This window comes from Ziziphus jujuba, chromosome 8, assembly GCF_031755915.1.
Source record: "Ziziphus jujuba cultivar Dongzao chromosome 8, ASM3175591v1".
In the NCBI taxonomy this organism is placed as follows: Eukaryota; Viridiplantae; Streptophyta; class Magnoliopsida; order Rosales; family Rhamnaceae; genus Ziziphus; species Ziziphus jujuba.
In genome coordinates, this window is record NC_083386.1 from 11640640 (window position 1) to 11712728 (window position 72089).

The 72089-nt window shown below is 34.5% G+C and overlaps 4 protein-coding genes and 1 long non-coding RNA gene across 6 annotated transcripts in view; 2 read left to right on the top strand and 3 right to left on the bottom strand.

Annotated features, from left to right (window-relative positions):
* Positions 1-1418, bottom strand: part of LOC107413464 (cucumisin) — a 5268-nt gene extending 3850 nt beyond the window's left edge. The window contains 2 exon segments of the mRNA XM_048469490.2: positions 245-333; positions 1269-1418. Of these exon segments, the coding sequence (XP_048325447.2) occupies positions 245-333; positions 1269-1385 (206 nt within the window). The 5' untranslated portion in view covers positions 1386-1418.
* Positions 1419-15097: 13679 nt separating this feature from the next.
* Positions 15098-26595, top strand: LOC112490994 (subtilisin-like protease SBT3). Its single transcript, XM_025071898.2, has 4 exons — positions 15098-15249; positions 25128-25419; positions 26149-26267; positions 26358-26595. Exons 1-4 carry the CDS (start codon positions 15098-15100, stop codon positions 26593-26595), a joined length of 801 nt encoding a protein of 266 aa, XP_024927666.2.
* A 10734-nt stretch (positions 26596-37329) lies between these two features.
* Positions 37330-38038, bottom strand: LOC132805061 (secreted RxLR effector protein 161-like). Its single transcript, XM_060819819.1, has 2 exons — positions 37499-38038; positions 37330-37404 (listed from the first exon to the last, which is right to left on the bottom strand). The coding sequence occupies exons 1-2, from the start codon at positions 38036-38038 to the stop codon at positions 37330-37332; spliced, it is 615 nt and encodes a 204-aa protein (XP_060675802.1).
* A 10837-nt stretch (positions 38039-48875) lies between these two features.
* LOC125421676 (uncharacterized) lies at positions 48876-52950 on the top strand. Its single transcript, XR_009640505.1, has 4 exons — positions 48876-50087; positions 50674-50948; positions 51081-51807; positions 52524-52950. It is a non-coding gene; the product is annotated as an uncharacterized LOC125421676 (long non-coding RNA).
* A 13172-nt stretch (positions 52951-66122) lies between these two features.
* LOC107413463 (cucumisin) lies at positions 66123-71461 on the bottom strand. 2 transcript variants are annotated; one of them, XM_016021419.4, is made up of 10 exons: positions 71318-71461; positions 70936-71024; positions 70533-70633; positions 70145-70388; positions 68592-69105; positions 68288-68391; positions 67544-67762; positions 67318-67429; positions 66979-67186; positions 66123-66839 (listed from the first exon to the last, which is right to left on the bottom strand). In XM_016021419.4, exons 1-10 carry the CDS (start codon positions 71441-71443, stop codon positions 66310-66312), a joined length of 2247 nt encoding a protein of 748 aa, XP_015876905.3. In that variant the 5' UTR covers positions 71444-71461; the 3' UTR covers positions 66123-66309. The 2 variants fall into 2 exon arrangements, with proteins under 2 accessions (XP_015876905.3, XP_060675294.1); XM_060819311.1 differs by lacking the exons at positions 70936-71024; positions 71318-71461 and having other exon boundaries at positions 70145-70447; positions 70533-70639.
* Between the last annotated feature and the right edge of the window lie 628 nt (positions 71462-72089).

The window sequence follows — 72089 nt, forward strand, 5'->3', positions numbered from 1 at the left end:
TGAAAAAGAAGGTTAAATATTGTCTTGTAGGAGTACTTGGATACTTTAACAATTTCGACAGTCTTAATTTTATTGTGAATTGACAATTATCTCTAATACATTTTAATATCAAAATTTGTATGATTAGTATAGCCGATAAAGAATGCACCAACTACATAAGTACAGTCATCACAAAAACAAAAAATAGAAATTGACACTCGTGCGGATAATATTGTATAAGTTTTAATTGATGTTAAAGTACAACCTGCTTACGACCTTTTCCAGCATATTTAGGTGAAGAGGAGATGTGGAAACTTCTTCTTTTGGCTTGTCACCCATGTACACAATATAAACCTGCATTCACAATTCCATACAAGAAATTTAATAATGAATTAATTAAGCTTGTCTGTATGTTAATCAATTCCAAAGAAACTTACATATATATAGTCTTTTTATGGTCAAAACTGTCTACATACCGTCTACATACGGGCAAGAGAAAAGCCGATGCTTTTTTTTAAAAAGAAAAAAATTCTAAAAAACATCAGCTTTTCTCTCACACATACAGAAAAAAACCGATACTTTTTACATTTTTTTTAATTAATGTCAAATTTTTTCTTGATCCGTATACAGACAGTCCTAATCATGAAATCACCCTCTATATATATATATATATATAAGTTATTAGGTCATTTTCATAATTTATACTGTTTTTATTAAAGAAGAACTGGATGAAAGAATTTTATCTACTTCCGTAAATTTTAAATTATCATAATGTGCTTATTAAAATTTTAAGTCCAATGACTTTTACATGGTTCCAATTTCTTAGTTTCTATCCAGCTGTCCTCCAAGCCGAACAAATATAAGCAACGGAAATATAAAAGCGGGGAGAGAGGGTAAAAGAGAAACCAATGAACCAAAAAAGCATAAAGCCAAACAAACCAATTATAAAGAGAGAAACAGAATTTGGAGAAGACTTGAACCACCAATAAAAGAAGAAACCAATTGGCAAGCTGAAAATAGCAGCAATCGGCGTGCGAGTAATAGTTGTCGATGGTGATAATAGGAGACATATAGAAGAGAGAGGAAGAGAGGGTCAGAGAGTCGTTGGGAATTTGGATTTTAAAAGAACTACTCTTCTTATTAACAATAATATATAATGTTAAATGCTAAATACGGCCCCGGTAGATAATTTATATATAATGCCTGCAAAAGCCTATATGAGAGATAAGATTCAACTGATAAGAAGAAAAATAATTAATTTAATTAAATATTGTGGATAAATATATTGCCTTTCGGTCATGATGTTGATCAGCAGATGAGGAATGAGCCATGGCGAGCAGAGTGGAAATGAGAGTGAAGAGGAAGAGCCAAGAAATAGCCATTGATGAAGATGGGATATAATTCATGTGTTTGTTGTTTGCTAATTGCTGTAATGGACATCTTATTTATAAGCTTGGAAAGTATGGAAGAATATCCAAGTCGAGGAAAAACTTATGTGGAACATTAAAAGTAGACAAATTAAATTTTTGTTGATATTATTAAATGTCAACATGATTTTACTTGGAAAGAGAGAGAGAGGAAGGTTCGATTCCTATTTGATCAGTGATTTTCTAATTAATTTTCGTCCCTACTCCTATCCCGAGAATCACGTGTGTGGTGGAATTAATCAAGATTATTACTTTTTCAATTTTACTTTTATTTTGCACCAGACACTTTTTGACCACTTTATCTGCAAAATTTAAGTGCGCTCAAAGCTTTCAGTTCAGTAGTTTTCAACCAAATAAAAAGCTACTTGAAGCCATTTCATTTCTTGGTCCAAGGTACGTAAGCCTGACATCAAGTCGTGAGGACAGACGAGAGAGGGAAAATATAAGAGTGGAGGGATGAAAAAAATGTATATCTGTCCATGAAAGAAACTGATTGTTTGGTACGACAGATATGAATGACGGAAATTGTTCTTTTCATACTTTCTTTGATATAGAGGGGAGTTAAAAAAAAAAAACACATGTATGCAACGACAAGATTTTAAATATCAAATGAATGACCGTATTAACCTTTATTATTGTAATTACAATATATTTTATAGAAATGTTATATTAAAACAATATTATTAATATGAAAATAATCAAATAAAAAAATATTATTATTATTATTTTCAGCCAGTAGCTTTTACTTTCTGTGGTTATGTAATATTTTGAGAAAGTGTCTTTTCCTTTTTTTCTTTTTTTTTTAAACTGAAGGGTGTCTTTTTTGGACCACGCTTCTTCTTCTTCTTTTTTTTTTTTCCTTAGCTTTTTCTTTTTATTCAAAAACCTTTTTGTTTTTTTTTTTTTTTTTTTTTGGGGATACTCAAGGAAACTTTTTTATTTTTTTAATTCTTTTTCTTTTTCTTTTTACCATCATAATTGGAACTTCCAATGAAATTTGCGATGAATAATGTGGGAATCAAAAAAACTTTTGTTCTAGGCTCCAAAACTAAAGTGGCTAAAAAATTTTATTTTACAGTTTCCTCTTTTCTTTTGAATAATTGGACTACAGTTTGTATGACATGAAAGGTACAATATTATTTGGTAGGCTAATAGTGTTTTTACTATATATATTTGGGATATAAACACATCATTTATCACACATCACGTTATTTGATAAAAAAATCCCTGTTAACAATTTGCTTCTTTTAGCACTACTTTAAACTAATTTTTAAGCATAAATCTTCTTTTAAAATTCATAAATTTATTATATCAGTCATTATCTCTAGTTTTTTGACTCTTTCCTATGGAAATGTAAAAAATAACTGTCCTAACAGATCTATAGACAAAAACAAAGGCGGCTAATTAATATACTGGTTTTATTTTTAAGTGAATTGATATATGTTGATTTTGCTCTAGTAATTCAATAGAAATGGCTAGTACTTTAATATCCTTCCTTAAACGTTTTACGATGTGAGGTATTTAACTTTAAAATGTAAAGATTGAAGCTTCTAATAAACTATTTGGCTGTGATTAATTGGAATTTAGGTCAATCTACAACAAATTAAAAAATTGAATGCTTAAATAGCTATTTTTAAAAACGGAAGACTTAAATTGCATAACCGTATATTTAAATCAAAAGTATTCAAATGTAATTAAATCTAACTAACTGAGAAGCACGTATCTCCTTCCAAACTTTATATTCTTGGACTCTCTTTGTCCCAAAAGAACTTCTTAGGGATATCGTTGCACCTCCTTAACTATAAAAATTATTAATAAGATTTGATGCTCTCTTCATATCTTCAATTAGAAACTTTTAATTGGTTCTCCATTTAAATTTGGGGATTATTTGGAGAGAGAATATATTTAAAAAAAGAAAAAGAAAAAAGTCACTGTTCACATTCACACAAAAGGATCACAATTCACAAACCAATTTAATACCAGCCACTAAATTGTCAAATATATTTCTAAGACAATAATTGATAGGCAACAAAATGTTTGCCAACAGATACAGCAAATAACATGATCATACATATAAATTAGGTGTCCAGCTTCTAAAACAAATGATTGACTTTATTTTCCTAGTCAAAATGAATGAAGCATTTTACGCAAAAGGTTATGTCGAAGGCAGGAAAGTGAACACCTTTATGAATAAATCATTTTTACTTAATGATCCTATTAAGGGGTAGTGTAGTCATTTATATAAATTAATTGTTCTGCGGCATCTTTGGCCCTCCCGTGGTAGTTGTTTGACTCAACCTTGAGTGTACGTTTTTCATGAGAAATTATGCAATACATATTGTATATTGTTGTATATTGATGTGAAATCCATGTGGGTACACTTAGCCAATGTTTCTAGATAATTATTTGCCTTCATTAGCTGTCAGGACCCGTCCAAAATTTCTCACCAGAACCTTAGACAAGCCCTGATCTCAGGGAAATACCACTGAACCTTCCAACGGAAAATCCGGCAGCACCTCCCCTAAGGGTAGAACTAACCAAAAATTTCCTGCACTGAAAACACACTTCTATAATCGTCCCCTTATTCCTCCCACATTACTACAATTTGATTCCACAAATTTACAGCACTCCAAATGAATAACAATAAATCAGTGCATAATTAATAACTAAATGTCCAATATAGTATACAGAGCATTATAAAAATAAATGTGGAATTAATACAACGTCAGATAAAGAAGCAATACAATATGGAGAGGAAAAAGGGAAGAAATGCTTCTTGGACTTTCGGCAATGAACTGAGATGTCGGGCTCGTCTCGGACAATCAACGTCTCCCAACTTGGACCTAGGGGAATGGAATTTAAAAATATGAGATGCTAATCATCTCAGTGAGTGACCCTATCTACTGTACAATTATAATACCACAAAAATTAAGTAGATAAATAATAATTAGTTAGAAATAATATTTTCTCTCAAAACCCTTACGATTCTCTCGGTTGGAAAAGTTTCCCTTTTAAAACCTTTTCACAAAACCCGTTATTCATATTCTTCGAAAACCAAGGAGTCAATTATTCAACTAAATATAAAATAAAATGTAATAATTCAAGCATTCAGAATTTATAATGAAATAAATCAATTTCTTGAAGAATTAAGTAAAGGGAAAAATTAAGTCAATTTAAAACTTCCATTTAAGATAAATGGTAAAAACATAGTGAGATCTTTTAAAAATCACCAAATCAATATAAATAGAAAAATCAAGATGAAATGCACTATTAAAAAACTAATATAAATAAGAAATCAAAAACATAATAAAATTCCATAAAATTTGTATTAAGTTTTCCAATTGAAATAATTAATAAAAACAACGTTAAATACAACATATACAATGTACCATACGACGTACCAATCTGTAAACCGTGGGATACACCCACCTCACGACCCTCAATATATGAACGGTGTCGTAGAAATAATAAATAACCGTCGGGACGTACCCAACCTCACGGTCCGTGGCAATAATAAACCGTTGGATGTAACACCCCGTCCCAAATCGCACCGGAATCCGTGCACGTTGACCGAGGTTGACCGTTGACCGTTGACCGAAGGGGGTCAAAAGTTGACTTTTTGACTCGGTGAGAATTTTGAGTTGACTAGGGTACCGTGGCGAAGTGCACGATGCCATGAGTTCGTAGACTGGTAGCACGTCGAAAACGGAGCTACGGTTTGAAAGTTATGGACGAAACAAGTTGCGGTCCAAACTGTCCAAGGGGTGCCGGAGTTGACTTTTTGTTTATGGGGAATTGAGCTTTGACTCATGCATGGTTGTCAAGTGCTCGTCGATACGAGTTCACAGACTAGCGGCACGCTCAAAACGGACATCCGGTTAAAAAGTTATGGACGTTTGAAGTTTACCGGATACCGTATTATTTTAATGTTTTTGGTCTGTGAACAGTGAAATGCCACGTGTCAGCTTCTTATTGGTCCACGTGGCATGAACAGTATCATGCAGGGTTTTTATTTGTTAAAACACTCGGGGAAGAGAGAGAGGAGAGAGAAAGAGAGAGAGGAGAGAGAGAGAGAGTCATCGGCCGCCGGTTATTTTCACGTTTTCCGGCCTAGTTACTGTACACGCGCCGGCCATCCAGATTGCCCACCTCATTTCCGGCAAAACCTCCAAATTTCACGGCGAACGGCCGCCGGACGCGCCCGGATCGAACGTCCAAAGTTTGGCGGCGATTTTTCCCCCTCTACCGCCGGCCACCGCGAATCGGCACTATTCCGGCCGATCTACAGTACACACGCCATACACCCATCATCCTCTCCTCAAGTCCGGCCTACCCACCAAAAATCAAGGCCATCGGACCGCCGACGCGCCGGGATCGGAGCGTTTTCCGGCGAGGGGTCGGAAATCTTCAAACGGTGATTTCTCCGCCGTCCGACCTCCGTTTTGCTCACCGCCAGTCCCGTTGGATTGCTCTCCTCACGATCTACAAGTCTGCAAAATTTCACAGCCAACGGCCACCGCACGCGTCGCCGCCGGCGACGGTTGCCGGTGACCGTGGCGGCCCGCCGGAAATTACTGTTCCGGCGAGTACCCGAAATTCCGGCCAGCTCCAGTCTGCTGTGTTCGACCTCCTGAACCTGAATCCAGCATCCGTTTCCGCCAATTCGCGACGGTTTGGGAGAATTGCGAAGCCGAAACCCGAAAAGCTTCCCGACGAAATTCAAACCCCGTCGGGTACGATCATCGAAAATTAAGACCGGATCTGTGATTAGCATCACTCGAGCTTCGATTCGGTATATAACTCGTAAATTCTAGATATCGTTTGTGTTTTGACCCCCCGGGTACCGGGTATTATTTACCCGAATAAAATATTAATTTATTTGACTGTCTGTGAAATTTGTTCTAGGAGCACCGGTGAGTCGTAGAATTGATCCCGTAGTGGATCGTGGGTTAATTGCGTGCTCCAGGTGAGTGACCCACCTTCAAATTAATTTTGGGGAATTTAATTTGTGAATATAATATGTGTGTGATTTAAATATTTGGAATTTAAATTCTATGTGCCAAATATTTATTCAATTTATTGGGGAATTATTTATGAATTTATTGGATTTAAGAAAATGTACATTTTATAAAATTATGCCATGTGAAATTATTTTATGGATTTGAGGATTTTGAAATTGGTGTGGTTTTAATAGTAAAATGGGCACGATTTGATTTTCAAATATTTCAAGGAAAATATTTGGTTATATTGGTGATTTCAATTTTTATAAAATATGCCCATGGAATATTATGAGATTTGATTATGATATTTCGAGAAATTATTATGCTTGGAAAAATGTGGATATTTGAATTGATGGATTTTGGGAGTTGGTGGATTTGAAAATCATGGAATTTATGGTATTGATTATAAAGAAATTACGGAGAATTTCCGGGTTCAAGCGGATGGATTATGCCCGCTATGCTTATGAAAAATGTGAAATTTGTTATATAATTTAAAATTGTGAAATTTATGATTTTTAGATGCACCGTGCACGTACTGGTGTTCTGTTTATATGTGATATGGTTAGTGTGCACACGGTTGTGATTAGCGCGCAGGTGGGTGTGATTAGCGCGCAGGTGATGTGATTAGCGCGCAGGTGGGTGTGAGTAGCACGCGGTTGATATTATGAGGGTGTCCTGTGGATGCCATCGGAGAGGGCGGCCACCCCCCTTTGGCCGGGACACCAGGTTAGCAGCGGCGCAGTGGGACGCCACGTGACCGTATGCCGGTTTCTCTCTATAACCTCCTGTCTGGCAGTACCTCGGGACGCTGGGTACTCTGGCGCCACTGGTATATAGTGGGTGCATCAAATGATTTTCAGAACTGTGTTTTAAAAATAAAATGTTTGGAAACTGTATTGGAATTAAAAATATAATTATTACTGTTCGGATATTTATTTGATGTCTTGGTTTTCGGGGAATATGAATAAGGGTTTTGTGAAAATGTTTTAAAAGGGGAACCTTTCCAACTGAGAGAATTGTAAGGGTTTTGAGAGAAATTATTATTTCCAAATAATTATTATTTATACTTATTACTGTGATATTATATGGTATAGTAGTAGGGTCGCTCACTGAGATGATTAGCATCTCACACTCTTAAATTCCGTTCCTCTAGGTACCAGGTTGTCGGTGTTCATCCAGAGCGGACTTGATCTTCATCGCTGTTTTACTTCGTGAAGTACCCTGTTCTTCTTTATTGCAGTTGTACTATTTCTTTCACTCTTGTTGTATTTATCTTGCACTGGATTAGTGTATTTTTGTTTTGAAGTGCTGAAATTTGTGGAACCAATTTGTAGTTTGTGGGAGGAATAAGGGGATATTTTTGAAGTGTGTTTTCAGTGCAGGTAAATTTGTGGTAAGTAAATCCCTTAGGGGAGGTGCTGCCGGATTTTCCGTTGGAAGGTTCGGTGGTATTTCCCTGGGATCAGGGCTGTCTAGGGTTCCGGAGGAGGATTTCTGGACGGGTCCTGACATTGGATGATACCAGCCTCACGGCACCGTAGTAATAATACTAAAACCGTCGGATGAACCCGACCTCACAGTCCGTGGTAATAATAGATAACCGTTGGATGAAACCAACCTCACGGCACCGTGGTAAACCCAGTACACTGTAATATAATACTGAACCAAACTCTGGTACTATATGGTACATCGATTAAAATAACCGATACAGTATCCTTGTAACATCCCACATCGGTTGGAGAGGGGCACGAAGCAGTCTTTATAAGGCTGTGGATACCTCTCCCTTCAGGACGCGTTTTGTGAGCAAAACCTTGAGGCCAGGGGGGAGAGAGGGTGTGAACCCTGGGCCAAAGAGGACAATATCCTGATGCGGGTGGTCTGGGCTGTTACAGTGGTATCAGAGCCAGTACCCGGATGGGTGTGCCAGCGAGGACGCTAGGCCCCAAGGGGGGAGGATTGTAACATCCCACATCGGTTGGAGAGGGGCACGAAGCAGTCTTTATAAGGCTGTGGATACCTCTCCCTTCAGGACGCGTTTTGTGAGCAAAACCTTGAGGCCAGGGGGGAGAGAGGGTGTGAACCCTGGGCCAAAGAGGACAATATCCTGATGCGGGTGGTCTGGGCTGTTACAATCCTACTGTATCATAATCATAATTTAATTGTCAAGTTCAACCGCATGTTCAAATATTTCAAAATCTCAAAATATCATTTCATACGAAAACCAGAAATACCACAGTGAAATATATTCACCATAAACCAATTTTAAGCACCTAAAATTGTAAAATATTTGATCGTGCTTAAAATTATATGATTTTCAATCTGGTTTCTCAAACCAAATAGTTTCCAAAATGATTTAAAATCTCAAAAAATACCAAAATATTTAACTACTCCAAGTTCACCTATGAACCCATTAGAATATAAAACCATTTAATACATTGTCAAACCTTACGTAAAATGACAACATCATATTTAATAAGGCAAATATTTTTATATGCATAATCCGAACATTCAATCAAATGGTATATAAGCCAAATTATTCGAACACATATATATTATGTTATACCCCAAAACAATTTTTAAAACTAATAACCATGGCAATAATTACAATAAATCAAACCACAATTTCTTTAAATTTCCAAATATATTCTTTTGGCACCAAAACGTATATTAAAAACATTATGAATTAGCAATACCATGCTAGATAGAAATTCTCATGATATCGAACACATAAACATATTTTGGAAATATTTGATTATGAAATATTCCAACAAATTAATTTAATAATTAATAATTTCAATTCAATTTCATAAAATTCTTTGAATCAAATTTTTTTTTTATATATAAATATTTTGATTCACTCAATTGGGCATCAAATTTTCACAAATAAAACCACTAAATATTTGGCACATAAAATATCAATTTCAAATATTCAATTCACACAAAATATTCACAAATTTAATTCCAAAAATTAATTTGAAGGTGGGTCACTCACCTGGAGCACGCCATTAAACCAAGATCCTCCATGGGATCAATTCCACGACGCATCCATGCTCCTAAAACAACAATATTACACAACTCAAATAAATTAATATTTTATTCGGGTAATTAATACCCGGTACCCGGTACTCGACTTGTTTTGCCCATAACTTTCAAACCGTAGCTCCGTTTTCGACGTGCTACTAGTCTACGAACTCGTGCCAATGTGTACTTCGTAACGGTACCTCATTCAACCTAAAATTTCATCCGAGTCAAAAAGTCAACTTTTGACCCCTTCGGTCAATAGTCAAAGTCAACGGTCAATGGTCAACCTCGATCAAAGTTGGAAAATTTCCGGTGTACTTCGGGACGGGGTGTTACATTAGCAATGCTTTTGTAACACTCCATCTTCATTGGTGCATCAATCACTCTTTACCAATATTATCCATAATTTAGTCAGTGCACTCGATATTGTGCTTTTTTCTTTAGAGCTTTCCAAGAGATCACTTATTCTTGGACTAGTCTAGCCTAAACACACTTAACTTCGAAGTTTATTTGAATCCTAAAGCCAACAATTCTAAAAAAGTCTTAACATTATAAGAGTGACTATCATTACATTTAAACTATCCCCTATACCACATCTAGACACTAAAGGATAGGATACCAAGTAGCCTGCCAATGCCTCTTTCACCCACCCACACTGGCCATCACAATCCATTTTGAAGCCCAACATCTTTGCTGACACACTTTCAATCGGGCACAAGCTCTTTTGTAAGACCACACCTCCATTGGCATATCTGTCACTCTCTATTGATATTGTGATGACCAAAGTGGGTGGATATAGGCACTAGCTCGTTACCTGATATCCAATCTGACATCTCTTGGGGTATGGAGGATAATTAAAATATAAAGGTAGTCATTCTGATAACGCCAAGACGGTTTTAGAATTAGCTTCAAGATTTTAAAGAACTCCTAAATTTAGCATGCTCAAGTGGAAGTAGTCCAAGGATGGGTGACCTTTTGGAAAGCTTTGAACAAAAAATTTCATATTAAATATGGTGGTTAAATTGGAGGTAATATCGGAAAGGAGTGATAGGATCGCTTGTGGAGGTGGGGTATTAGAAATGTAACACCTGGTCCCAAAGTACAATGGAAATTTTCCAACTTTGAACGAGGTTGACCGTTGACCGTTGATCGAAGGGGTCAAAAGTTGACTTTTTGACTCGGATGGAATTCTAGATTGACTGAGGTACCGTTACGAAGTACACGTTGGCATGAGTTCGTAGACTAGTAGTACGTCGAAAACGGAGCTACGGTTTGAAAGATATGAGCAAAACAAGATTGGGGTCCAAACTGTCCAAGGGGTGCCAGAGTTGACTTTTTATTCATGTAAAGTTGAGCTTTGACTCATGCATGGTTGTGAAGTACTCATCGATACTTCCGAATACCGTAATATGGTTTGAAAGTTATGGACATGAGAAATTTTCCGAATACCGTAATATTTTAATATTTTTGAATCTGTGAACAGTGAAACACCACATGTCGCGATCTCAACCATTCCTGTGAGTGCACAGTGGCACCCATGTGGTTTTTCTTAGGTGAGGTTGGAGAGAAGAGAGAAAGGGGGGAGAGAGGAGAGAGAAAGAGAAGGGGGAAATCGGCCACCACCGGTTGGCCATCGTCCGGCCACCAGAGGGCCACACGCACCACCCCACTGCCTCTACCTCCTCAATTCTGACCAGCCACCCAAATCTCACGGCCAACCGGCTGGTAACGCACCAGGATCGGAGCATTTTCCGGCGATAGCCATTTTTCCCCTCCACCACCGTTTGACCCATTTCCGGCCATTTTCAGGCCACACGCACCAGCCACCCCTCACCACCTTCTCATTTCCGACCAGCCCACCAAATTTCATGGCTACCGGACCTCCGATGTGCCGGGATCGGAGTATTCTCTGGCAAGGGGTCGAAAATCTTCCAACCCAAATCTCTTCGCCGTCCAGCCTCCGTTTGCCTCACCGCCGGCCCCGTTGAAACCCTCTCCCCTTGATCTACAAAACCCCCAAAAATCTCAGCCACCAGCCACCGGACACGCCACCGGCGGCGACGGTTTCCGGTGGGATTCAGCGGCTCGCTGGAAAATCCAGTTCCCGCGAGTACCCAGTTGCACCGTCGGTCCCTCCCCACTAATTCTGACCCCTTGAACTCAGATCCAGGTCATTTTCCTCCAATTCACGATGGTTTGAGAGAATCGAGGCTCTAAAGGCCGAAAGCTTTCCGACGAGATTCCGGCCACTTTGGGTCCGATCTCTGGGAAGTAAGACCGGATTCGTAATTCTCGTCACTCAAGCTTCAATTCGGTATATTATTCGTCAATTTTGGTTAACGTTTGTGTTTAACCCCCCCCGGTACCGGGTATTATTTACCTGAATAAAATATTATTTTATTTGACTGTGTGTGAATTATTGTTCTAGGAGCACGTGTGCGTCGTGGAATTGATCCCATGGAGGATCTTAGATTAATTGTGTGCTCCAGGTGAGTGACCCACCTTTAAAACTATTTTGGGGTGATTCATTATGTTTATTTTGTGTTAATTTGATATCTAGAATTATGCTCATGTGGTGGAATTTAAAAATAATTGTGGAAAAAAGTATTATTTTATATATATATATATACCCATTGATGCTAAATGAAGGTTTGGGTTATTAAGAAATTCTCGATTATTATCATTGTAATTTAATTGTATTTATTACGCATGAGCATTGTGTTTTCATTAATTGTGTTTTCATTAATTAATTGTATTTGGATTTTAATATTATTTTTGGGCATGATTTGATTTTTAAATATTTCAAGGAAAATATTGGTTTAAGTGGTGGTTTCAAATTTTATAATTATGCCCATGGAACATTATGTAATTCAATTTATTATGTTCCAAAAATATTTATGCCATCGGAAAATCTGAATATTTAAATTGATGGAATTGGGAGCTGGTGGATTTGAAATTTGATCAAATTTATGCGATAAACTTATGTTGATGATTTATAAAGGAATTGTAGAAAATTTACGGGTTTAATTGGATGGAATAAACCCGATGATATTTATGGAATTTTGAGATTTTGAGATGTATTGATTTATGATTTTTAGATGCACCATACACGTACTGATGTTCTGTGTATATGGATGTAATTAGTGCACACATGGATGTGATTAGCGCGCAGGTGAGTTATGGGGTTGTCCTGTGTTTGCCATCGGATGAGGGTAAGCCGCCCCTCCATGGCCGGGACACCTGTTTGCGGCGGCGCGGTGGGACGTCACGCGACCGTATGCCGGTTTCTCTCTTTAACCTCCTATCTGGCGGTACCTCGGGACATTGGATACTGTTGGCACCACTGGTATATAGTGGGTGCATCAAGTGATTTTCAGAACTTGGATTTCAAAATAAATATTTTGAAATTGTATTTAAATTAAGAATATATTCAATGTTGTTTTTATTATTTATTTCAAATGGAGGTTTTAAATTGATTTAATCTTCCCTTTGCTTAATTCTTCAATAAATTGATATATTTTAATTAAACAATTATTTCATAAATTGTTTTAATGTGAGTTTCATTAATATTTTTATATTATTTGTTTATGACATTATCGATCGTTTAGTAATTGTTACAAATTATTTTTATTCTATTCCTATTTTATTTCCATTATAAATTTTGGATCCTTGATCTATTATGTTTTAACCGATATTTAGTTGATTAATTGATTCCTTGGTTTTCAGGAAATAGAAATAACGGGTTTTGCGAAAAGGATTTAAAAGGGGAACTTTTCCAACCGAGTGAATGGTGAGAGTTTTGAGAGGAAATATTATTTTCAATTAATTATTATTTATTAATTATTTAATCGTTTGGTATTGATTAATTAAGTTTCTTTTATTGTTATATTATTAATATTAAAAGCGTACAGTAGATAGGGTCACTCACTGAGATGATTAGCATCTCATATTTCTAAATTCCGTTCCCCTAGGTTCAAAGATTGGGAGATGTTGATCGTCCGGGGCGAGCCCGACGTCCCAGTTCATTGCCGAAAGTTCAAGAAGCATTTCCTTCCTTTTTCCTCTCCATCTTGTATTGTTTCATCTATTATTGTATTAATTCCACATTTATTTATATAATGCTCTGTATACTGTATTTGACATTTAGTTATTAATTATGCACTGATTTATTGTTATTCATTTGGAGTGCTGTAAAATTGTGGAATCAAATTGTAGTAATGTGGGAGGAATAAGGGGATGTATATAAAAGTGCATTTTCAGTGCAGAAAATTTATAGCAAGTCCAACCCTTAGGGGAGGTTCTGCCGGATTTTCCATTGGAAGGTCCGGTAGGGTTTCTCTGGGATCAGGGCTTGTCTAGGGTTCCGGTGAGGAATTTTGGACGGGTCTTGACAAGAAATGATATCAAAGACTATATGAGGCCGAAAGTGTGATAGCGAGGACTTTGGACTCAAGAAGGTGGACAGTGGCAACCAGTGTGGGAGGATGTAGGACACTAACAGGCTATCTGGTATCCAGTCTCACATTGTCTATGTTTAAAAAAATTTTGAAGTTAAATGTGTTCAGTGGGTGTAATCCAAGGATGGCTGAGTCATAAGAAGTTCTAAACAAAAAATCCTATACTAAGTGCTCACCTAAGCATATTTAATTTCGGAGTTCTTTCAAATCTTGAAGTCAACCACTTTGAAAAGGCATTGATGTTATAAAAATGACTATCATTATATTTGCACAATCCTTCGTACCACACTCAAATAGTGTAGAATTGGATATCATGTAGTTTGCCAATGCCTCTTACACTCATCCATGCGGGTTGTCATAACTTTCAAGTATAAAGTAAACTCTTTCAACTCTGATATTGTCTCCTCGGCTTTATTTTTAGCAATTTCATCCTCTTCAACTCTTTTTTGGTGCTGTTCTACTCAACCTACTTGAGTTCTTGGCCGCTACTTGTGCCTTTTCTATAATAAGCTTTTCCACCTACTCATTCTTTTGGCATTGAGCTTTGGCAGTTTTAGCCTCTTTTACCCTACTTTTAGCGCTGTCCAACTCAATTTTCAATGCCTTAGCCTTAGCCAATGCCTTTTGAATTACAATATTTACCACTAAAGCATCTGTTTGGCATTGTGATGCATCATTAGAAATCTAGATATTTTGTAGCTAATACCTAATTAATTTTACTTCTTAAATAAAATTGATAGATACTAGACACAAGAAAACCTAATTACAATATTGTCATGTGATTCAAACTACTAAAAACAAAAGTTAAAAAAATCAAATATGAAAAAATCAATACCATATATATATAGGGGAGCACTCCCCTTACAAAGTTTTTTGATAGTTAATCTAAACCTTGTAATTTATAATCTAACCATTTACATTAGCCTACTTAAAAATTTAACCTATTTTGTCAAAATATTATTTTCTATGACGACCAATGTAGGCGAGTGTGGGACACTGGTAGGCTACCTGATATCCAATCCCACATCTTTCAGGTAGAGATCAGGGAATGGTTTAAATATAATGATAGTCACTCTTACAACATCGAAGTCTTTTCAGAGTGGTTGGTTTCAGGGTTCGAAAGAACTCGAAGTTAGATATGCTTAGGTGAGAGCAATCTTATGATGTATGATCTCCTCAAAAGTTCTGAATAAAAAATATCATACCAAATGCAATGACAAAATTTGGGACAATATTGGCAAAGAGCAACAGATCTGCTAGTAGAGGCGAGGCATTACAAATGATATCAAAGCTTATACATGGCCAGAAGAGTGCCAATGAAGATGCTATATGCCCCAAGGGGGTGGATTGTGTCAGTGTGGGCGAGTGCATGGCATTGGTAGGCTACTTGGTATTCAATCCCACATTGTCCGAGTGTAAATTAGGAGATAGTTCAAATATAACAATAATCACTCTCTTAACACCGAAGTTTTTTCAGAGCTGTTGATTTTAGGGTTCGAAAAAACTTCAAAGTTAAGCCTGCTTAGTTGGCTTTAAGGTTCAAAAGAACTCGGAAGTTAAGTGTATTCAGACTAGAGTTGTAACACCCCGTCCCGAAGTACACCGAAAATTTCCAAAATTTGACCAAGGTTGACTGGGTTTGACCGTCGTTGACCGAAAGAGGTCAAATATTGACTTCTTACTCCTGATGGAATTTCACATTGACTGAGGTACCGTTAAAAAGAACACATTGTCACGAGTTCATAGACTAGTAGCACGTAAAAAACGGAGCTACAGTTTGAAAGTTATGAGCAAAACAAGTTGAGGTCCAAACTGTCCAAGGGATGCCGGAGTTGACTTTTTGTTTATGCAAAGTTGAGCTTTGACTCATGCATGGTTGTGAAGTACACGTCGATATGAGTTCATAGACTAGTGGCACGTTTAAATTGGACATCTAGTTAAAAAGTTATGGACATGTAAAATTTTTCGAATACCGTAATATTTTAATATATTTTTACTTGAATGAACAGTGTATGCCACGTGTCGTATTTTCAGCCAAATCCCGTGAGTGATCAGTGTCACCCACGAGTGGCTTTTATTTTGGCAAAACATGGGAGCCAGGAAGAGGAGAGAGAAAGAAGGGAGGAGAGAGAGAGAGAGAAAGAGAGCTAAAGAGAGAAACACAACCGGCCAACTGCCGTTCACCCATTTCTGGCCATCAGAACAGTACACGCACCACCCTAGCTTGAAGCCCACCTGAAAACTAGCCAGCCAGCCAAAAATCACGACCAACTGACCGCCGATGCACCCGGATCGAGACTTTTTCCAGTGGTGGCGCCGATTACTTCAAACTCAAATTTCTCCCTATTGAGTCACCCATTCCCCAATCTACCTTCCCACCAAAAATCACGGCCAGTGGCCATCGGATGCACCGTCGGGGGTGGTGGATTCTGGTGACCACGACGGCTTGTCGAGAAATCGACTTTCCAGCGAGCTTCCAGTTGCACCACCCATCTTTTCCCACTAATTCCGACCCTCTGAACAAATCCGGTGTCCACTTTCCTCAATTCGCGATGGATTGAGAGAATCGAGAACTTGAATTCCGAGAGTTTTTCGGCGAGATCCCAGTCACCACGGGTCCGATCTCCAGGAGGTAAGCCTCAATCCGCGATCCTCATTCCATAAGCTTCGTTTCGGTATATTACTCGTAAATTTTGGTTAACGTTTGTGTTAGTCCCCCCCCCCCCGGGTACTGGGTATTATTTATCCGAATAAAATATTAATTTATTTGAGTTGTTCAATATTGTTGTTCTAGGAGCACGTGTGCATCATGGAATTTATCCCATGGAGAATCTTGGGTTAATTGCGTGCTCGAGGTGAGTGACCCACCTTCGAAATTAATTTTGGGAGTTAGATTAATTATATTGTAATATTTTAATATTTGAATGTTTTTATTTTATGTTAATTGCTAGATAAATTGTGAATTAAATTTTGATGCCCATATTTGAATAAATTGAAATATATGATTGTTTTTGATAAATTATGGAAATCTAGATTTTATGACAATTTGATATTTAAAGGAATTGTAAAAGTAATATTATTTGATTTATTACGGAATTTAGTTGTGAATTTATTTTGATTAATAAAAAAATGCCTTTATATAAATTTATGCATTGTGGAAATTATTTTATGGTATTGAGGATTTGTGGAATTAAATTATATATGAAATTCATACGGTTTTAATATTATTTTTAGTATGATTTGATTTTATAGATTTCAAGAAAAATATTAATTTAAGTTATGGTGCTCTCAAAATATATATTTATGCACTTGAAATATTACCTAGTTGATTTTATGATATGAGAAAAATTATATATTATTGATGGATTTATGCTGGTGTTATTTAAGAAAAATGTGGGAATGTGAATTTAAAAAATGGTATAATTCCCACAGTGAATTTTGGAAAAATTAGGTATTTTAATAATAAATTTGGTTATCTGTTTTAAACGCACTCATACAGTACTGATGTTCTGTATTGTATATGTGAATGAGCGCGCAAGTTATAATGTCTCCCGTAAGTTGCCATCGGACCGAGGGCAGGCAAGTTTGATATTGGCCATAAGCCGCCCCCCTCCATGGCTGGGATGACAGTTTAAGCAGTGGCGTTGTCTGGACGCCGAAGCGACCGTATACAAGTTTCTCTCTTTAACCTCCCGCCAGATGGTGCTCGGGACCTGGGTATCATAGGGCATCACTGGTATATAGTGTGGTGCGTCAAGTATTATTTTTCAGATATAAATTTCAAATCCTAAAGTTTTAAAGCAGTATTTAAATTAAATGTATTTAATTTGTTTTATCATCTATTTCCAATTAGCATTTTCTAAAATGTATTTATTAATATAAAGCAGCATTTAAATTAAATGTATTTAATTTGTTTTATCATCTATTTCCAATTAGCATTTTCTAAAATGTATTTATTCATATTTTATGTCATTTATTTTAAATTAATGTTTTTAAAATGCATCTTGCCATAAAAATATTATATAGGTTGGTTGAATATTTCAAAATGAATATTATAGTATTTTTTTACCACTTATTTTGCATGATTGTTTGTAATTATTTAAATTATATTTTTGGTACTGTTTATTTTGATTTATTAAATCAAATTTTATGAATTTCTCTTTTATGTTATATTCCTTTAATGCAAGTATTCTAAATTTATTTTACTATATTTCATTACATTTTATTCGTATTTGAATTATTTAATTATATATTAAATTAATTATTCTTTGATTTTTGGCGCATAAAATATTGGGTTTTGCGAAAATGTTTTAAAAGGGAAACCTTTCCAACGGAATGAATGGTGAGGGTTTTGGAAGAAAATATTATTTTCAATTAATTATTATTTACTTACTTATTTATTCTCAATTAACCAAATGTACTCTAATGATCGTTGCTTTATAATTGTACAGTAGATAGGGTCACTTATTGAGATGATTAACATTTCATATTTCTAAATTCCATTCCCTTAGGTACAAGGATTGGGAGACGTTGATCGTCCGGAGCGAGCCCAACGTCTCAGTTCATTGCCGAAAGTTCAAAAAGCATTTCCTCCCTTTTTCCTCTTCATCTTGTATTGCTTCTTTATCTGACGTTGTATTAATTTCAAATTTATTTGTGTAACGCTTTGTATACTGATTGGACATATATTTATTGAATCATATATTGATTCCCTGTTATTATTTTGGAGTGCTGTAAATTTGTAGAAACAAATTGTAGTAAAATGAGAGGAATAAGGTGGTGTATATAGAAGTGTATTTTTCAGTACAGGAAAATTATGATAAGTCTAACCCTTAGGGGAGGTTCTGCCGGATTTTCCATTGGAGGGTCTGGTAGGGTTTCCTTGAGATCAGGGCTTGTCTAGGGTTCCAATGAGGAATTTTGGACGGGTGCTGACAAGAGTGATCCTAGAATAGATAACCTTTTGAGAAATATACTGAGTACGGTGGGTCACAATATCAACAGAGATTGACAGGTCCGCCAGTAGAAGCAAAGTGTTATATTTTCTGTTTTTAATTAAACCCCAATTATATTCTCTCTCTTCAACTTTGACTTACATTTTTTAAAAAAACTTATATATACTATTTGACATACTTTTATATTTCTTGCTAAATGGTTGGTGACAATGGCATAAGTACATTGTAAAACACATACATCTCATGGAAGTCATTGCACTTTTTATTTTTGATACAAATTTTTAAAACTATAATTTTTTTAACCGTAACTTAGAATAGGTATGCCACCGGTTCATGAACTCATGCTGGTGAGTTATACGCAATGGTACAAGAATCAAAGTAAAAATCAAACTCTAAATAAAAGTCAAACTTAATCCTATTTAAAAGTTCAACTTAATTAAGCTTGATCAATCAATCCGTTCAAAATTTCAAATTTTGGATTTTTTTAAGGAGGGGTAGTTACATAAATTTTTATTACTAATCAAAAATAATAATAAAAAATTGATTTTCGATAAATTAATTTATGGAAAAAGTTTGAAATCTTTCAAACAAAATTTTAGCTTTTTTAGCTGTACTCATGTATTATTTCAAGAAAGTGTCCTTTTTTTAAAAAAAAAACTCATATATTTTTTTTTTTTTATACTCATGTAATATATATATATATATTTTTTTTTCACTATAATAATATTTAACTTTAAAATAATGAATTTTGCTATGAATAATTATTCATTGTAATGTAGCTAAACGATTTTATCCTACAGTTTCTTTTTTTCTTTTCTGCTTTGGTCAAATTCTTTTTTCTTGGACTGAAGTGTGTATGACATGACGTGTACAATATTATTTGGTTGGCTTCTGTTAAACTTTATTAATTTATTATTATCAATCATTTTCTCCAGCTCTTTGACTCTCAGTAATGAAAAAGTAAAAAACAACAGTGCCAAACATATCTGTAGACAAGAAAAAGGATTGATTTTCTTTTTTGATGTGAATTAATATATATTGACTTACTCTTTTCTTTTTTTATTACAACATAGGAGAGGGGTTTGACTCTCTTATGGAAAAGTAAAATACAACCGTGCCAAACAGATCTATAGACAAGAATATGGCGGGCTAATTAATATATTGATTTTCTTTCTTTTTTATGTGAATTAATATACATGGATTTACTCTTTTTCTGTTTTTTATTACAACATGGGAGAGGGGTTTTGTCAGGACCCATCCAAAATTCCTCACCGGAACCCTAAACAAGCCCTGATCCCAAGGAAACCCTACCGGACTCTCCAATGGAAAATCTGGCAGAACCTCCCCTAAGGGTTGGATTTACCACAAATTACCTGCACTTAAAACACACTTCTATATTCATCCCCTTATTCCTCCCACAATACTACAAATTAATTTCAAAATTTTACAGCATTTCACAGGAATAATAGTAATCGAGTGCATAAATAATACATAAGTGTCCAGAATAGTATACAGAACTTCATGAAGTGCTATTTAATAGAAAAATACAACAAAGATGAAAGAAATATTACAACTGAATTGAACGAGTACAAAGGTACTTCTCGAACTACGATAGCGGCGGAGATTTGGTTGGTTCCGGAAGAACATCTACCACCCCTTGCACCTAAAGGAACGAAATTTAAAAACGTGATATGCTAATCATCTCAGTGAGCGATCCTAGCTACTGAACACTTTTAATAATAATAATATAACAAATAAGGGAATTTAATTAATACCGACAATTAAATAGGTAAATAAATAATAACAGTTGAAAATAATAATTTCTCTCAAAACTCTCACTAATCACTCCGTTGGAAATGTTCCCTTTTTAAAACATTTTCACAAAACCCGATATTCGTATTTCCCAAAAACCAAGGGATCAAACAATTTAATAAACAATAAATATATAAATACCCCAAATATAATTAAAATGTAAATAAATATAATAAATAAATTTTTTTTTTAACACTTTGGGGTTTGAAATTTTATCTGAAAATTTACACTCGACGCACCACACCATATACCAGTGATGCCCTCCAATACCCAACGTCCCGAGCACCGACTGGCGGGGGGGTTAAAGAGAGAAACTTGCAAACGGCACTTCGGCGTCCCGACAGTACCGTTACTGAAATCTTCATCCCGGCCAAGGAAGGGGGCGGCTGTGGCCAATATCAAACTTGCCTGCCCACGGTCCAATGGCAACTCACGGGAGACATAATACTTGCACGCTAACCACATATACACCGGAACACCAATACTGTATGAGTGCGTCTAAAATAATTACTAAATTAATTATAACCGTACCGTTTTTCCAAAATTACCATGGGAAATATATCAATTTTCACGTTTACCATCCCACATATTTTCCTTTAACAAACCCGGTACGAAAACATCGATAACGAATAAAAATAATTTTTCTCGCAACACGCGGTCCAACAAATAATATACCACGGGCATAATTATAAAAAATTAAACCACCAATTTAAACAAATATTTCTCAAAATATTTAAACCAATTATGCCCAAAAATTAATATTCAAACCACATACAATTTATTACTGAAAATACCTTGCTCATGCATAATAATTAAAATTAAATCACAATAAAATCATAATTAAATTGCACCACATGAGCATAATTCAAATATTAATTAAACACCAATTAAATATAATTAATTGCCCCAAAATATTTTTAAAGGTGGGTCACTCACCTTAAGCGCGTATATCAGCTAAGATCCTCCGTAGGATCAACTCCACTACCCGCACGCGCACCTAAAACAGCCACAGTACACCAACCAAATATATTAATATTTTAATCGGGTAACTCCCAAATGGGTACCCGGGGAGCGAACACAAACGACAACTAAAAATTACGAGTAATATACCGAATCGAAGCTTAAGTGATGAGGATCACGGATTCAGTCTTACTTCCCGGAGATCGGACCCGAGGTGGCCGGAATCTCGCTGGAAAGCTTTCAGGATTTGACTCCTCAATTCTCCCAAACTGTCATGAATTGGAGGAAAAGGATGCCGAATTTGGATTCCGGAGGTCGAAATCAGTGGACAGGGACCGGCAGTGCAACTGGGTACTCACCGGAACAGTGACTTCCGGCGAGTCGCTGCGGTCACCGGCAATCGTCGCCAGCGGCGGCGCGTGCGGTGGCCGATGGCTGAGATTTTTGGGGGTTTTGTAGATCGAGGGGAGAGAATTCCAACGGGACAGACGGTGAGGCAAACGGAGGCCGGACGGCGAAGGGATCGGGGTTTGAAGGTTTTCGGCGCCTCGTAGGAAAATGCTCCGATCCCGATGCGTCGGAGGTCCGGTGGCCATGAAATTTGGTGGGTAGGTCGAAATTCCCATGGGTGAGAGACCGGTCAGGCGCGTGTGGCTTGAAAGTGGCTGGAAACGGGTCAACGGCGGTGGCCTGCGGTGGAGGGGAAAAATCACCGCCGAGCTTCGCCGGCTCGGTCTGGGCGCGTACGGTGACCGGCGGTCGTGAAATTTTGCGGTTCGGCTGGAAATGGGGAGGCGCTCCCGTCTGACCAGCGCGTGTAGCAAGGATCGGCCGAAAAATTTGTCGAGTCCGGCGGCCGATCGTTTCTCTCTCTCCCTCTCTCTTTCCTCTCTTTCTTTTCTCTCTCCTCCTCAACGTTTTTGCCAAATAAAAGCCACCGTGGGTGAAACTGTTCACCCACGTGGACCAATCAAGTGACGACACATGGCGTTATTGTGCACTTAAGCAAGATATAATAAAATATTACGGTATCCGGCGAACTTCACACATCCATAACGTTTTAACCAGACGTCCAATTTAAGCGTGCCACTAGTCTATGAACTCGTATCGATGAGTACTTTACAACCATACAAAAGTCAAAACAAAATTACACAACAATAAAAAGTCAACTCCAGGTACCTTTTGGACAATTTGCACATCGACTTGTTTTGCCCATAACTTCCAAACCGTAGCTCCGTTTTCGACGTGCTACTAGTCTACAAACTTGGAGCATCATGCACTTCGCCACGGTACCATGGTCAACTAGAAATTTCAACTGGAATAAAAAGTCAACTTTTGACCCACTCGGTCAACGGTCAACGTGCACGAATTCCGATGTGGTTTGGGTCGGGGTGTTACAGGTTTTTTCACTCAGACCAAGAATTGAACTTTAAATCTACAGGTATACTTTTAAAGGTATAAGTACTTTGCCAAGTCTATGAGTATATATTGCTCTCAACTTTTAGCATTTTGCAATTTAAATCTTCAATTTTTAAAAGTAGTGATTTAGGCCCTCAACAAATTATTTGTTCATTACTAATTTCTTTAACCAACTTGGAACTTGGACCAATCTACAATTAAAAAAATTAAGGATTTCAATCACTATTTTTAAAAATTGAGAGCTTAAATCTCACATTTCTATAGGTTAAAAGTAACAAAGTATAACTAATCCTAAACTAACTGGAAGCATGTATCCTCTTCCAAACTTTATATTCTTTGTCTCTATCATTGCATCTCCTTAATTAGAAAAATTATTAATAAGATTGGATGGTCTCTCTAGATTTTTGGTTCTCCATTTAAATCTGGATTATTTAGAGGGAAAATATAGTTACAAGAAAAAAACTTCACTGTCACATATTCACATAAAAGGATCAATTCACAAACCAATTTAATACCTGCATGCAGGTACTGAAATGTCAAATATATCTGCAAAACAACAATTGCATGGGCACTAAAATGTTTACCCACCGATGTAGCAAATAACATGATCATATTACGTATCCAGAGACTAAAAAAGATTGTTTTAATTTTCCTAGTCAAAATGAATGAAGCTGGAAAGTGAACACCTTTAATGGCAAATAATAATAATAATTTTTATTTGGTATTTTCATATTAATAATGTTCTTTTTATTGATATAACATTTTTGCAAATTATATTACAATTACATAATAAAGGTTAATATAGTTATTTGATATCTAAAACTCTTGTCATTCCATTCAATTTTTTCCTTTATATCAAACAAATTATGGAAAAATACTTTCCAATAGATTCCCAATTTTTCGTCCTTCCACTTTTCTATTTTCCCTTTCTCTTTCGTCCTCATTACTTTTCCTTCCGATGCCTATTTTCTAATAATGACGCCAGGCTTACGTTGGATCCAGCAGTGAATTGGCTTGAAGTAGATTTTCATTTGGTTGAAAAATATTAGATTGAAAGCTATTGAGCGCACTTAAATTTCGCATACAAAGTGGCACAGAGATGTGTGTGGTGTGAATGAATGCTTTAGAGCCTACATCCTTGTAGTTCATGTGGTCAGGTGGGTGAGTTATGACCACAAGATCACAGGTTCAAGAGGAAGTGTGTAAAAACAAACAAACAAAAAGGAAACAAAATAGAAGTGTAGAATTGAAACAATATTAATTTTGAGTCCCCCACACCACACAACATCATGTGATTCTCGTGACAAGAATACGGGGCGAAAATTAGTGTTCCAGAACTTTCAAATCCAGCAATTAGAAAATATGACTCGACAAATGGGAATGGAACCTTCTCTCATTTCTCTTTTTCTCTAGTAAGGACATGTCTACTTTTAGGAGAAGTCTACAAGCATTGTAGTCTGTCCTTTACTTTTAGTAATTGCTATTCACAACTTTTGGTCTGCCATTTGCTTAATTTTGAAGGAATGGTATATTGGTAGGCCACTCTCAGCGTGGCCGTGGCACATAAGGCATTTTTTTTATTATTATTAATTTGCCATACTTTCCAAGGTTATATATAAGTAAAAAACAAACACATAAATTATACCCGATCGATCATCACTACTTCTTCAATGGCTATTTCCTGGCTCTTCCTCTTCACTCTCATTTCCACTCTGCTTGCCACCGCCCATCACTCATCTGCTGATCAACATGACCGAAAAGCAATATATATGACAGTCAATAAGAATTTTAATACCACCTATACGTTCAATATAAATTGTCAAATAATGGCTGTCCAAATATATATATATATATATATGTATATATATAAATTTTCAAATGGAGCTTAGCAAATAACTTTTGTCAGCATAAAAGTTGGCCATGTGGTCTAGCCCTACATATGCTAGTCGCGTGATCTAATTAACTCGCAAAAACTATGAAATAATAATTTTATTAATTGCATGCTTCCGACTGATACTAATATATATGTATAGTAGACTTGTTGGATAGGAGAAATTCGGAAATGAAACTTAATTATACACCGTAATGAATTTGCAGATATTGCCTCAAAGACTCGTTGGACAAGAAATTGGTGAAGAGTAAAATTGTTTGCGATAAGTACTCAAATGGAGAAGGACCGCTTTTGGGCGGTTCCGCTGATTTTATAAGTAAAGGCCCAATTTTTGGAGAAACAAGTGACAATCTGGCTTTGCCTGGATCTTACCTTACTAATACCGACGCTGTTACAACGATATCGAGAAGTGAGGAGGTTACTGATTCGATGGCCCCTTGTACACCTTCCTTTTCATCAAGAGGTCCAAATATTCCAATCACTCGCAATATTCTCAAAGTATGTTCTTAGCTTGATTTTGTTACTGACACTTTTTTCTTAATTACCAAGTTATTACCAATAATGTATATTAATTTGCTTGATTTTAAGCAAATAATTAATCTCCTGTGCAACCTCGTTTTTATGTTCCTATAGCCACATTAGCAGCCCCTGGAATTAATATTCTAACAGCGTGGCCTCAAATCACTCCAATTACAGATTTAGGCGCTAAAGGATTAGGGTATAATATGATTTTTGGAACATCGATGGCTTGCCCACGCGCTACTGGTGGGGCTGCGTATATCAAATCATTCCACCTTACGTGGTCTCTGCTTCTATCACATCCTCATTATGACTACTGGTTTAGGGTTGTTCACCGAGTTTGATATATAGGTGTGGATTGGACTAAACTGGAGAGGACTATTTTCAGTGTATATTAACCAATCAATTTTAAATTGAGTGCAATTTGAACTAGAGAGGTTTAAAATAGTACAGTTTAACCCAATTCAATACAATCTTATATATTAAGTAATCCTTTGATATACTGTCAAGGTTTATTTATTGGCCACACATGATGAAAATGGAGTTATTTTTAGGGTGTAGTACTATTAATCGATGGCTAGCCAAATAATATTTCACAAATTATATATATATATATATATATATTTTCGTGCAGCTAAACCCTTGAGTTCCAAGATCAACCCTGATGCCGAATTCGAATATGGTTCTGGCCTGATAAATCCTATTAAGGCTCTTTATCCTGGTTTGGTTTATGATGCTGATAAGCATGACTATGTAAAGTTTTTGTGTGGAGCAGGCTACAGTGATGACAAAATTTTGCAGCTTATAACTGGGAATCAAAAACTCAAGTGTTCCAAAGTGAATACTAGTGGATCACCCACTGACATAAATTATCTTCTTTTGCTCTTTCGACATCACCTTTAGAATCATTTCCATAGGACAGTTACAAATGTGGGTCCATCAAATTCCACTTATAAAGCTAAATTGGTTGCCCCGAAAGGACTTAAAGTAGTTGTTAGCCCTAGCATTTTATCTTTCACATCTATTGGGCAAAAGTTATCGTTTAGCCTCAAGCTTGAAGGGAAACTAGACAGATTAATTTCCTCTGCTTCTTCGTTGTGGGATGATGGTACTTTTCAAGTGAGGAGCCCCATCATTGTCTATATTGCACCATGAAATGGTGGTGCATGTATGAGAGAATAGATTGATCAGCTAGAGCTGAAGGGAAATTATGCAAATTAAAAGATTTGCATATACAATTTACTCTTGTTCTGGAGTAAATTTGCTGGTTTATAATAAAATTATATGCTGTAGCGGCAATGCAAGGATAGTTTGTTTCTTTTTCATATATATATATTTTTTTCTTTAGATTAATATTGGGAAGGGGTAGGGGAATGGAATTAATTTTTGCTTAACAATATATCACTACTAGAATCGCATTGATAAATGACACAATAAATGTGTCACACAAAATAAATAATGACGTATTACATGGCGTCGCCTAGCGTCCTGCGCTAAAACCATAAGACAACAAATGATGCAGTATGAGAGTCGTCTATCTTTGACTTTTTAGTGCAATAATATTGATTTTTAGTGACGCATTATTTAGCGATGCTTCATCACAATGTCACTAAAAATATATTAGCGACTATTTCATAGAGCGTTGTTAAATATATTCATCGCTAATGAGTCACATATTTAGCGATACATTAATAGAGTCACCTATTTAGCGACGCATCGAAGCTTTTAGCGACCCTCTTAGTAATTTGTTAGATTTGATAGTCCACTTATAGCAACGCATTATTTAGCGACGCTGTTAGGGAGAGTTGCTAAAAAAGCTATTAGCGACTTATTTTAAAGCATCGCTAAATATATGAGTCGTTAAAAATAGGCAATTAAAGGTCACCAAATATGTTAGACGACGTTGTTATGCGTTAATGTGTCGCCCCTTCTTTTTTTTAAATTTTGTGAAAAGTGATTAAAATAGTAAAAATATAAAAATAATTAAAATACAAAAAAAATAAAACTAGCTTCATCCAAAATAATTTAAATACAAAAATTTAACATAAATATTTTTTATAACAAATAAATTGTAAACTATTGTATTTTTTCATAACAAATTTAATATTAATTAAACTTCCATGATCATACACTCATTGAGATGGAAGTTAACATCCTCTTGTTGACGATATTACACCCTTATACTGCAGATGGAAAAATTAAAAAAGTTATAAACACTTATGCAAAATAAATAAAATATTAATCATTATTAAATTTGTAATTCAGTAAATGAAAATTTAAAGAATATTACCATCGTTCTTAAAATTTGGCGAGGCGCATTTCTCCTAGTTAAAAGTGGAAAACATATAATGAAGCATATCAAAAAAATAATTAAATGAATAATAATAAATGTTATAAATATTACTTAAAACATAAGTTAATAAATATACGTACCAATTTATTTATAAGATATTGTTTATCCATATACCCTTGCAGTCATTACAAACATAATCACTCTCACATTCATCTTCATTATCATTTTAATCAATACCTAGCAATTATATAATAAATGAATTGTGAGCCATCATAGTATCTCCAAGAACATCTCTTCAACAAAAGTACGATGTTGTGGTGAAATTAAAACAACAGACCATCTCGAATGAAGTTGATCTTTAATATAAAATACTTGTTGAACTTAGCAAAACAATGTCAAGCAATATCACAAACAAAATTTCTACAAAAGCAAGATTAATAAAACCCAACAAACCTAACTTGCAGTTAAAATAAAATTAAAAATTAAAAAAAATAAAAAAAAACCCAACCCACCACATGTCTCCGCCAACCACAAAGAAAAAAGAAACTCACCTAAACGATGGAGACAAAGAAAGAGGAAACCCAGAAAATCACGTAACACAGAGAAATCCAGCTTCTCGACCAATGACAACATAGGCAAATGAAAAATGAAATTCAAAATATCCCACTTTTCAAGTCTCTCTTAGATTGCTTCCAAATCTCATATCTATTAGATAGTGTATTTGATATAGTTTTAAAAAAGAAAAGAGATTCAAAGGCGCGCGTAAAAAATTTAAAATCCGCCAAAAATTTTTTAAAAATGGCAAAAATGCACTTTTTTTCTCAATTTCATTTTTTTTTCTTTGATTAATTTTTTTAGTTTTCATCTACAAATAAAAACTGAAAATATTTTTTAAAAATGCGAAGCAAAATATCAAAGATTACTGTTTATTTTTCTGTTTTTCAAGTACACCTTTATTCTTTATAAAATTTGCATGTCTTTTAAAATTTTTGTTTTTTTTTTAATTGAGAGAACAAGCGACACATTCTCTTCAAGAAGGGTCGCATGTTCTTGAATTTTGGGATCAAGCGACACATTATGGTCGAAAAACATTGCCTGTTCTAATTTTTATATTTTCTTTATAATCTTTAAATAGTTTTTTAATTGTTCATCTACAAATATATTCATGTAGCAATCCAATGAACATAAATTTCATTGATCTAAAAGCAGAAAATAGTTTTTTCAATGCTCTTCTCAGTTATTCATATATATATATATATGTGTGTGTGTGTATAGACGAGACACAAAATATCTCAAGACCTAATTTGAGATAGGGTACCGAATATAGAATTCTAATTCAACAAGCATTTATTGATCAATTTATCTACATAAGTATGTTAAATGAGCTTAACTTTCATGTATTTGTGGTCAATGATAGCTTACTTGTTTTTAAAAATTGAAAGTCTATTAAATTGCTTTTTCTTAAAAAAAAAAAAATTGAAGGAACAGGAGATGCAATTCCATTAAATCCCGTTGCCTATTCTATGTTTTATTATTATTTTTTTAATCTTTAATTAGTTTTGTTGATTGCTCGTCTACAAATTAAAAAAAAAAAGTATATTTGCAAAATTAAAAAAATTACTAAAAACAACTTTCAAATTCAAAAAAAGTTAAAAATTGTTCGAATGAAAAGGCACCGCAGTTGTTGACAAATGCGTCACCTTTTTGTCTATTTGGCGACTCTTTCTTAAAAGAATTTGTCGCCTGAAATTATATTAGCTAGTTCTTATTCTATTATTACATCCAAGTCATTTGGTCTAATGGTGTGATGATTCTTTCAGAGTGTAAGAGGTCCTGGGTTCAATTCTTGACATAATCCTATCTGGTTTTATTTATTTATTTATTTATGGGTTTGTACATGTTTAAATAAAAAAATTTAAAAAAAGAAGAAGAAAAGGTGATGCAGTTGTTGAAAAATGCATCGCCTTTTCATCTATTTGGCAACTCTTTGTTAAAACAATGCATCACCTAAAATGATATTAACTAATTCTTGTTTTATTTATTTATTTATTTATGGGTTTGTACATGTTTAAATAAAAAAATTTAAAAAAAGAAGAAGAAAAGGTGATGCAGTTGTTGAAATATGCATCGCCTTTTCATCTATTTGGCAACTCTTTGTTAAAACAATGCATCACCTAAAATGATATTAACTAATTCTTGTTTTATTATTACACCAAGTTATTTGGTCTGGTGTTGTAGTGATTCCTTGAGAGTGTAAGAGGTTTTGGGTTCAATTTTTGGCATAGCCCTATTTGATTTTATTTTTTTTATGGGTTTGTATATTTGTAAATAAAAAAATTGAAAAAAATAAAAGGCAATGCAGTTGTTGAGATGATTTTGTTTTTTATTCTTTTAATCAATCTAATGTTATTTCAACTTCAAATAACTATTGAAAATATTATAACAACATAACTAAGATGTTTTTTTTTTAATTTTTATTATAAAGATATTGGTAACAGGCGACGCACACGCTTCATTGTGCGTCGCCTTTTTTTTTTTTTTTAATCAATCTAATTTTATTTTAACTTCAAATAACCAGTGAAAATATTTAAGCAACATAACTGAACTGTTTTTTTTTTTTATAATAAAATATAGGTAACAGGCGACCTACAATCTTCTTTATGCGTTGCCTGTTCTCTTTTTTTTTTTGTTTTTTTTAATCAATCTAATTTTATTTCAACTACAAATAACCAGTGAAAATACTAGAACAACATAACTGAGCTGGTTCATTTTTTTATTTTTTATTTTTTAGATTTTGGTAACAATTGTGCGTCGTCGGTTCTCCTTTTTTTTTTTTTAGGTTTTTTTATCAATCTAATTTTATTTTAACTACAAATAACTAGTGAAAATATTAGAGCAACATAACCGAGCTCTTTTTTTTTTAAAAAAAAAAAAAAGATATTGGTAACTGGAGACGCACAATGTGCGTCGCCTATTATGAATTAGAGATGCACAATGTGTGTCGCCTATTATCAAAATCTTAAAAAAAAAAAAAAAAAAAACAATCTCAGTTATGTTACTTTAATATTTTCATTGGTTATTTGTAGTTGAAATAAAATTAGATTGACTAAAAGAACCAAAAAAAAAAAAAAAGAAGGAGAACAGGTGACGCACAATCTTCATTGTGTGTGTCGCCTATTACCAAAATCTAAAAAAAAAAAAAAAAAAAACCAGCTTAGTTATGTTGCTCTAATATTTTCACTGGTTATTTGTAATTAAAATAAAATTAGATTGACTAAAAGAACCAAAAAAAAGAAAAAAGAGAGAACAGGCGATGCATAATCTTTATTGTGCATCGCCTGTTACCAAAATCTTAAAAACAAAATTTAAAAAAAGAGCTTAGTTATGTTGCTCTAATATTTTCACTAGTTATTTGTAGTTGAAATAAAATTAGATTGATTAAAAGAACAAAAAAAAAAAAAAAGAGAATAGATGAAGCATAAAGAAGACTATGGGTTGCTTGTTACCTATATTTAAAAAAAAAAAAAAAAACAGCTCAGTTATGTTCCTTAAATATTTTTATTGGTTATTTGAAGTTGAAATAAAATTATATTGATTAAAAAAAAAGGCGACACACAATGAAGCCTGTGCGTCGCCTGTTACCAATATCTTAAAAAAAAACCAGTTCAGTTATGTTGCTCTAATATTTTCACTGGTTATTTGAAGTTGAAATAACATTATATTTATTAAAAGAACCAAAAAAAAAAAAAAAAAAAAGAACAGGTGAAGCATAAAGAAGACTGTGCATCACCTGTTACCTATATTTTTGTTTTCAAAAAAAAACCAGCTCAATTATGTTGCTAAAATATTTTCACTGATTATTGAAGTTTTAAAGATAATCATATTGATTTAAAAAAATATAGAAAAAAGGAGAACAGGCGACTCGGAATGATTTTTGTACGTCGCCTGTTGCCAATATCTTAAAAAAAAAAAAAAAAAAAAGAATACTATTTAAGAGATTTGCAAGAATAAACTATACATGAAAAATTATATAATTGAACAACAACCTCGTATAATTAAATTTTGTTATTATATAAACATAGATAAGTGGATGGTTAATCATTTTTCATAAGTCTAGCATTTAAACAATACAATTCAGATAAAATATATGCACAATATTAAAAATGAGTCTGTTCAGCTGCACATTCAGCGACTCTTAATGGATGTGTCGCATGTTGTTTTTTGTAACGACCGTTTAACATCAATTGTTTTGGGATGCGTCATATATTTGTTAAATTTTTACTGACTCGTTAACCTTAGAGTCACGGTTTTATTTTTTCAGACCCATTTATTTCGTAGCGTTGCTAAGTGAGTATCGCTAGATATCAATTTTTGCGTAGTGTATCTTATATCATTACCAATTATGATTTAGGATAGTTGGCATCTTTGACTTATACTTGCAGATCTACAAAATTATGTGTGTTCGCAAAATTATGGATTGATGTTTTAATTCATGAATTTTCCTTATTCAACCAAGCAGTCAAAAGATTACAAATATGAAGATGCTACAATAAGGGAACCTCTCTCAACTTCTAGTAGCTGACATTTAATTTACCATGTTTCCTCCTAATTAATTTTAGTTTATGTCATATCTCTTTATTTCTTGAAAGAGTTTGATTTTTATTTTATTGTCTCGTTTTGTTGATTGATGTTTAAAGTCCTGTTTATTTAGATATTAAAATAACTTTTAATTTAATTATTCTCTGCAAATTAATACAGTAAGCATAGTTTAATCAGATTTATTTTTTGCAATACTTATTGTTATTATACTTTATTTAATTCTCTATTTTTATTTATAGTGACAAATCCACACACAAACATAGACAATCCAAATCTGGCGAAAAAATGCCATACAAATACTATCCCGAGTCACATGGATAGAAGCAGATAACGAATAAACAAAATATCTTGGAGGCCAAAATGAAGGCAAAGTTGAATATTTGATTGTGCAACAAAAAAAAAAAAAACAAAACAAAACAAAAAAAAAAACAAAAAAACAAAAGAAACAAAAAAAAACAAAAAACAAAAAAGTGGAAATATTTTATTCATTTACGTATGAAAAAAAAAAAAAACTTGATATATTTTGGATAAATACAAAAGTACCAACAATATCTTGAAGTCTTTTACTAATTTTATGGAGTATTTCATTAAGTAATTCTGAATCTTGGGCATTGAAAGGGCTGGTTGCTTTCTTTGGTTCTGGACGATTTATGTAATTCAGTCTCTTCTGAAATAAAATTCCATGATTTATATCAAAAAGATATTATAGAGTATTTATGATTTATGCAAGTACATCTAACCAATTAATACTAATTGTATTCTACTAGTCTAGCCTTTTTGATAAGCATAATCATCTAAAGAGATACATTAAACTATTAAATTCATTGAATATACGTATTTGAATAAGTCAAATTTATTGCAATTGTAAAATGTTATTGAATGTATTCAATGTATTATATTCTATTAATCTAGTCTATTGTATAAATATTGATAAACTAAATATACTTTATCAAAAAAAAAACATCAATTTTGTAAAAAAAAGAAGAAAAAAAACTAAATATACAATAAACTAATTAAAAAATTGAATTTGTTGTACATATCTATTTGATTAAGTAAAATTAATTGCGATGGTGTCAATTTAATTTGAGTTTAATTTCAAAATAAAAAAGCAAATTATCATGTAAGTTATTCTTTATTGGTTTTAGTTAGAAGTGTTTCTGGAAGCTAGAAAAACTTTTTAAATATTATCTAAACATTTCAAAAAACAGATTTAGAACCTTAAAGAGCCTTAGACAGGAAATGAATATGTTTGTTGCTTATAGAACAAAATATTTATAAAATTGTCCAACGAACAAGCTATTCTATACCATTCCAGGTTAGGCTTGGGCTTGGCAACATTCCATGTTAGGCTTTGGCCACATCAAAATACTCCTATACATTTCTCTTAGCATCTAAAGGCAGAGTCCCTGTCAGTACCATTCCCATATGAAATATAAAAACTTAAATCTGGAAAAAAAGGGTCCAGCCAAAACAAAATAGTGATGAAAAACAATAAAACACTCAACATAAATTTGAGTTGCAATTAATCGGGAAAGTCAAACAAATAGACTAAATTTGATACAAAAATTAAAAACTATACTAACTAATTAAATTTGATACAAAAATTGAAAACTAAATTTGACTGGCAGTGTAGAGATATTTGAAAAAAAAAGAAAAAAAAAAAGAAAGGAAAACTAGAATGGCGGTCCTGCTACCATAATTGTCTCAGTCTAACACAAATGCCGACTTACCATTTGCTAAGTTAGAATGAACCGGATTATTTTAAAATTTAGTGGCCAAACTTAGGATCCGTTTGGTATAGTTGATAAAAATAGAGTTTTAATCTATAAAACTTTATATAATATATCTTCTTGAAAAAGAATTTTTATTAAAAAATTAATAAATATTTGGTTATAAATAAAAAAGCTATATTAAATGCTCATTAAACTGTATTGAATGTTTATTGAATTTTCATATAAGGTAAAAAAAAAAAAATTCTCTAAAACAGTTTAAAAAAATTTATTTTTTGTCAACAAATACTTATTGATTTTTATCAAACAATTTTATTTTTTAATAAAAAAATTTTGACCTTTAAATAGAGCTTTCAAAAAAAAAAAAAAAAAATCCTACCAAGGAGAGGTTTAAAATAATTCGGTCTACTTCAGCATCTGAAACCATAATATTGTCATCCTCCTATACCAAAATATATACATTAGATAAGTCACCTTAAAATGCTAGTCATAAATATCTCTATAAAAATTATCTACTACAAGACAAATAAAAACATAGTGACAAAATAATATATGGTGTTTGCGACTTTGTGCCAACCTTCAAAACCAACATCCGGCACTTTCTTATTCACAATTTCTTTAGAAAAAATTCCACTCCTTTCAAAGTAGCCTCTCGCCCTTCTCTAAAGTTCCACAAATTCTGAGATTATGTACCTCCCATTAGGATTGTATTCCTATATCTCAGCTAAAGCTATTGTCACGGCATCGTACACTTCATCGCCCATTTCCTCCTTGAGATCTTTCAATTTTTCATCCTTATCGACTATAATTCCCTGCACCAGTTGCATTAGCCACATAACTCAAACTACAAAAGACAAAATGGAAGCAACATATCAAAGATCCAGCAGCAAGTACTTCAGAAAGAAAAGTATTGAAAGAAACCCAAATACAATTAAAAAACAAACTATAATTGATAACAACCAAATTGACATTTAAAACTTCAATATAAAACAAAATCATAGAATTCAAATTTTGATCTCAGAAGCAAAAGTTCTAATGTCCTTCTAACTATCACAACAGTGCTAAACTTGACTAGATTAATAAAGGCAGACCTTTATGTAGCATTAGTTCAACCTTGGCAACTTTAAAAGGATACAAGTTCGAGTCCATGAGATATCCCATCCATAGCAAGCACCGCTTTCTAGCTAGAGGTCCTTGTAGAGTTAAGCTTAAGAAACTACAATGTAAAAAGAAAGTATCTGAATTGCCATGAGCAAAATAATTCAGAGATCCTATAAGAACATTTAAAAGACTGGCACGCACAACATTCATATACACATTATAATCATGGAGTTAAACAAAATATCCTTACATTAATGAACTCTTTACGAGCTTCCTGCAGCTCATCATTGTTCTTGCACTGTTTGATAAGTACACTATGGTTCAAAGGTGGTGCATCTTCAGTTGCATCTTTACTTTTTCCACCCAAATCTCCAAAAATTGCATCCTTATTCTTCAAAAGTTCTTCTTTTCCGTAAATTTCATATTCCTTTTCTCTCACGTCTTCTTCCTTTACTCTCAGTTCTTCAATAATTCCATCCATTAATTTCGAAAGTTGTTTTTTATCATATCACTTAAATTATTCAACTCTGTCTTAGCTTCCTGCAGCTCTGCAGTGCTGTCACACAATTTTATAATAAGTCCATTAACAAAATGGTCATCAAATACACCAATACAAAATTCTGATTCTGAGCGAAAAAGAAAAGCTCAGCATTATTAAGATTACCATAATTAATCTGTAACAAACACAGAAAAAAATAGTTCTGATAATGTATTGAACACATTTATTAGTAAGAACTTCAACCTAGCATGTTCATAAGAATTACGACACTAGTAAATACAACTATATATATACATATAAAAGATCCTATAGTCGATGTTCAAATTTATGGACTTAACGAGAAGGTTTTATTTGTTTATTTTGATAAAACTTGACAAAGAGGGTATAATCCAGCTATATGAGACGAACCGCATTTAAATACAAGAGACAAGGGGCGGTCTATGAATATTTGACTTTATCCATATATTATTATCCGAGCATTTTTTGTATTTTTTTTGGCTCTGTTTTTTTTTTTTTTTATAATATTTTTTAATGGACAATTTAAGTAGTACTCTAATATTTATTGTTCCAAAATATTATGCTAATACACCACAAATAAAACAGTTGCCTTGTTCAAATGAAGGAAGTGTTTCATGCTTCATCTTCTAAAACGTTCTACCATCAGATCGAATTGCATGATTGCATAAAGTAATTTTTTGAAATATTTTCATACTACAGGAGTACATGAATATTTTCATATCTACAAGGGTAGGGTACTACTAGAACCAACGGTGACGAATAGAGACAAAAACACAGCTACACAAAGACACAGTACATGATTTCTCTTGACATATTGTTTTCACATAATTTCAAATATCCAGATCCCGAATTTACAGGATTTTTTTTTTTTTTATGAAAACAGGTTTCACATATAAATTCATTAACCAAAAAAAAAAAATGTTGTGGAAAGCAGTAAGAACAAGAAATAAAATCAATGAGACGCACACACGATTTAACGAGGTTCGGCCAAACTATTGCCTACGTCCTCATGCTCAGGTTCTGAGCTTCTACTATTATTAATAAAATGAGGAAAAACAAGAGCTTAACAGGTTCTTCAATGGTGAATCACTCAGAACAACACCCAACCCAACCCGTAAGCCCACATACACCCTCACTCAATCTGTCTTAACCAATTTCATAAAGAAATTGTTCTTACACCTACAGATTATCTTGATGGGTTTGTACAAAACACGAAGAACTAAACTTCCTCTCACAATCACTGAAAAACAAACTCAACCCTTAGCTCTGCAATCTGTAAAACCAGAAGTAAGCATGAAGAAGACGAAGACCGTTATATATATCCAGTATTGCTGTTGCTGATGTGGCAATCCAAATGACGTGGACCAATGATACTTAGCCCTTCATATAACCACCATAACTAATTCACATGGCCTGCACGTGATTCTGTTATCCAAATAAAACCACCATTGAGCCAATACGACACCGTCCTACTTAAATCATTAAATCAGATGGAAAACGCTGTCGTTCTTCTTCTCAAAACTATGTAAATGTATTATATCCAAAATGGCATCGTTTCTTACTTCCTTTATGCACAAGCTTAAACAACAGATGCACATCAGTTCTCAAACTCCTCAACTCTTGAGGATTATTTCTTTACATTTCTCCACCTAATCCTCAAGAGTGTAATTATAGCAGAAACTCTGTGAACCCTCCTTGCAATCTTCCCTTAAATCAACATTAGCCTACCCCAATATTGAGCAAGGTTTTACATGAATTAAACCTGCTCAGGGGTAAAACTTTAGTACCTATATCAATAGGATTAAGTTCTGTAGGTACCTTTTCTAACTTGACTTCCTTCCTTTCCACCATATCCCGTATGAAATGATATTTAATCTGGATATGTTTTGATCTCTCATGAAATACAGGATTCTTAGAAAGATGTATTGCACTTTGACTATCTGAATAGAGTATGACAGCCTTGTGCAACATATTAAGTTCTGACAGTAACCCTTTAATCCATATTGCTTCCTTTGCAGCATCTGTTATTGCCATATATTCTGCTTCTGTAGTAGACAAAGCTGCTATGGCTTGTAAATGTGACTTCCAACTTACACAATTCCCACAAACAGTGAATGCATATGCTGAGATTGACTTTCTCTTGTCTCGATCTCCAGCATAATCTGCATCTGTGTAGCCAAGCAATTCTATTCCATCTTTGCTGCCTTTAAACACCAATCCTTCATTTGCAGTGAGTTTTAAATACCTTAAGAGCCACTTTACTGCATCACAATGACTCCTTCCAGGATTTGACATAAACCTGCTGAGCACACTTACTGCATAAGCCAAATCTGGCCTTGTACTGATCATAAGATACATAACTGAACCTATTGCACTTGAATATGGTACAGTAATCATATCTTCTCTTTCTTGTTCATTACTAGGGCACTATTCCATTGACAACTTGTAATGACCACCTAAGGGCACAGAAACAGGCTTAGCTTCATTCATATTGAACTTGGACAGTATCTTTTGAACATATGAAGTCTGATGAAGTTTCATCTTTTTATTTCTTCTGTCCCTCTCAATTGTCATGCCCAAAATCCTTTTTGCCTTACCAAGCTCCTTCATATCAAACTCTGAACTTAGCAACTTCTTAACTGAATCAATTACTTTTGCATTTGGTCCTGACAACAACATATCATCCACATACAAAAGCAGAAATACAGCATTTGAGCTTGCTGTCTCCTTGAAGTACAAACAACTATCAAAGTTGCTCCTTATAAAACCAGCCTTCACCACAAAGGTATCAAACCTTTTATACCACTGCATTGGTAACTGTTTTAGACCATAGAGAGACTTCTTTAGCATGCATACTAACTCTCCACCCTTTCTAGTCACTTCATATCCCTCTGGTTGTTTCATGTAAATAGTTTCTTCTAAATCCCCATGAAGAAAAGCAGTCTTTACATCCAATTGTTCTAGTTCCCAATCAAAATGTGTAACTAAAGAGAGAATGATTCGAATAGTGGTATATTTGACTACAGGTGAGAAAATTTCATTATAATCCACACCTTCAACCTGGGTAAAACCCTTTGCTACCAACCTTGCCTTGAATCTCACTGGATCTGACTTGGTCAACCCTTCCTTAACTTTATAAATCCATTTACAGTCAACAACTCTTTGTTTTGTAGGCGCCAACACCAGATCCCATGTATGGTTATCATGAAGTGACTGCATTTCCTCATCCATTGCTTGCTTCCATTTTGTTGCTTCTGAAGACTTCATAGCTTCTTTATAATTCTGAGGTTCATTATCAGAAAATTCTTGAAATCTAACTAAAGCATATGCTATAAAATCTGCATAGCTGTATCTCTTATTTGGAATAATCCTCCTTCTGGCTCTATCTCGAGTCAACAGGTATCCTGGTGATGCAACAGTTCTTGAAGGTGAAGAAAGCTGTTGTCCTTGCCTTTCTTCATCTGATTCTGATTCTGAGTGCTCAGGAGTTCCATGGACTTCAGCTTCTGATGATGATTCCTTTGGTGCACTTCCCCCATTGTCTTGAAAATCAATCTCAGGCATCACTAAGTCCATTTGCCTTGACATGTGTTGTGGTTGTTCACTTTCAACACCTGCACTGTTAGTATTCTTGCAAGGCATAATATTTTCATTGAAAATGACATCTCTATTAACAATGACTTTAAAACCATTTCTGTCCTTAACCCACAGCCTATAGCCTTTGACACCTTGAGGATATCCTAGAAAAACACATTTGATGCCTCTAGGTTCAAGCTTACCTTCTGACTGATGTGCATATGCTGCACATCCAAACACTCTCAAATTATCATAATTTGGCAATTTTCCAGACCAGACATACTCAGGTGTTTCAAAATTTAAAGCAGTTGATGGTGACAAATTAACAAGATGCATAGCAGTCATAACTGCTTCACCCCAAAACAACTTTGGCAAGCCTGATGACACTAACATACACCTTACCTTATCGAGCAAGGTCCTATTCATCCTTTCAGCAACACCATTTTGCTGAGGGGTATGCTTAACAGTTCTGTGTCTCACCATTCCTTGAGTCTTACAGAAATTATCAAACTCCCTATTACAGAACTCAAGACCATTATCTGTTCTTAAAGCCTTTACTGTCCTATTTGCTTGTTTTTCAACAAGTAGTTTCCACTCTTTAAACTTATTGAAGACCTCATCTTTGGACTTCAATAAGATGACCCACACTTTCCTAGAATGGTCATCTATGATAGACATAAAGTATCTGTTTCCACTTTGAGTGGAGCCTTTAGCAGGACCCCAAAGATCAGCATGAACATAATCAAGCACAGCTTTAGCTCTATTTGAATTCAAATTAAAACTAAGCCTATGTTGCTTACCTAAAATGCAATTTTCACAAAAATCTAATTTGCTTATCTGATCCTTACCAAAAACTTGTTGCTTATTCAGATAATACATGCCTTTTTCACTTATATGGTCTAATCTATTATGCCATAGCAGAGTTTTATCTGCAGAAGTATGAATTGAAGCATTGCAAGAATTAGACACAGCCTCACCAAGCAAAACATACAAACCATTTTTCTTAATGCCTTTAAAAGCAACAAAAGAGCCTTTTGAAATCCTCATTTTTCCATTCTCAGTTTTAGTGGTATAACCAACCTCATCAAGCATTCCAAGAGAAATTAAATTTCTCCTTAAGCCAGGCACATATCTAACTGAGTTTAGAGTCTTAACAGTACCATCATCTAGTTTAAATTGAACATTACCTATACCAATAACTTTACAGGAATGATCATCACCAAGGAGAACTTGTCCTCCTTCATATTCCTTATAAGACTGAAAAATATCAAGTATAGGACTCATATGGAATGAACACCCTGAGTCTAGGACCCATTCAGTCTTATTTTGTTCAGTGTCAGCCACAAGAACCTCACCAGACTCTTCACTCGAGGTGACAGCAGCAAGATCACTACTCACCTGAGTCTTACTTTTGTCATCTCTCTTCTTCTTGTAGCAAAATCTCATTATATGGCCTTCCCTCTTACAGTAATAACATTTTCGACCTCTAGTTCTAGACTTGGATCTGGAGTGATCTCTACTCTTGGCTCTAAACTCAGAATTACCAAAAGTCCTTGTTTGACTTCTTCCTCAAACATTAAGTCCTTCACCCTTAGACTCAGATTTCATTTCAATGTCCCTAGATTTTAAAGAACTTATCACCATATCTAAGGACAAGAAATCACGGCCATATTGAAATGTCAAGATTAGAGTCTAAATCTTTATTGGTGTCCATCTTAAAGCCAAAGAACTGCTCAAGCAAAAGAATACGATCAGGTAAAGACCTTACCAGATACAGTTGTTCTAGTTTATGCCACATTTCAGAAGTGGTGGTTATATCATCTACCTTTCTCAGCACATTATCTGACAAGTGAAGAATGATCGTACTTAGAGCAATCTCATCCATCTCCAATTTCTTGTCTTCTGAGAGATCTGCAGAGAATGTTCCATCTATGGCTTTTGCTACTTTCATCTGGACAAGAACAGCCTTCATTTTCTTCCTCCAAAGCAGGAAGTCCCCTTTGCCATTGAAAATCTCCACCTCAATCTTTGATGCCATTCTTGATCATATGAAATTACCTGGTTCTTGATAAAGAATCTCCACCAACTTTCCTAACCTTGCTCTGATACCACTTGTTGTGGAAAGCAGTAAGAACAAGAAATAAAATCAATGAGATGCACACACGATTTAACGAGGTTCGGCCAAACTATTGCCTACGTCCTCGTGCTCAGGTTCTGAGCTTCTGCTATTATTAATAAAATGAGGAAAAACAAGAGCTTAACAGGTTCTTCAATGGTGAATCACTCAGAACAACACCCAACCCAACCCCGTAAGCCCACATACACCCTCACTCAATCTGTCTTAACCAATTTCACAAAGAAATTGTTCTTACACCTACAGATTATCTTGATGAGTTTGTACAAAACACGAAGAACTCAACTTCCTCTCACAATCACTGAAAAACAAACTCAACCCTTAGCTCTGCAATCTATAAAACCAAAAGTAAGCATGAAGAAGATGAAAACCGTTATATATATCCAGTATTGTTGTTGCTGATGTGGCAATCCAAATGACGTGGACCAATGATACTTAGCCCTTCATATAACCACCATAACTAATTCACATGGCCTGCACGTGATTCTGTTATCCAAATAAAACCACCATTGAGCCAATACGACACCGTCCTACTTAAATCATTAAACCAGATGCAAAACGCTGTCGTTCTTCTTCTCAAAACTATGTAAATGTATTATATCCAAAACGGCATCGTTTCTTACTTCCTTTATGCACAAGCTTAAACAACAGATGCACATCAGTTCTCAAACTCCTCAACTCTTGAGGATTATTTCTTTACAAAAAAAAAAAAAATGGAACCCTCATGTAGACCTTACAAACACACTCCCAACAACGATGTGTGGAGCAGAAGGGCTTAGTACAATAGAATTTCATACCATGAAACCATAATAAAAGAAAAACGGCAAATGAAAAGTTTATATTTATAATCTGAAAGCTTTTCGTCATCGTTATCATATTTACATGTTCTACGAAACTTCTTTGGCTTCCTCGATTGTAGTACTACCTAAGCTTTGGCTTTGGCTTTGGCTTTGGCATTGGCATTCTCAGCTTCAATTTCACAAGCTTTGACCTTTGCTTCGGCCTTTCCTTTGGCTTTGGCTTTGACATTGCTATCATAAGCTTTGGCCTCTGCTTTGGCTTTGCCTTTGAGTATACATCTGGCTACCAAGGGACCATTAGCTCTGTTTTCAAATGCTTTAACTCTATTTTGTAAGTTGGCTTTTACAAGGCAGAGCTCGTTCACAACGCTCTCAAAAATTGGTGCTCTTTTTAAAGCTTCAATAACATGGTCCTCAATTTTTAGCCTTTGACGTAACACAACAGATCTTGTTCTCAAAACACAATATATATATATATATATATATGCAATATATGTTCCTAGGTAAGAAATTAACTCTAAATTGGAATAAAAATACACCGTACAAAATGGCTAGGAGTACTGAAAGTGAGCCAAGAATGACAATAAACCTCTTTAATTTTTCTTTTTTTTTTAAAAAAAAATTATGGAGAAACCAGAACGAAAAGGCTTCTCAAGAATCGTTTTTTTTTGTCAATCTTTCAAAGGGAAAGTGAGAATACTTCTCGAGGTGCAGTACACCATACAACAGACAAGCATGATTTTACACTGCAATATGCATTGGAAAGTAGGAATACAACATACTATAGATATGCATGATTTGACAAATGCCTGACCTACCCCTTCAAGCGTTTAATGCCACAAATTAATTACTTTTTTGCAAACCTTGCCGACAAAACGTCTTCCTTCAGCTTTGGAAATTGGAAAGACTGAATGGATGGCATTATTGCCACGCCCTTTATTTGCTATGCTCTGCTCTGCCACAGTACTTCTTTTCTTCATTTCCTCTTTTGTCAGTTTCCAGGTGCCGATCGATCAAATCGATCGAATTGAAGTGATGTTTTGCCTGGTTGAATTGAACAGAACATATATATGTATTATATAATTATTTTTAATTTATTTACATGTTTTAGATTATTTAATTAAATTATTAATAATATTAAATTTAAATTATTAAAAAATATTTTAAAATATTCAATCCGACCAAACTGAATCGAATCGATTTGATCCAGTTTGATCTGAATTTCCTTCGTGGTTCAGTTAGGCTCTGATTGCGGAAAAAAAAAAACCGAAACCAAATGCTTTCAATCTTCATATTGATAATAAACTTTTTAATTGTAATTATCAATATTAAATTTTATGATTACTATGATAAATATTAAAATATAGTATTACCAAATCTTATAATTACTGTAATAAATGCTTAAAAATAGTATTATTAAATTTTAAAATTTATTTTTACTAAATTACGAAATTTATTTTAGAGAAAATATGCACAAAAAGTTAAAAAAATCAGATTCATATTTAAATATTTTTTATGTTGTTATAAAAATAAATTTAATTTAATAAATATATGGCTCTTACAAATTTTTTTTATAGTAAGATCTACTATTAAATTTTACCAGTGATACTGTTTTTTATATCAAATGCAATTTCCCTTTTGGAGTAGGAAAATGGTGAACTTATGCCATTTTTAGCATTGTCGTATGCCAAAATGACATGGCATTCAATTGCTCTTAAAGCATTTTTAATAATAAATATTATTTTATCATTAATATTTTTAAAATTGATATGAATCCTTCAAACATAAATATAAATATTAATATCAAATTTTAATATTAGATTTTCATACCTACTAAAAAATAATAATGTCAATTTTTAAATATTATTAATATTGATTAAATCCACTTTTACTGATAAAAAAGTAAAATTATAATAATTTAAATATTAAACGGTCATAAAATCCCACTCTTTTTTATTGTTATCAATTAAAAATTAAAATTCTTATTAATAAATGGCGTAAACCCTACAACTTTATTATATGGGTCCATTGTTAAAATTTATCAAATGCAAATTTAGTGCTCAATTTGGAATGGAAAATGACATTAGCAAAATTTATTACTCTACCGGTGCAGGAAATATGTGCCCCTATAATATAATTTCGCAATGCAAGGTCAACATACCATACTATCGGAGACATAGCAATTTTTAATTGCAATTGTTATTTTGCTAATACATTTTTATATGCTCTCCAATGGTAATCATCGTCAATGTTAAATTTTAACGTTGCATCTCCATTCACATATATAAAATAAATAAATAAATAAATAACATTGATAAAAATGATGGAAAAAAGAATATTGGATTGAATTCCACTTCTTTTTTTTTTAATTTTAACACTTAAAAAAATTAAAAATTATATCATTTAGTAACGTAAATTTCACATATTTCGTTATAATGGAATTCACTATTAAAACATATCAATTGTATTTTTGATATCAAATTTGACTGACAAAAATATAATTGTCATGTTTTATAATACGCCACTAAAAAGCACGTAAAGCACATATATACTATTATTTGACAATACAAAATACATTGTAATTGGATACGCTTTTAGAACTGAGTTGTTCTCCTTAGAGTAAAGCAAATAAAGGGCAAAAGGAGGAAGCTCAAATAAAGGGCGTGGCAATCTGGAGCATTTGAAACACTGGGAAGGCTGAAATGCATTGATGGATGGCGTTATTACCACGCCCTTCGTATTTTTGCTATGTTTAATACGATTATTTTATTTTATTTTATTTTATTTATTTATTTATTTAAGTTTTACAATACTTAATTGTTTTATCTTGTGCAGGTGGAACATTTGCTCTCGATTCTTTGCTATGTCAACATACGAATGTGAAAATTATTCCCATGCCACACCGAACTGATGAAGAGCTAACAACGTATAGCCGAACTACTCTTCATGAACAATCATTATAAGCTGCAAAAACAAAGAGATAGCTGGAGAAGCATGTATCTAGAAATATACCTGGCAATTCGTGTTGGTGGGTCGTGTTCGTGTCAACCCGTTTAATAATCGTGTCAAAAATGCCTAACCCGAACACGACCCATTTATTAATCGTGTCAGGTACCTAAAACACTAACCCGACCTGTTTATAAACAGGTCAACACGACACGACCCGTTTAACACGATTATTTTAACGGGTCGTGTTGACCTATTAACCCGTTAACCTGAAATTGACCTATTAACCCGAAAACTAACCTATTAACCCGTTAACCCGAAAATTAACCTATTAACCCGAAATTTTTTTTTTATTTTTTATTTTTATGTTTTTGTTTTATTAAAGATGTATTTTTTGTTTTTAAAAAATTAGTAATACAAAATTATTTTTATAAAATTTTTAATTTATAATATTTTTTAGTTATTAAATATTATATTAGTGATAAAATATTAAATTAAAATTAAATTTAAATGGGTTGTAATAGGTATATAATCGTGTCGGGTTGAAACTGACACGTTTAATAAATGGGTCGTAACGGGTCAATTTCGAGTTAAATAGGTCAACCCGAAAATGACACGATTAATAATCGTATTAAACGGGTTGACCCAATTATGACCCAAACCCATTTATAATAAACCCAAACTCATTTATTCCGTGTCGTTTTCGAGTCGTGTCGCCGTATCATGATCCAAATTGCCAGGTCTATCTAGAAAGAATGCACTGCTTCTTCTCGTTACTTGTTGGCACTTGTATGGTTATTGGAGATGGTACTCTCATTCCAGCTATGTCAGGTATATGTTTCTTCATCTAGGTCATAGATTCTAAACTAGAAGTCATAGATTCTAAACTATCTGTCATATAGCTTACCTATTTATGTTTTTCATCTGGGTTCCACCATCTAACTAAAAGCTGTTCATGTGCATCTATATATATATATAAAAAATTTTGCTATAGAGAGGACCTCTTCTCACTATAGCAAAATCAGCTGTCAAAGTTTTGAATGTAAGTGCTCTAGCTTTGCTACAATATGATATTCAAGTCATGAAAATGTCACATATGTCAGAGGAAGGAAATTATGATTTCTTGTGTAGTCTTCTTAGAAAAAGGTTAACTGATCACCGAGAACTTTTCATGAAAGCATAATACTTACAGGCGTACTCTGTTTCGCTCTTTCTAATTGAGTCTAAGATTTTGTTTCATTTGCAATGATTTGTGGGGAGGGAAAAAAAAAAAATTTGGACAACATCTTTTTATCTCCATGATCTGAGGATCTAATACTGAAAAGTGCATGTACTTCCTCTATATAGAACCGAAAAATAGAGAATTTTAATAGATTAATAGTATCGTGTAATGAATTAAAACTAAAATCTTAGCTAAAAAATTAGCAATTCTTAACAATTGTTATTTCAATAGCAATATATGTTCAATATAAAATAAAAATTATGTTTATATATATATATATATATGTATATAAATTACCTTCTAATTTAAAATAAAAAAATAATATGACAAATGAGTTGGTGCATCCTTAAAAAAAATTCCAAAGACACTTTTGCTTTGACCCTGAACAAATACACTATAGAAATGACGATTTCCGATACCAAAGAACTTCTTCTCTTATGCTTGTTAGAGAGTGTGTAAACGAACTACGATATTGGCAAATATGCGCATCTTAAAAGTGCGTGTAAAAAACTTAGATTACTCCACCCTATTGAATTAACTTTTTTAGTTTGAAATCCAACTTTCAAATAATATCAAAATCCGTGCCTAAATGAAATCATATATATTCACGAATATTAGTAGTCAAAACTTAATGATGAAAATTTTATGTCAAAAACAATTATTAAAACTTAATGACAAAACCTTTATGTCAAAATGGTGGGACAATAGAGACCTCCATGGGGAAGCCATGCCATTAAGCTCTGGATCGCATAAAATTAAATATTGTAATTTCAACATCAGCTCGTATGACCCATTCACAACTTGTGATGAAACCATCGGATTCTCATTTGGGACCCATGAAAGAAAATTATTCAAGGCGCCTTTTGTCTTTATCGGAATGGGTCCCACATTGATGAAATATCGATAAAACATGTTTAAAGGAGTTTCGTTATCGTCCAAAAAAAGAAAAAAAAAAAAACATTTCTTTAAGGAGTTTGGTGAACGATGACTCACTTGGGATAAAGAATTTGGTGAATAGATAATATTATGTACTCATAGAACACAATATTTTTCCTTTAATTTCTGCTGTAAAACTAATAAACAAAGACCCTCCGATGAAGGACGTTGCGGGAAGGTAAATTCATTTACACCTATTTATTTTTATTTTTATTTTATTTAGTTATTATATTGTTAAAAAAATATTATTAATTTTTTTTAATTTTTTATATATATAGTTAAAAGGTCAAAAAGAAATTAAAACTGTATTTTATAATTTAATAATATTGTAAAAATATAATTTGAACATTTAATTTATTAAAATTAATTAGTAAAATCTAAAATATAATTTGAACATTTAATTTATTAATATTAATTAGTAAAATCTGATAAAATTGACAAATTAGTATGTTTAAATAATTTTAAACTATTAAAAGAAAATAAATGATGATTTTTAAAAAATGTGGGATCTAAGTAAAATAATGATAAAATTAAAAAAATGTAAATAAAATTTTCCATGGTAGGAACTATATATATACATGTTGAAATGCAAATAATATAAGAGACAATTTCATTTACACCTTGATCCTTATAGTTTTATCCTATTTACAGTTATATTTCATATTTTAAAAAATTATCTGTTAGTTTTTATCAATTAAATTTAAATGTTAAAAACTATAATTGTATTTTTACATGATTATTTAATTACAAAACGATAATTTTTAATTTTCTTTTAGTCTTTAACATAGAAAGAGATTAATGATAGTTTTTCAAAATATAAGATTTAAGTGTAATTATGATAAAATTGAAAGTTCTAAACTATATTTATCCAATAATATATTTATTTTCATGATATGGAAAAAAAAAATAAATAAATAAAAATCCAATGAAACAAACTGAAGTGAATGCTGTTAGAAGTGGGGTACTTACGTAGTAGGGAGGAAAATGGCCAAAGCGAGCTTGCTATCAACCATGTGAACACTTTTTGAAAATTATTCAAAGGTTTTAACTTTTGTTTTGTTCAATTTTGTCATTATTCATTTTGTAATATTCCTACTCAAAGAGTCCACTATCCATTTCCTTAATTTGTTTTTACTTAATTCCATGATATGATTATCAAAGTCACAGAAAGGAACGCAATCCCCTTAATTTGGCCTTTGATATTGAAGAAACGGCTCCAAGGTATCCAGTGACATCTATGATTTTAATTTCCATTTGATGTTTGATTTGGATCTCCTTGAAATTTACTTGGATGATTTTGTAATTTGCTGCAAAACCCTTGATTTGGTTTTATGTTGCGTGACTTCTCTGCTTAAAATAGTCAACCAATAAATGACCCTCTGAATTTGAGGGGATACACTAATGCTTACTAACTGACAATAACAGAGAAAATATATAGTACTATACAATATAATTCTGTAAAAATTTTCAATATAGAGTATTGAAAGCGGTTCCAGAATGATTTAAACTCACTTTTATAAGTGTTTGTCTCTTGGGACATTTTTATTTGGTATTAAGAAGAAAATACTCAGGAATTTGAGGAGGAAAATAGCAAGTGTGCTTATATATATACATATGATACAGTAAGTTTTATTATCCTTTCCCATTTGAAAGGAATTCATTTGTATGGTTCTGGTTTCTTATATGCATTCTCAATTTTTGATACACATTTATCTAGTTGTTTTGTAGAAGAGAGTTGCGCACTTTTGGTTCCCTAATTGTATAGCTTCTTTTGTTCTAATTTCTGCAGTGATTGTAAAGGGAAACACCGTTGGATTTCTTTTGTGTCGTTTGATTCCACTTCTCGTGGTCTCCATCTTCAAGCTTTTACGTCCCTCTCTTATTTAATTCACCAAAAAAAAAACTCACATAAAAATAAAAAAATAAAAAATAAAGTAGTTCCTCTGTTTTTGGTATCAAAAGGAAGCTCTCACTCTGTTTCCTTGTAATTATCTGTTCTTTCTGAAGTAGATTTCTTGGCTTGCCATTTAGCCATTCAATTCGATTTTTCTTTTAGTTTTTTTATTTTCTCTTGGTTTCTACCAGCATTCTTTCTTTCTTTTCTTTCCTTTTTTTTTCCCCCTTTTATACTGAAAAGCCAAAAAAAAAAAAAAAAAAGAAGAAGATATACTCGGCTCTAATTGGTCTGTTTGGAACTCAGCCTTTATGAAAACAGACCATTTCAAGAGCGTGGTCTTGAAATGTTGTTGGAGAGCATCAAATATTGGCTTTAAATGGAATTGGATTTACTGGTGTGGATAATATTGTCTATGAATTAGACAAAGCTGGTTTTCCAGGATTAAAGCTCTTTCAGTTGAAAAATAATCGGACGGACCAGTGCTTGATTAACTCGATGGAGCAAAATCATCCTTGCATTGTGTTTGGCAGCTTGGAAATATTGCACCTTAGCCATTTGAAAAATCTCGAGAAGATATGTGATGGAAAACTCGCAAAAGAATCATTTAAAAGATTGAGTCATAGAAGTAGAAAATTGTGACAGATTGAAGAATCTTCTGCCATTCTCCATCAGTAAGCTGGAGGAAATTGAAATAAGAAATTATGGACTCTAGTTTCTCATGAAGAAGGAGACAATAGCAAGGAAGTTATTGGAAATTTTCCTAAATTGTGCTTCTTGAGGTTGATAAAGGTTCCAAGGCTTAAAAGTTTCTTCTCCAAATTGAATAAATTAATAGGTCAGAAAAGGAAAAGCAACCAGTGGATGTAGATTCTGTCATGGCTGTGTTCATTGGGAAGGTATGTATTACACAAGTCTTGATGAATATTCATTATTTTTCTAGTAGTTACTACTTGAAAATTCATTCACATCCCCATCTTAATCTTAATAACAACCTGTATAATCTCAAAAAACATGAACCATCATATTAGTAGGTGTGGTACTGAACCGATAGAGCATGCTCAACAGGGTCATCTAGCCACATGCAAATCATTTGTTCTGATAATAATAAAATGACAATTTCTGCATAGTAATTGAAAGTTGGACAAACATTAGAGGCTAAAAGCTTCTTCAATGGGATATCAGAATATTAACATTTATTTTAGCTAGTAAATATTTACAAACTCTTTCATATTAAGTATAATCAAAATTAAGTCACTTTTATTTTTAGCACAGCTTAAGATTAAGATAGCCGGTGTAACTAAAAAACTTCATGAGAGAGATAATTTCTTCCATAACCTGTATGCGTATAAATCAAGGATATTATAAATAGTTATATTATAAAACAATTATAGAGTTAGTTATATTATACAATTATAAAGTTGTCAAAGAAAAGGTCAACTGATGATATGATTTAAATTAACATAAATTAAGCTGTATCTGCAGTTGGTTTTTCTCTCCATTTTGGAGGAATTGGAGTTGTCCAATTGCAATGATTTAACAAGGATATGGGATGACCAGATTCTACCAAGCTTTACTTCTTCTTTTCTCAACTTAACAAATTTGCTCGTAAAAGACTGCGGTTCTCTGGAATATCTATTTTCATCTGCTATGGCAAGAGTTTTGTACAACTCAGATTCCTTGAGATAGGTGGCTGTGGGGCTATGAAAGAAATAGTTAGAAATAGTGAGAAGATGGATAAGATGTCCATTAACGAACAGGTACAAGGTGGTTTTGTATGTATATATATATATATGTTGTTATGGTCCTTCTTTTTATCGATCTATGCTATGAGTTAAATATTTATTTTAATTCTTTTCTTAGTTCATTATTATTCCTCAATGGCACCGCAGGTTGCATTCCCCAGGTTGCAGTGTGTGACCATTAGAGGCATGAATAAATCGAAGATAATAGCAAATAATGCAGAAGTATTTGGCAAATTGGAAGAGGTAGATGTTCAGGTTCGTAACTGCAACAAGCTAATGAAGATATTTACATCTAGTATGCAGAGAGCACTAGGCAGTCTGAGAAGGTTGGACATAAGTAGTTGTGAAATGGTGGAAGAGATATTCGAAATGCGAACGTTGGACGTCGAGTGTAGAAGAACTTACACAAGACACAATACCCTCTCAGTTGATTTTTTTGAGTTTAAGCTGTTTACGAAAACTGGAATATGTATGGGGCATAGATCCCCGAGGAACTCTTACCTTCACACATCTTGAGGATGTTGCAGTTTTCGACTGTCCAAGTCTGATATCAATATTTCCACTTTCCATTGCCAAAGGTCTTTCCAAACTTCAAAATCTACAAACAACAAATTGTTGAAGCTGTGGGGACTAATGTACAAGTACCGCCTGAGTTTGTTTTCCCTCAATTGGAAGAAAGGAATTTGAACCATTTGGAAAATCTTGGATAACCATCCAGGACTTCACACCTCGAGTTGGCCTTCATTAACAAGTTTAATTGTGTAGAAATGTGAGAAAGCGAAGGTATTGCTTCAGAATTGTCCAGCTTTCAGAAAATCATGTGCTCCATTATAATGATAGTAGTCCAATCCAACAACCGTTAATTTTCACTAAGGTAATGATCTATATCTGATAATTTATTCTTCTCCGTCCTTTATTATAATTTAATTTGTAGCATTCTCTTTGCTTAGTCTAACTGGAAAATAATAATAATAATAATAATAATAACTTATTGTATGATGATGGAAGAAATAATGAGTAAGAACGAAAAAGGTGGATAAGGTGCAATTCACTAAACTAAGTCGCCTCAACCTAAAAAATCTTCCAAACCTCGTCTCCTTCTCGTCTGAAATTTTAGTTGAGTTTCTACTGTTAACTGAATTTCCATTAATGATGAAGATTGCCCTAAGTTTAAGACTTTTGCTTCCAAATTGGAAGAGAAGGATTGCACCACAATCACATCTCTATCCTGACGAGTGACAAGGTGATGAGGAATATATCAATGTTTTTCTTCCTTTTTCACTTGGTCATATATTTCCAAAGAATTCATATTTATATTGGCCTTATATCCTACATATATTCTGAGGCCTAGAGATACTCTGTTTTTTTTTTTTTTACTTCCTATATATTTGCCTTAATTATGTCATCTTTCTTAAATTTTTAAATAAGATCTCTTAAAATTTTTGGTTAATAAAAATGGTTTGACATTATCCAATATTGAACTTACAATTCACTTTTGCATATCTTATTTTATTTTATTTTATTTGTTTTTAAATTATAATTAGAACTTATTTTCTGAGTCCTCAGTTGGGATGAATTAATACACCGCAGGTAGCATTCCCCAGCTTGCAAAATGTAGAAATTAAAGGCTTGGTTGAATTGAAGATGCTATGGCAATTCAAATTCAGTACTGCAGATTCCTTTTCCAAATTGGAAGGTGTGAAATTTTCAAAATTGCAAGAATCTAGTGAAGATATTTCCATCTACCATGCAGATAAGAATCCACAATCCAAAGAGGTTGGAAATAAGTGATTGTGAGATGGTAGAAGAGGTATTTGAGATCTAAATGCCAAACGTTGAAGGAGCTTACAATGTAATACCTTCTGAGTCTGAGTTGATTCATTTGAGTTTAGAAAGTTTATTAAAACTCAAGCATGTGTGGAGCAAAGATCCCCAAAGAACCCTTACCCTCCCACATCTTAAGGAAGTCACAGTTAAGTTTTGTCCATGTTTGGAATCAATTTTTCCACCTTATATTGCAAAAATCTCTTCCATATTGAAAAACTAGATGAATATTGTGGGATACAAGAAATTATTTCTGAAGATCAGGTTGAAGAAGAATTGGAAAGAGAACCACTCGTGAACTGATACAAAATAAAGGAAATTCGGAGTCTTCAAGTCAGTGCCCAACTCCTCTCCAAAGGTTTTTCTTCATTCAACATCTTTACAGAATGATGCCTCAGACTATATAGTTCCACCTTACACGATTTTTCAAATATTCAAAATTACAAATAATAGCAAAATAACGGAAATCCGATAACAAAAAAGGGTTATGATCCAAGGCTTTCTGCAAAAATCTCAACTCTGCCCTGGCATCACAAAACCATTGAGCTAGCGAGGTTTCACACGTTTCCTAGCATTCTGAAGCGTGCCTACCTCTCTTGAAAACTTCTTCCCGTTTTCAATAGCTGCCTCTTTAATACCAGCTTCAAAATGACCCCCTGTTTTCTTAATTTCATTTGTAGCCTTGACTTGGGTCTTTTCCCTTGGGCCTCAATTGTAGCCCACTTACCCATCTGTTCCTGGGTCTGGTTGCTGTCCAAAATCACTGCAGCATTACTAACACTTCCCCCTCCCTAAAAAACGATCTTGTCCTCAAGGTCGGGCACCTTGTACAGCTAACTAAAGGTATGGAGATCCTCTTAAGTTGTATCTTCAAGTGAACTATGAGACCATTGCACCAGAACCTGTTTTTTAGGTTTATTTTGCACCTGTACTATTCAGCCAGCCAATACAGCAATGGGAGTGAGCATCGGCTTGTTAGCATGACTTACTTCTGGAAGAGGATAGAATTGAACAGGAATATCTCCTTTGAAGGGCTTCAGCAAGGATACATGAAAAATTGGGCGTATCTTGCTTCCTGCAGGCAACATCAAGGTGTAAGCCACAGGTCCCACTTGTGCCACGATGGAAAAGGGATCGAAATATCTGTGACAAAGCTTAGAATTGAGACGGTTTGCTACCGTCGACTGGCAATATGGCTGAAGCTTCAATAAAACCCAATCCCTAACCTGAAAATGGAGGTCTAGACGTTTCCTATTAGCGAGTTGTTGCATTCGATTCTGGGCTTGCTACAGGTTCTGTTTCAATTGCTTCAGAATGGAGTCACAGTTCAGCAAATCTTCCTCTACAGCTTGTACGGAAGTGGCACCTCTAACATAGGTGGGAATAGTGCAAGGAAGTCTACCATAAACAGCTTGGAAAGGAGTCATGCCGCTAGCCAAATGGTGACTGGTGTCATAATGACATTCAGCCTAACCAAGAAATTGACTCCACTGCCTAGGATTGTCTGCTGTGAAAGCTCTTAGGTACTGCTCTAAATATTGATTTGTCACTTCTATTTGACCGTCAATTTGAGGATGGTATGATGAACTCATTTTCAATTTGGTTCCCATTAGTTCAAACAGTTTCTTCCAAAATTGGCTTGTGAAAATAGGATCTCGATCTGAAACCAATGTACGTGGCACACCACGTAGGCTTATTACCATATGAGTAAAAAGTGCAACTACCTTAGAAGCTGTGTAATTCACCAGTAAAGCACCGAAGTGGGCATATTTCGTGAGTCGATCTATGACCAAGAGTATGGTAAAGTTTCCTCGCGAATTTGGCAACCCGACAATGAAATCCAAGGTGAGATCTTTCGACACTCGCTCTGGCATCTCAACGGGCTATAGTAGACCTGTAGGGTTGCGATGGAATACTTAATGGTCTGACAGGTAAGGCATTTTCCAACAAAGTCTTTCACATCCTTCTACATTCCCTCCCCAAAATAAATTGGCACTAAACCACAAATAGGTCCGTTCAACTCTAGCGTGACCTCCTATAGGAGTTTCATGAAATTCTTGCAGTAAGAGAGGCTTCAAGTGTGAGTCTTTGCTGATCATTAGCTAATTCTGGTACAAAAAGAGACCGTCCCATATACTATAGTTTGAATCAACCAAGGTGCCATCAAGGAGCCATTGCTGTAACTCTTGGAATTCTGGACATGTCTCATTTTCTTTTCGCAAAGCATCCAAGAAATCATACCTCCCAGCAGAAATGGTTGCAAGGAGTGAACGATCCGAATTTTCATGACGGTGGGACAACGCATCTGTTGTGGAATTCTCTGTGCCAGCCTTATATTCAATTGAGAAGTGGTACCCCAACAATTTCCGAAGGTAGTGTTGCTGTTTCGGAGTTTGGATAACTTGTGTGAGCAGTTCCCGTAAGCTTTTATGATGTGTGCGAATAACAAAGTGCTGTCCTAACAGGTATTGACACCATTTTGCAGCTGCTTCAACCACCACATGTAACTCGCGCAGATAGGTGGGAGAGCCTATTAAATGCAGACCTAGCTTCTTGCTGAAAAAGGCCAAAGGGTGACCATCTTGCATTTGAACCCCTCCTATTCCCACATTTGATGCATCTGTTTCTACTCCAAATGTCTTGGTGAAATCCGGAAGCCTTAAAATAGGAGTTTCGGTTATAACCTTTTTTAGGCGCACAAATGCTTCGATAGCTGTGGCTGTCCAGCTGAAGTTATCCTTTTTAAAAAGTTCGGTGACTGGAGCTACGATGGTCCCATAATGTGCAACGAAACGGCAATAGTACCCTATGAGGCCTAGGAATTCATGTAACTACTTAAGGTTCTGTGGTTGAGGCCAACTGGTCATTGCTTTAATTTTTGTGGGATCTGCCCGGACACCTTCACGTGAGACTAGATGTCCCAGATATTCAATCGTGCTCTGAAAGAATTGGCATTTACTTCCCTTGGCCAAAAAGTGGTTCTCCAAAAGACATTGCAGCACCAACTTCAAATGGTGAACATGATCTGTTTGGCTTTTACTGTAAATAAGTATGTCATTAAAGAAAATGATGACAAACTGATGAAGGAAGGGCTTGAAAATCTGGTTCATGGCTGCTTGAAAGGTGGATAGGGCATTAGACAAACCAAAAGGCCTCATTACAAATTCATAGTGACCCTCATGGGTTCTAAAGGCGGTCTTATGAACATCCCAACGATCCATTCTAATTTGATGATACCCAGATCAGAGGCTGAGTTTAAAAAACACTGCTGCCCCTCCCAATTCATCCAAAAGTTCATCAATAGTTGGAATCGAAAATCGATCTCTGATAGTAATCCCATTAAGTGTCCTGTAGTCCACCCAAAACTGCCAAGAGCCATCTTTCTTCTTCACCAGCAACACTAGAGAGGAGTAAGGACTGTTAATATGTCTGATAAACCCACAGTCGAGCATCTCTTTGACCAAAGTTTTGTCATCTTCCACATACATGAGCATCATTCTATTTTTGTATTTGTGGTTGTTGTGGTACTTTTCATCGCAAGTAAAACATAGGCTCTTCTCCTTCTTTTCCTGAAGTTCTGCCGATGACAAATGTTTAGTCGGCAATTTGGAGTTCCCGAGTTGAGAAGAGCCAGCACGATAGGTAAGAGATGCATCTCGAGGCTCCTGTAATGTTGGTTGGGTTCCAATGGTTGGACCGATCGGAAATTTGGAGTTCCCAAGCTGGAAAGAACTAGATTGATAAGTAATAGATGTATCCCTAGGCTCCTATAATGCTGGTTGGTATCCAATGGAGGAATCAACACTTGTACGACGTGGAGATGACTCTAAGGTGCGATAGCCTTCCAGCTGATGACACCCAAATAGATCTGCATTCTAATCCTCAAACAATTGTGCCTTCACCATAGCATCGGCCAAATCATGGGGACAAACTAACTAAATCTCCCTACGGATATCAGATTTCAAACCCCAGATAAAAAAATTGGGAAACATAGACTCAGATACACCTGTAATTTGAGTCATGAGTCCTTCAAATTCCGCACGGTGCTGAGAAACCTTGCCGTGTTGGACTAATTTAGAGATGCGACCCAACAGATCATCATATATGGAGGCACCAAACTGCTTACGCAACTCGTGAAAGAACATATCCCAGGTTGGTAGAGCTCATCCTTTCTCCATCCACTGGTACCACATTGATGGTTCACTATCCAAATGAAAAGCCACCATTGCTAGTCTCATTGCCGGTTCCACATGATGCAGGGAGAAAATTTTTTGGATCTTATAGATCCAGTTCTCTACATTAGTGCCATCAAACCATGGAACATCCACCTTCAAGGTCTTAAGCAACCAATTGATGTCGGCCAAAGGAATGTCGATTTTTTTTTTCGAGGATTCCCAACCTAGATATTGTCAACCCCAAGACTAGGTGAGCCGGATGTGAACTCCGGTGAAGAGCCCCTATCTTGTCGCATCTGTGACAGATGACTAAGACGCTAGTCAGTGGCCATCATAGCTGCTCCAGTAAGGAAGAAAATTTTGGCGAGCTGTTCTTCGGCGTGTTGTTTGAAGCTTGCCTTCATGGTCTTCATGATTTCTACAATGTCTTCGTTCCTCATGGCATCTCTCAACGAAAGCACCTGTCAGGACCCGCCCAAAATTCCTTCCCCGGAACCCTAGACAAGCCCTGATCCCAGGGAAATACCACCGAACCTTCCAACGGAAAATCCGGCAGCACCTCCCCTAAGGGTAGGACTTACCAAAAATTACCTGCACTGAGAACACACTTCTATTTTCACCCCCTTATTCCTCCCGCAAACTACAAATTGTTTCCACAAATTTACAGCACTTCACAACAATAACAGCCATCCAGTGCATAAATAAATATAAGTGTCCAAATAGTATACAGAGCTTCATGAAGTGCTAATCAACAGAAAATACAACAAAGATGGCAGAAATAATACAACTGAAATGAATGAGTACAAAAGTACTTCTCGAAACACGATAGCGGCAGAGAATTGGTTCGCCCCGGAAGAACGTCTACCACCCCTTGCACCTAAGGGAACGGAACTTAAAAACGTGAGATGCTAATCATCTCAATGAGTGACCCTAGCTACTGAACACTTTTAATAATAATAATAATAATATAACAAATAAGGGAATTGAATTAATACCAACAATTAATAAATAAATAATAATAACAGATGGAATAATAATTTTCCCTCAAAACTCTCACTAATCACTCCGTTGGAAATGTTCCCTTTTTAAAACAATTTCACAAAACCCGATATTCAAACTTCCCGAAAACCAAGGGATCAAACCATTTGATAAACAATAAATAAATAAATACCCCAATATATAATTAAAATGTAATAAATCATAATAAATAAATTTGAACACTTTTGGGGTTTGGAACTTTATCTGAAAATTTACACTTGACGCACCACACCATATACCGGTGATGCCCTCTGATACCCAGCGTCCTGAGCACCGACTGGCAGGGAGATTAAAGAGAGAAACTTGCAAACGGCACTTTGGGGTCCCGACAGTACTGCTGCTAAAACCGTCATCCCGGCCAAGGAGGGGGGCGGCTGTGGCCAATATAAAACTTGCCTGCCCACGGTCCAAATGGCAACTCACGGGAGACATAATACTTGCGCGCTAAACCACATATACATATACCAGAACACCAATACTGTATGAATGCGTCTAAAATAATTATTTAATCAACTGTACCGTTCCTTCCAAAATTACCGTGGAAAATATATTAAATTTTCACACTTACCATCCCACATATTTTCATTTAACAAGCCGGTATGAAACATCGATAACAAATAAAATCATAATTTTTCTCGTAATACGAGGTTCAACAAATAAAATACCTTGGGCATAATTATAAAATTAAACCACCAATTTAAACGAATATTTTCATAAAATATTTAAACCAATTATGCCCAAAAATAATACTTAAAACCACGTATGATTATTACCGAAATATACTTTGCTCATGCATAATAAATAAATTAAATCACAATAAAACCATAATTAAATTGTACCACATGAGCATAATTTAAATACCAATTAAACACCAATTAAACATAATTAATTGCCCTAAATATTTTTAAAGGTGGGTTACTAACCTTAAGCGCGTAAATCAGCTAAGATCTTCCGCAGGATCAACTCCACTACTCGTACGCGCACCTAAAACATCCACAGTACACCAACCAAATATATTAATATTTTAATCGGATAATTCCCAAATGAGTACCTAAGGAGCGAACACAAACGACAACTAAAAGTTACGAGTTATATACCGAATCGAAGCTTGAGTGATGAGGATCACGGATTCGGTCTTACTTTCCGGAGATCGGACCCGAGGTGGTCGGAATCTCCTCGGAAAGCTTTCGGGATTCAACTCCTCAATTCTCCCAAACCGTCGCGAATTGGCAGAAAAGAATGCCAGATTTGGATTCAGGAGGTCGGAATCAGTGGACAGGGACCGACGGTGCAACTGGGTACTCGCCGGAACAGTAACTTCCGGCGAGCCGCCGCAGTCACCTGCAATCGTCGCCGGCGGAGGCGCGTGCGGTGGCCGTTGGCTAAGATTTTTGGTGGTTTTGTAGATCGAGGGGAGAGGATTCCAACGGGACCGGCGGTGAGGCAAACGGAGGCCGGACGGCGGAGAAATCGGGGTTTGAAGATTTTCAGCCACTCGCCGGAAAATGCCCCGATCCCGGCGTGTCGGAGGTCCGATGGCCGTGAAATTTGGTGGGTAGGCCAGACTTGAGGGGTGGTGAGGGGTGGCTGGCGCGTGTGGCCTGAAAATGGCCGGAAACAGGGCAAACGGCGGTGGAGGGAAAAATCGCCGCCGAGCTTCGCCGCCTTGATCCAGACGCGTCCGGCGACCAACGGCCGTGAGATTTTGGGGTTTGGCCGAAAATGGGAAGCCGCTCCCGTCTGGCCGACGCATGTAGCAAAAATTGGCCGGGAAATTGGACCATTCCGGCGGCCGATTGGTTTCTCTCTCTCTCTTTCTCTCTCTTCCCCAGTGTTTTTGCCAAATAAAGGCCACCGTGGTGACACTGTTCATTCACGTACCAATCAGGTGATGACACATGGCGTTACTGTGCACTTAAGCTAGATATAATAAAATATTACGGTATCCGGCGAATTTCAAACGTCCATAACTTTTTAACCAAATGTCCGATTTAAGCGTGCCGCTAGTCTATGAACTCGTATTGACGAGTACTTTACAACCATATAAGATTCAAAACAAAATTACACAACAAGAAAAGTCAACTCCCGGCACCTTTTGGACAGTTTGCACCTCGACTTGTTTTGCCCATAACTTTCAAACCGTAGGTCCGTTTTCGACGTGCTACTAGTCTACGAACTCGGGGCATCATGCACTTCGCCATGGTACCCTGGTCAACTAGAAATTCCAACTGGAACAAAAAGTTAACTTTTGACCCCCCTCGGTCAACGTGCACAGATTCCGGTGTGATTTGGGACGGGGTGTTACAGCACCAATTGATACAAAATAAAGGAAATTCGTACTCTTCGAGTCAGTGCCTAACTCCTCTCTAAAGGTTTTTCTTCATTCAACAACATCTTTATAGAATGTTGCCTCAGTCTATATAGTTCCACCTTACACAATTTTTCAAATATTCAAAATTAGAAATAATAGCAAAATAACAGAAATTAGATAACAAAAAACGATTATGAGCCAAGGCTTTTCGTAAAAATCTCAACTCTGCCCTGGCACCACAGAATCATTGAGCCAGCGAGGTTTCACACATTTCCTAGCATTCTGAAGCTTGCCTGCCTCTCCTGAAAGCTTCTTCCCGTTTTCAATAGTTGCGTCTTTGATACCAGCTTCGAAATGACCCCCTGTTCTCTTAATTTCATCTGTAACCTTGACTTGGGTCTCTTCCTCTTGAGCCTCAATTGTAGCCCACTTACCCATCTGTTCCTGGGCTGGTTGCTGTCCAAAATCACTGCAACATTACTAACATGAACTTATCAATGCTGATTCCTTTTGTAAATTGGAGGTAAAAGTTTATTATTATCGGAATCTAATGAGGATATTTCCATCTAATGTGCACATAGTTCTCCGCAATTTGACAAAGTTGGAAATATTTAGTTGTGAAATGGTACAAGTGGTATTTGAAATCCAAACGTCGAATGGTGAAGAAACACCAAGTGGCATGGTAATACAAACTCAATTGTTTGATTTGGAATTAAGTTGTTTATCAAATCTGAAGTATGTGTGGAGTAATGATCCTCGAGGAGCTCTTACCTTCCCATAACTTAAGAGAGTGACCAAGTCTGACATCCATCTTTCCAGCTTCTGGTCTTTTTCCAACTTCAAGCATTGCATATTTCTGATTGTGGGATAGAATATATTATTGCTAAGGAGGGAGGATTGGAGACGATACCTCCTAAATTCCAATTCCATCAATTGGAGGAAATAAGACTTCAAAACTTGATCAATTTTGTGAATCTCTATCAAGGACTTCATACCTCTAGTTTTCCTTTATTAACAACTTTAATCATGAGCCAGTGTATGAAAGTGAAGATTATTGCTTCTGAGTTCTTCAACTTTCAAGAATTGCATGGCTCCATGTACATGGTAGGTGCTTCAAATTACCAATTATGTAGATTGTGAAAAAATAACATATATCTATTTTATTAATGTTATACAATAAAATATCATGATGTGTAGTTAATCATGAAAACTTGTAGAGATTATATGTATTCTCTTTCGATTACTAAGTAATATATAGTTAATATTGTTTGTAGGATACATTATATGAAAGATTTAAAGGTCGATACTTCAATCGTGAGATAAAATATTAAATAGATGTATTAAAACTACAAGGATTGCCAAACTTGATGCATTTAGTGGTTTGAGAGCTCGCGGGGACATGCTACCTTTCAATATTTTATAATTTTACAAGCTCTGGGTTGTAACATTTTAAAGAACTTAGTCCCATCCTCAGTATCATTTCAAAAATTAGAACAGCTGATAGTCTCTCGGTGCCATGGAATGCTAAATTTAATATTTTCCCAAACTGCCAAAAGCATGAATGGACTACGGAAGATGAGGATAAGTGATTGCCAAAGATTGACGGAAATTATAATTTCAGATCATGATGCAGAAGAAGGTGGTGAAATTGATTTTGCTTAGTTGCAAAATTTCGAACTGGGCTTTTTAGCAAGCCTCACAAACTTCTACTCAGGGAATTACAAGATGGGATTTCCAAATTTGGAAAGTATAGTTTTAGGTGGGTGCTTCGAGATGCAGAGTTTGTTTGTTCATGGTATTATAAGCACCCCAAAACTGAATAAAACATCACTCCAAGACCCACCTTGCAGGTACTGCATTATCGGAAGAGCTAGGAAAAGGTATATAACCACATTTTCCAAATTAATTTCTATAATATATTTTTTATGATTGTTAATTCTCATTGAATCTTCAGAAAACGGGTTAAATTATATTTACTTTCATTATCCCATATATAAATTGAAATGTAGATATAATAATATTATTATTAATGTAGTGTTAAAGATCAATCAATTTGTGAGGATTAATTTTTCTTTTTTAACTAAAGCAAAGACAGAAAATAATAATAATAAACTTGAAACTAATTGTGTTTGCAGTTTGTTTCTTTCCCTGAATTGATGACCTTGGAACTAATCAAATATCATTTCAAGAAGTTATGGCATGATCAGCTTCTACAAAACTGCACTTTCTGTAACTTAACAAAATTGGTTGTATTGCGCCACAGAGATTTTGGAAAAATCTATTTTAACATCTATGGCTTTGAGTTTGAACGACTCTGTTCCTTTGAGATAACAGACTGTAAGAAGATGGAAGAAATAATGAACAGGAATGAAGAGGATGGATAAGATATCGTTCCCTAAACTCAATCATCTTAAGCTCGAAGTGCTTCCGAAACTCGCGACATTCTCCTCATCGATCATCATCGAGTTTCCACTGTTAACTAAACTTTATACTGAAAATTGCCCTGAATTCATAAAGACAAGTCCTGCACCACCGTACCATCTCTCTTCAATAAAAAGGGTGAGATTTTCTAATTAACAGACTGACTCCTCTTGGATGAGCTATAATAATTAACAGCTTTAGTCTCCGAACTTTAATTTGTATAGAGTATACTATACTTAGAAAATTGATTTTTGCAGGTGACATCTTCTAGTCTATGTGAGGATCCAGTTGGTGACCAAGAAAAATGTGTGAAAAAGCTTTCACGTCCAAGTGGATTAAGACTGTATTGACATGCCAAACTTGTTGCATTTGAGGGAGGAGAGCACACAGCCACAAACAGTGTTTTTTGATAAAGAAGTTAGTGTCATCCTCCATATCATTTCAAAATCTGTCAACTTTGAAAGTCAGATAATGCCATGGAATCCCAAGTTTACTAACTTCCCAAAAAGCCCAAGTATGGCACAACTTGGAAAGTTGATTATATGGAATCGCAAAAGAGTGGCAGAAATAAGGGAAAATTTCATTTAGACCCCTTCAGCCTTCAGTTTTGTCTCAATTACAGAAGAAGGGGAGGGGGGGCCGGTTGAAAACTTTGATACTTGATTGCTTACCAGCCTCACAAGCTTCTATTCAGGAAAATATATGTTGGGATTTCCAAAATTGGAAAATGTAACAGTAAGTCGTTGCTTTGAAATGCAAAGTTTCTCGCAACATGGTAAATTAGCAGCCCAAAACTTCATAAAGTAGTTGCAGTAGGTGAAGATCATAAGGAGATTGATGATATGAACACAATCATGGCTTTTAATACCACCATGGATCTTAATACCATCATACCAGAGCCCTGGGAAGCCAACTGATGAAAATAACAATTTGAAGAAAATATTTTATTATGGACAAAACTGATTTCTACTTGCAGCACTTACACCACTCTGTTTCACTTTAATGTTTCTGTACACACGTGACTCACCTTTTGTGATTATTTATACACACTTATATACATCAGTAGATAACTAGTGGTTAAAGACTCCTTATCTAACAAGGATGCTTATCTGGTACTCTATTATAACAACTCTTCTGTGGAAAAGGTACAAACTCGATCTTCATTTCTCCATTTTTTGTAATAATTAAGATTGTTGAATCCGGTCATAATTTACTATATTAGTTTTTTAACATCTTCAAAACTATATTAAATTTAGACTTGGAAAACTTTCTAAATTTACTTTCAGGGAATATGTGTAGTTTGAAAAATATGTAGTTTTGAAGGCGAATATTATACTTTGAAGCAAGATTTACGTGTGTACATACATAATGCTTTCAATCTCAAAATATATACTCAAAACACTTCTCAATCTCAGTTTAGCCCTCTTTTTTATTTGCTCTCTCTATCCAAGATCTCGCTCTCTCAAATTTGTTTTTCGAACAGCCCAACATCTAATGCCAACTGTCTGAATCAATTGCTTCAATGCCAATCGTAAACTATTTTTCGAATAAATTTTAATATGAGTACTTAATTTCAAGCTAATTTCAATATGTTTTACGATCAGGTGGAGATTGACCACTACTTTTTTTATTAAAAAGAATAGGATGTGGGTTTTGAATTGTACAGCTGAAAATAGAGGAAGAATTACTTTAATTTTTATGGAAATCAAATGTCTCTTTTATGTTGTGACCTTTTTGGACAAGTAAAAGAGAAAAAACAGAAAACTATTTCTGTTTCTTTTGAGGCGCTATAAAGTTTTACAATACTTATTGTTTTACCTTGTGCTGGTGGAACATTTGCTTTTTATTCTTTGCTATGTCGACATGCAAATGTGAAAATTATTCCTAACCCACACCGAATTGGAGAAGAGCTGACAATGTATAGACGAACTACTTTTCATGAACAATCATACCCTGAAAAAACAAAGAGATGGCTGGAGAACCATTTATTTAGAAAGAATGCACTGCTCCTTCTTGTCCTTGTTGGCACTTGTATGGTTTTTGTAGATGGTATTCTCTTTCCAGCTACGTCAGGTAGCTTCATCTTGAAGCCATAGATCCTAACTATCTCTGTCATCTAGCTTACCTAATTGTCTTTTTCATCTGGCTTCACTATTTAGCTAAAAGCTGCTCATGTGCATATATATATATATATATAGAATTTTGCTATAGACAGAACCTTCCTTTTAATAGTGTGCGCACTCTAATGCCGGACAACATATCATGCAATATAATTATCATTGGATGCGCACACTCTCTAGAGCAGGACTGTATATGAGAACATGTATCTTTGAAATTTTTTTGAAAAATTCTTCAAAGTTCAAACATGAAGTGATGGAGGTGCAATAACATAGCTCGGCAGCTCGGCATAGCTCGGCAACTCGGCAGCTCGGCAGCAACACAGTAGCTCGGCAACAGCAGCAATACAGCAGCACCAGCAACAACACCAGCAGCAACAATGCAGCACTAGTAGCAACACAGCAGCACCAGCAGTAGCAACAGCAACAGCAAGCTCAAAACAGAAGCAGCTTCATCATGAACAGTAACAGATGCTAAAACAGGGGAGAACAGAGTGCTAAATGAAACCCAATTTAAATCTTGTGGTCATTAGCTTGCATGTGCCAAGGTTCACATGAACCAAATCAAAAACACACCATTTTGATTTTTCTAGAATAATTGTTTAAAATGCACCGTTTTCATTTTTAGATTTATATATGTAATAGTTTGCCATCTTTCAAGTAGACAATTTTATCTTCTTCAACACATGAAATAGCTTGGTGACCAACCTAAGTTTCCAGCAGCATCCTTTGCTGGTTGTTTGTGAATGGTAAATCCATTTTTCTTGTTTAATTGAAAGCTCCTACATCATGAAGTGAAATACCATTATAGATGTGAATTGACCAAATATTAATCTAATTGACAAGCTACTTCATCTGGTAATTGTTATTATTTTTTTCTTTGATTCTTTGACTCTGCTAAAATGTTCTGAGAAAGGCTCCAAATTAAAATAGGTGCTCTCTTCGAATCCAGTTAGTTAAAGGTCCTAAATTAAAACGAAAACACATAAAAATTTAAGATCTAATCATCACAAACCAATTCAATATGATGGACAAAAAACACGAGAAACCCCTACAACACTACTAGAAAGCATGAGCCCTTGTAGACCAACTAATCGATTACCACCGAGACTATGGGACCATCCACGGGGCAAATTTCCGGTGCTCTCGAAATCCCAATAGACTTTTTCATCCATAGACGCACAAAAAACAACAAATTATAATAGAACAAGTTTCAGCCACTTATTAAAAAAGGAAAAAAAAAAAAAAAAAAAAAAAAGAGTTTCCGCCTCTTTATATATATATATATATATATTCACGAAAATTGAACAAACTATCATTATATTGCTTCCATAACATATAATTTTACTATTATGAATGAGAACATAACTCAATTTACTCTAGAACGAGAGCGAATTGTACATAATTTCCCTTCAGCTTATGGTACAACATAGACAACCTATTATGTTGCAACCTATTCTCTCATACATATATGCATCATCAACAGCATTTCATGGGGCAATATAGACAACGATGGGGCTCCTCACTTGGAAAGTGCCATCATCCCACACCAAAGAAGCAGAGGCAATTATTCCATCTATGTTCCCTTTCAGCTTGACGGAAAATGATTCCTTTTCGCCAATAGATGTGAACGATAAAACGCTAGGGCTAACGATTACATTCAGTCCTTTCGGGGCAACCACTTTAGCTTTATAAATGGAATTTGCTGATCCAACATTTGTAACTGTCCTATGAAATACATGAGTGATTGATTGTGAAGGTGGGATTGAAAGAGCAAAGGAAGGATAATTTAGGTCAGTGGCTGATCTACTGCTCCCTTTGTAACACTTGAGTTTATCATTCCCTGTTATAAACTGCAAAATTTCATCATTAGAGTAGCCTCCTCCACACAAAAACTTTACATAGTCAAGCTCATCAGCATCATAAACCAAACCAGGATAAGGAGCCTTGGTGGGGTTTATTAGGCCACCACCATATGCAAATTCGGCTTCAGGGTTGATCTTGGAACTCATGGGCTTAGCTGAAAAAAGATATATATAAAATTTATGAAATATTATTTGGTTAGCCATCAGTTAATAGTATACCCTATAAAGATAACTCACTCATTTTCACCATGTGTGGTCCACAACAAAATTTTAACGATATATCAAGAAACCTACCAGTAGTGATAAGGGAGGATCTGATAGCAGCAGGAGACCACTTAGGATGGAATGATTTGACATATGCAGCCGCAGCAGTAGCATGTGGGCAAGCCATTGATGTTCCTGAAATTATATTATACCCCAATCCTTTAACACCTAATTCTGTACTTGGAGCTATGGGAGACCACGCTGCTAGAATTAGAGATCCAGGGGCCGCTATATCTGGCTATAGGAACATATAAACGAGGTATGCAGAGGTGATTAATTAATTTGCTGAAAATCGATCAGGCAAATCATTAAGCATACATTTGGTAACTTGGTAAACAAAATCTCAGCAACAGCATTCTAAGAACATACTTTGAGAATATTGGGAGTGATTGGATTTGGACCTCTTGATGAAAAGGAGGGTACGTAAGGGGACTGTGTATCAGTAACCTCCTCACTTCTAGATATCGTTGCAACCGGCTTGCTGCATTATTTTACAAATTAAGAAACAGTGAGGATATAATTAGAATTTTTTTTTTTTTTTTTTCAAATTTGTTGGTTTAAATTTTATTTTAATTAAAGAATTTTAATATTATACCTGCTGGTTACAAGATACTTGTAAACTTCACTAGCTTCGTTATGATTAAGGTAAGATCCAGGCAAAGGCAGATTGAAACTTAAATCTCCAAAAACTCTGCCTTTACCTATAAAACCAGCAGCACCAGCCAGAAATGGTCCTTGTCCATCCACATCGCTATCGCAATAAACAATTTTACCCTTCACCAATTTTTTGTCCAACGAGTTTCTGCGGCAAAATCTGCATATTCAAATATTAGTCTCCGTTATGATCTATGTGATTTTTCAGTTAATTAAATCATGTGACGAACATGTGGGTATGGAACATATCATTGTTAAAAAATTATTCAGAGATTTAACAAATATGATATAATTAGAACGAACACCTGTAAGATAAAAAAAAAATCTTATCAACGTGGTACCCGCATATGAAATCCACCCAACCAATTATTAAACTAAGGAAGCCATATGGACAAACTAAACTAAGCTATATGTGGGATCGGCATAAAAAATTCACCTCTGATCCACTGATCATCTTCTAGAGATTTAGAGATTGAGTAATGTTATACGTATTAAAATATTTATCAAATTCATTTATTAAATTATATATGTTAAAATATTATTAATAAATAAATAAAATTAAAAAAATTGAATATTAATAAATTACTTATCACTTAGTAAATAAATTTGATAAATATTTTGCAAAGCCTAATAATATTGCTTAACATAATTAAATGCAAATAATGATTAATTAACTTGTTATTACCTGGAATAAGCCCCACTAACACCGACTTCGCTGTTTGATGCGTCTAAACCATATATTAAGGGAAATGTTTTATTCTTGAGGTCAAATGGGTTTATATGAATACCCTATACATGGTTATAAAAAGAGAACAAGTATTAGTTTCATATCTTGCACACGTATAGTTCATATATGTTTGCTAAATTCAAATGAGTGTGATATATTTTGAACATTATTTAATTAATTCCTAGCTATAGATTGCTTAAGAGAAATATATATATATATATATATATATTTTTTTTTTTTCTTTTTCTTTTTTGGTAAGTACCTCAAAAATCTTGTTGTTACCCAACCGAACCTTGGTCAAAAACTTTCGATTTATAGTGGAAGCAGCAACAGAAAGAAGCCAAGGTGCAAAGCCTGTGAGAGTGGCAGGTTTTGGACCTTCATTACCAGCAGAGGCAGACGTCAGTATTCCTTTTCTCATAGCATGAAAGGATCCAACTGCCAATCCATCCATGAAATAATCTTGAGGCAATGAATGTCCAATAGAAGCCGAGACTATATCAACGCCGTCGGCAATTAAATCATCGTACGCTGCAAGAATGTCAGCATCATCAATGCCGTCAGACCAGCCTACTTTATAGACAGCAATACGAGCTGATGGAACTCCTCCTCTCGCGGTCCCAAACCCAAATCCCAACTGACTTGCTTTTTTCACTATTCCTCCGGCTGCTGTAGATGCTGTGTGTGTCCCATGGCCTTCTGAATCTCTTGGTGATTGTATATCGGTTTCTGAAAATTGTTTATCGGCTTTGTAGTACTTTGCTCCGATAATTTTGCTGTATTATACATACATATATATATATGGTGTAGTTAAATCATATAAACAAATTAATTGACATGGATATCTTCAAACCAATTAATTGTTATTCAATAATGGACACTAAATTGTTTATCCTTTTAAATGTTGATCGTTCACTAATTCATATACCCAGTCTTTTTTTCTTTTTTTCAACAATATAAACAAAATTCTTTACATGAGGATATTTCAACTTTAATAAATTATGGATGCATGTCCCACCACATATGGTGGAATGCATATTCAAAGTTAAAAGTCATGCATACAACAACATATGGTAATGGTGGGACATATACACACTTTAAAGCAAGATATCTTGAATTAACAATTCAAGTTCATATATATATATATATATATATATATATATTCAACTAATAAAATAATAAAATGTTATTATTCAATCTTTATAATTGAAAATAAAGGTGGAGTATGAATGGAATTTACCACGATTTGTTTTTTTGTTAATGTATTGATTTTTCCTTTTTTTTTCCCCCAAAAAAAACAAAAATCTTAGCAAGTTTCAAAACTATGATTAATAGATATAAAAAAAAACAATAGCTTATGAATGGAAATTACCACGATTTGTTTATTTGTTAATGTATTGATTTTTCCTCTTTTTTTCCCAAAAAAAAAAAAGAAAAAAAATCTTAGCAAGTTTCAAAACTATGATTAATAGATATAAAAAAAAAAACAATAGCTTTGTCTTCTTTTGGTAGACTTGGAGGGAGACTGGTTTAAGATGCATGACTAGATTGGATTGGATATTTTAATTATTTTAAATCTAATCCAAATTAATTGTGAAACTTAAAATTAATGAAATTAAATTTAGAATGCAACCCAATTTGTACAATATTGTATCTCAAATGTGCCCACCTTTTTTTTTTTTTTGGGTCAGTTTTATAAGTTACTGGCAGATAGAACTTTAGATGAATTTAATTTTGAAAATCATATATATATATATATCTATAAATATTCCTTCTTGTTTTTTTTTTCCCCTCCAACTTAACATGTTTACGTACTTGTTACAAGTAAAGTTGGACGAGGCATGGCAAGTGCCCTTCCATTTGGAAGGTGGTGGACCCAATCCTTTGTCATCAAAGCTAGCAGATTCTGGCCAAATTCCAGTGTCAAGCACTCCTATGATGACGTCGCTTTCGATTTTGCTTCTCTTGACATACTGTGGAAATCCAATGAAATCCCATGACTTTGTTGTATGGAGCTTCATCTTTCGACTTTGGAACACTGACACTACACCCTTCATTCCTATATATAATTCACAGTTTTAATATTTTCTTTTTCTTGTAAGATCAGGAAGCAAAGTCCTAAAATAATGGCAATAAAAAAAAAATGCGATTAGTTCTAATATAAATTCATAATAATACTATTAGGAAAGATCGGGTCACCCACCAGATATTTTATCTGCTTCTTCCTTTGTGAGCTTGGCAGCAAAACCATTGAAACTCCTTTTGTAGCTATGGAGGAGAGATTCAGCTGGGACAATATCATTGCTGAATTATGTGTATACATGGGAAAAGAAAAAGGTTAATTATTGTCGTTTAGGATTACTTGAATGCTTAACAGTTTTGAATGTCTTACTATACCTTATAGGTTTTTATTGTGAAATGAGAATATATTTATAACAATGATTATATCTATTATATATTAATATAAATTTACATCATTAATGGAGCCGACAATGATCGCACCAATTATGACAACTACATAAGCACTATGACATAAAAGCAAAAAATAAAAATGAAAACTCGCGCGGATAATATTATATAAGTTTTAATTGATGTTAAAGTGCAACCTGCTTATGACCTTTTCCAGCATATTTAGATGAAGAGCAGACGTGGATACTTCCTCCTTTGGCTTGTCACCCATGTACACAACATAAACCTGCATCCACAATTTCCTAAAAAAGAAAATTAATAATTAATTAATAAATCACGTATCTATGTTAGTCAATTCCAGAGAAGGCCACTTTTTACATATATAAAAATTATTTACTGAGCTCCATTTGACAATTTATACTGAAGGTGTTAGCGGTAATACGATTTTTATTGACAGTAATATGATGTTAAATGCTAAAATACAGCCCGCAAAAGCATATCTTAGAGATATTCAACTGATCAAAAGAAAGATGATAAGTTTAATTAAATGATGTGGATATATATATATATATATATTGCCTTCCGGTCATGTGGATCAGCAGATGAGTGATGAGCAATGGCGAGCAGAGTGGAAATGAGACTAAAGAGGAAGAGCCAAGAAATAGCCATTGAAGAAGTAGTGATGATAGATTGGGTATAATTCATGCGTTTGTTGTTTGCTCATAGATATCGTGGATGTCTTACTTATAGCCTAGGAAAGTATGGTACAATAATACCGCGCTCCAAAAAAACTTATGTACGGCGGTCGGCCATGAAAACTTAGATTCCCGTTTGTTCGTTGTTTTCTAATTTTAGTCCTATTCGTATCACGAGAATCACATACTCGATCAATTCAACTTTTATTTTGTCCTCTTGAACCTGTGATCCACTGGGCATTACCCACCCACTTCACCACATGAACTATAGAAGGACGTACGTAGGTTCTAAAGCATTCATTTACACCACACATCTTTGTGCCACTTTGTAATGCAAAATTTAAGGGCACTCAGTATCTTTTCAATCGAATATTTTTCAACCAAATAAAAATCTCCTTCAAGCCAATTCATTGCTGGATCCATCGTAAGCCGGAGAGTGGAAATGGAAGAGAAAGGGAAGATAGAAAAGTGGAAGGATGAGCAAATGTATATCTATCCTATGAAGCACGGAAAATTGTTTTGTACGATATAAATGATGGAAATTATTTTCCCATATTTTGTTTCATAGAAGGAAAAAAAAAAAAAAAAAAAAAAAAGTGGAATGACAAGATTTTAGATATCAAATAACCATATTAACCTTTATTATGTAATTACAA

Bases quoted from the DNA above. Each gene is read 5' to 3' on its own strand.
- LOC107413463 (XM_016021419.4), bottom strand. From the start codon at position 71,443: ATGAATTATACCCAATCTATCATCACTACTTCTTCAATGGCTATTTCT. The intron at 70,389-70,532 runs GTGGGTGACCCG...AATTATATATAG, and splicing joins AGAAGCAGATAAAATATCTG to GAATGAAGGGTGTAGTGTCA. The intron at 67,763-68,287 runs GTAATAACAAGT...TTGAATATGCAG, and splicing joins GTTAGTGGGGCTTATTCCAG to ATTTTGCCGCAGAAACTCGT.
- LOC132805061 (XM_060819819.1), bottom strand. From the start codon at position 38,038: ATGTATCTTATGATCAGTACAAGGCCAGATTTGGCTTATGCAGTAAGT. The intron at 37,405-37,498 runs GTACCTACAGAA...ATATTGGGGTAG, and splicing joins AGGAAGTCAAGTTAGAAAAG to GCTAATGTTGATTTAAGGGA.
- LOC112490994 (XM_025071898.2), top strand. From the start codon at position 15,098: ATGACAAAATTTGGGACAATATTGGCAAAGAGCAACAGATCTGCTAGT. The intron at 25,420-26,148 runs GTATGTTCTTAG...AATCCTATTAAG, and splicing joins TCACTCGCAATATTCTCAAA to GCTCTTTATCCTGGTTTGGT. The intron at 26,268-26,357 runs GTGTTCCAAAGT...TCATTTCCATAG, and splicing joins ACTGGGAATCAAAAACTCAA to GACAGTTACAAATGTGGGTC.